Below are 72,089 nucleotides of genomic sequence, written 5' to 3'. Positions count from 1 at the left end.
ACAAATAGTACGTAAACGGATCAAGTATTTAATAGCATTAAATACTCCATCTATGAATATTCGGAACCGACGGATCTTGGTTTCAGTGGGAGCTAAGATCGTCACAGGCAAGGAATGAATACTCCGGAAACGATGATATTGCCGGAAACGGAAATATGGATCGTATCGGAAATATAAATATTATCCAAGTCGTAGATGTTGCCGGAAACGGAAACATGGTACGTGTCGGAAAATATTATCGGAAATGGAAATATTGCCAGAATCGGAAATATTGCCGGAAACGGAAATATTGTCAGAATCGGAAATATTACCGGAATCGGAAAATAATTCCGGAAACGGAAATATTAAATATTTGTTCGAAACGGAAATTAATTCCGGAATCGGAAATATTAAATATTGTTCGTATCGGAAATGAATTCCGGAATCGGAAAAATTAATCGAAAGCGCATCGTACGAATAAGCATCGGACGAGGCCTGCCGGACGAGGCCCAGCACGAAGCCAGGCCATCGCCCAGCAAGCCAAGCGCGCCGCACAAACAGCCACGCCAGGCCCAGCGCAAGGCCAGGCCCAGCAGGCTGCGCGCAGCGCGCAGCGCGCACAGCGCGCACAGCACGCGCAGCGCACAGCGCGCACAGCGCGCACAGCACGCGCAGCGCGCAGCGCGCGCGGGCGCTGAGTGGGCTGCTGCTCGCGCGCACGCATGGGGCCCATCGTGGCTGTCGTGCGTGTGTGTGCAAGTGTTTGTGTTCGTGCACGTTTCCTAAAACATGCAGAGTTCGGTTAATGATTAAATTCCTAATTCTATTTGATAAATTAATTAAATTAGAGTTCTTGTAGGATTCTAGGTTTAATTAATTTGTATCTGAATAGGATTTCGATTCCCTTTCCATACCGCTATAAATATGAGACTAGGGCTCACAATTTATAACACAAGTTTCAAAGTATTCAAAGTGAGTTTTTGAGAGAAAAATTCAGTCACACATTTGCCTATAAAGTGCCGAAAATAATAGTACCTTAAGGGCGATTCTAGTTGGTCAATCTTAAGGCGGATCCGGACGTGCTGTGGACTATCTACGGAGGGACGACACTTGGAGTCCTAAAGACTTGTTCTTGTTCGGTTCGGGCGCAGCTAGGGAAGGCACGCAACAAAGAGTATGCATCTAATCTATGCTAAATGATTATGTGTAAATAATATGTTTTCCTGGGTTTATGGTTTTTCCGCATGATTTATGAATTGTCATATGTATCATAACCTAACAGTGGTATCACGAGCCCCTTATTATTTTCATAATCTAAATTGCATGAACATGGTTAAATATTACAAATTTGCAAGAATTAAAAGGGGTGATTAATTTTCGTAATTGTTAATTAATTGCAAATTGCGTTTATTTAATTATACGTACGCAGTTTTTCGGCAGTTTCTTCGTTACTCATCCGAATTGAGTGATTTTTGTGTCAATTCCGCATGTAAAAGGCATTCTAAAATTTTGACAAAAATAGTATTTTTCTGCCGAACCCAGAATTCTCAAATTCGAAGCCTAACTATGACTTTTCGAAGGTTTTAGTTTTTCGAATGCAAAATTTCGTAAATTTAAGATGTTAAATTAAATATTTGCGATTCTTGTTGATAAATCTTGAATTTTGATTGACCTACTGCATATGTTTAACAAGTTTGAATGCCTAGTCTTGTTAATTATGCAATCTAATTATTAATTATGATTAATTTGTTGAAAATTAGAATAATTTAGAATTAATTTGATTTTCATAATTAATTGTAATTTAATTAGAAACCTATGATTAAAAACCACCATAAAAATTGTAAATTTACGATAAATTTTAAATTTTTATGACCTAGACTTGAATCCATAACAATCGGAAATCAATTGGATAATAAATTTTCGATTTTTTCGCCCTAAAATTATGAAATTAATATTATTTATTAATTTGTCATTAATTTTAAATATAAATTTTAAATTTTTATGCGATTCGTTCATATAACTTGCACGCACGAAGCAATGGACGCTTCGTGTTACCCTTAAGGGGTGTTGTATAATGCGGGCATGCGACGACGAGCAAGGGAGCTCGTCGCCCGTGCGGCACGAATGCAATGAGCAAGGGCGTAGTGCACGAGCACAAGGCAGCAGCCCTGCCTTGTGTCGTGTGCCACGACCAATGGACGAATGGGCATGGGCGTAGGGCGAGCCAAGGCAGTCGCGTGAGGGCAGCAAGCGAGCAGCGCCACAACGCGCGCTGCCTCGCACAAGAGCGCGCAGCCTCGCGCGCAGCGAGCGCAAGCTCGCTTGCCACGAGCGCTGCGCCTAGCATTGCTCGCGCGCACAGCGAGCGATGTCGCCCGCCCAGCGAGCGATGTCGCGCGCCCAGCGAGCGATGGCTCGCGCGCCCAGCGAGCGATGTCGCGCGCCCAGCGAGCGATGTCGCGCGCGCACTGCGAGCGATAGCCCGCGTGCGATGAGCGCTGGCGCGCGCAGCGAGCACCAATGCGTGCGGAGGCTTGCGATAGGGATGCAGCAGCTATGCGACGAGCGCATGGGCTGCGCGCGCATGGCCAGCGATGGCTGTGTGCGTGCGGCCCATGGGCGTGCTACGCGTAGGGTGTTTGCGTTACGATTAGATCGTTTTGAATGTTTAATTTGAAAATTTCAGTTCACGTAATTTTAATTAATTTTAAAATTAATAATTTAAATTATTTTCTTGGATTTTAATTTTGAATATTATAATTATAATAAATGTTATTTATTCTAATTATTTTACTAAAATTAAATCATGAATTAATTTAAATGCGACTGAAATTAAATTAAACTTTTTGGGATTCAATTATAAATTTATATGAGCTTTAAATTTTAATTAAATGTGTATGTTTCCGGTTAGACTAGAAATACATTTTTATGTTTAAAATTGGTAAAGCATATGAATTTATTGGTTTAAGTGGGAGCGCTTTTTAGTCATAAACTCTTGATTAGGTCTACAAATCCTTAAGGTTAAAACAACTTGATTAGAATTAATAAGGACTGAATAATTGGTAGATTATTGGTGCCCTTGATTAATTGCTGCAAATGTTTACGTGATGCATAATGTGTTTTACTAACCAGCTATGTGGGCCATTCATGATAATGAATGGGTGAATGGTATATATTGTATATGTACTGTTTTGCAGGTTATGAAGTGACTAGTATGGCCCAAATAGGATAGAAAATATGGTCTGCGTACCATTAATTTGAATGTAATTGGTCTAAAGTACCAAAGTTATTTTTCAATTCAAATATGGTCTGCGAACCATCAAATAGTTGTAATTAGTTATAGCTTATCCTATTTGAAGAAAATGGTGCCTCCCACGGAGATTTTCAAGACGGACTTTGAAGTCAAAGCTTCAAGATGAAGTCGGGCCATACTAGATCACAAATATCTTATGCATGTTTTAAGTTATTTATTGTTTTAAATATGTCTTAAAATGCATGAGATCAAAAGCTTGATTATGTTGCATGATTAAGGATTTTAGTTCACTTAAAATCTAACCAACATAGTAAGAGCCTTAAGTTCCAAACTTAAAAAATTGAGTTAAAAGGTGCCATGCCAAAATATACACTTGCTTGGATATCCTTTACATCAATCTAGTAATAGTTTTCGCTCAGCGAGGTGTTACTTATTGGTCCTAAAGGGGCAAGGTACACAAATAATTGTGAGTACATGTTAGTTTTGGTGAAACTCAACGATATAAGTAAGGAGTCCTTTTATGTCGTGGCAAATTCGATAGGTTTACCTAATAAGTTCTTAGACGTACCTATCAACCAAGAATAGTTTCTAGACTATTAGCAAAAGGCTTTTGCTTACCTAAGATGTTCTAGGATTAAGTCGACAAACTGTGCTTAGTTCTTCAATGATTTTAGGATCTTGGAATCATTTTATTCACACCTGCCGGAACACATAAATTGAATAAAATGCTTAATAAACATTGAATTATGCATGTATGCTAGAATTTAAGTTTATTAAGAGAAACTGTGAATGGTTATTTATTTGTTTATTCTTTTCAATTGTAGTTTTAATATGGCAAACAACAATTCATTCAACATTCGATCAATTCTCGAAAAGGAGAAGTTGAACGGGAAAAACTTCCTTGACTGGCAAAGGAACTTGCAAATAGTTCTTATGCAGGAAGAAAAGGAGTATGTCCTAGATGAGGCGATGCCCGAAGCTGCAGGCGACGGGGTCACTCAGGCAGCCCTCAATCGTTGGATTGATGCCAACAAGGATGTGAAATGTCTAATGCTCGCCACCATGAGTGCGGATCTGCAGAAAACGTTCATCAACTCAGATGCTTTCACAATCATCAGTGAGTTGAAGAACATGTTCCAAGATCTGGCTCGAGTCGAAAGATTCGAGACTCATAGGCAAATTCTTGAGACCAAGCTTAAGAAAGGCGAGCCCGTAAGTCCACATGTTCTCAAAATGATTGGACTCATTGAGAATATGAGTCGGCTGGATCAGCAATTTTCTCAGGAAATGGCTATAGACACCATCCTCCATTCTCTTCATAGCGGGTATGATCAGTTCAAACTGAACTACAGTATGAATAGTCTGGACAAAACGCTCACTGAGCTTCACGGTATGCTGAAGACCGCTGAAAAGACGCTCAAAAGTGATAAGCAGGATGTGCTTATGGTGCGTGGGGGCAAGTTCAAGAAATCTGGAAAGAAGAGGAATGCTAAGAAAGGTGGCAACAAAGCCAGCCCAACTAAGCAAACTGGCGCCAAATCTGCAAAGAGAAAGGTCAGTCAACCCACTTCTGAATCCGAATGCTTCTACTGCAAGAAGAAGGGGCATTGGAAGATAGATTGCTTGAAGCTAAAGGAAGATCAGAAGAACGGAACAGTCGTTCCATCTTCAGGTATTTTCGTTATAGACTGTATACTTGCTAATTCAACTTCTTGGGTATTAGATACAGGTTGTGGCTCACACTTATGTTCCAATCCACAGGGACTAAGAAGAAGTAGAAAGTTAAGCAAGGGTGAAGTCGACCTACGAGTGGGAAATGGAGCACGGATTGCTGCATTAGCTGTAGGAACTTACTATTTGTCGTTGCCCTCCGGGCTAGTTTTGGAACTGGAAGAATGTTTCCATGTTCCAAGTCTTACTAAAAACATCATTTCAGTTTCTTGCTTAGATGCTAAGGGATTTTCCTTTATAATAAAAGACAATAGTTGTTCGTTTTATTTTAAAGAGATGTTTTATGGATCTGCTAGATTAGTCAATGGACTTTATTTATTAGATCACGACAAACAAGTATATAACATAAATACCAAAAAGGCCAAAAAGGATGATTCAGATCTCACCTATCTGTGGCATTGTCGATTAGGCCATATAAACTTGAAACGCTTAGAAAGACTTCAAAGAGAAGGAATTCTAGAACCATTTGACTTAGAGGATTATGGTAAATGCGAATCATGTTTACTTGGCAAAATGACAAAGCAACCTTTCTCTAAAGTTGGAGAAAGAGCAAATGAACTATTGGGTTTAATCCATACAGATGTATGTGGACCAATGAGTACAAATGCTAGAGGTGGTTTCAGCTACTTTATCACTTTCACTGATGACTTCAGTAGGTATGGTTATGTCTACCTAATGAAGCATAAGTCTGAATCCTTTGACAAATTCAAGGAATTTCAGAGTGAAGTAGAGAATCAATTAGGCAAGAAGATTAAGGCACTGCGGTCTGATAGAGGCGGTGAATATCTGAGCTATGAATTTGATGACCATCTGAAAGAATGTGGAATTCTATCAGAATTGACTCCTCCTGGAACACCACAATGGAACGGTGTGTCAGAACGGAGGAACAGAACCTTGCTAGACATGGTCAGGTCAATGATGGGTCAGGCCGAACTTCCATTAGAATTTTGGGGACATGCACTAAATACAGCTGCACTCACTATAAATAGAGCTCCGTCTAAAGTTGTCGAAAAGACTCCATACGAATTATGGTTTGGAAAGCCTCCAAATGTGTCTTTTCTTAAGATTTGGGGATGTGAAGTATACGTCAAACGATTAATTTCAGACAAACTTCATCCAAAATCTGACAAATGTATCCTTGTGGGCTATCCAAAGGAAACAAAGGGGTATTACTTCTACAATACATCTGAGAACAAAGTGTTTGTTGCTCGAGATGGTGTCTTTTTGGAGAAGGATCACATTTCCAAAATGACAAGTGGGAGAAAAGTAGACCTCGAAGAAATTCGAGTCGAACAACAAACTCTAGAGAATGCTCAAGATGACATTCAGGATGAAACTCAGAGATCTTTAGAAGAATCTGGTGAGAATCATGGTCAATCTAGAAATGTTACCCCGCGTAGATCGCAAAGATATAGATCTCAACCGGAAAGGTACTTAGGTATTTTGACGAACGAGAGCTATGACGTTCTATTACTTGAAAGTGATGAACCTGCGACTTACAAGCAAGCTATGACGAGCCCTAGCTCCAAGCAATGGCAAGAAGCCATGCAATCTGAATTAGACTCCATGTCTGAAAACCAAGTATGGGATTTGGTCGATTTGCCAGATGGCTACCAAGCCATTGGAAGCAAATGGGTTTTCAAACTGAAAAAGGACAAGGATGGGAAACTTGAAGTTTTCAAAGCTAGATTGGTTGCAAAAGGTTACAGGCAAGTCCACGGTGTGGATTACGATGAAACCTTTTCACCAGTTGCAATGCTAAAGTCTATTCGAATAATGTTAGCAATCGCTGCATATTACGATTACGAAATATGGCAGATGGATGTCAAAACTGCTTTCTTAAACGGCGTTTTAACAGAAACTGTGTTTATGACACAGCCTGAAGGTTTTGAGGATCCAAAGAATGCTAAAAAGGTATGCAAGCTAAAGAAGTCAATCTACGGATTGAAGCAGGCATCCAGGAGCTGGAATATACGTTTTGATGAAGCAGTCAGTGACTTTGGTTTCATCAAGAACGCGGACGAATCTTGTGTATACAAGAAGGTCAGTGGGAGCAAAATTGCTTTCCTAGTATTATATGTCGACGACATATTGCTTATCGGAAATGACATTCCTATGTTGAACTCTGTCAAGATTTGGCTTGGGAAATGTTTTTCGATGAAGGATCTAGGAGAAGCACAGTACATATTGGGCATCAAGATTTACAGAGATAGATCTAAAAAGATGATTGGACTTAGTCAAAGCACTTATATCAATAAAGTGCTTGATAGGTTCAAGATGGCGGACTCCAAGCGAGGCTACCTACCCATGTCTCATGGAATGACTCTAAGCAAGACTCAGTGCCCAAAAACACTTGATGAGCGTAGACGAATGAATGGGATTCCATATGCATCATTGATTGGTTCAATAATGTATGCTATGATATGTACACGCCCGGATGTTGCGTACGCACTCAGTGCTACGAGCAGATACCAGTCAGACCCAGGAGAGGCGCATTGGACTGCTGCCAAGAATATTCTAAAGTACCTGAAAAGGCGCAAAGATGACTTCCTGGTCTATGGTGGAGATGATGAATTAATTGTTAAAGGCTATACGGACGCAAGTTTCCAAACCGACAAAGATGATTTCAGATCACAGTCTGGGTTTGTCTTCTGCCTCAACGGAGGAGCAGTAAGCTGGAAAAGTGCTAAGCAAAGCACCATTGCGGATTCTACAACTGAAGCGGAGTACATTGCTGCACATGAAGCAGCAAAGGAAGCTATATGGCTAAGGAAGTTCATAGGAGAACTTGGTGTAGTCCCCTCCATTAAAGGACCAATAGCCCTGTATTGTGATAATAACGGAGCTATTGCACAGGCAAAAGAGCCTAGACACCACCAGAGAGTCAAGCATGTACTTCGTAGATTTCACCTTCTACGAGAGTTCGTTGAAAGAAAAGAAGTCGAGATAAGCAAAATTGGAACTGATGACAACATATCAGATCCATTAACTAAACCTCTGCCGCAGGCGAAGCACAACTCGCACACTGCAGCTATGGGAATCAAGCATATTGGAGAATGGCTTTGATGTCTCTGTTTAATGTTTTAAAGTTTTAGAGTTTAAATCTTTGTAAAACATTATTGGTTAATCATTCACAATAAATGAAAAGAATTCATTTTTCCATTTAATTTGTGGTTTATTAAATGATGAGTCCCTTCAATTTGACAATATATTCAAGATAGACTGTCAGGACCAGTCCTGTGACTAAGAAATGTCTATCAAGTGAACTTGAATGTCAAAGGTTGAAAATGGTCCCTAATCGGAGTTTTCTATAAAATTGGACGCATAGAAAACGTTAGACGATTAGAATGCAAGATGACTAGTAGTTCTGTTTCTTGAACTATGTGGACATGGCAATGTCATAATCATTTGCATAGATACTTACTTTGGGAAGACTAGTATCGGACGAGACCTATGAAACTTTACTGTAAGAGATGAAAGTCTGTCATAAGTAAATTTCATTAAATTATTAGACACTAAATCCTCAATACCTGAGTAATTTGAGATTACTTGTTTGAGAACTGGTTGCTTTGACGTTGACCAACCGTCGCACCGTAAAAGGAGGCTATAAAGGCAACGCTCAGGTAATCACCTATCAAACGAAGTCTAATCTCAAGATCGCAAGATTGGGATTGTCCTCCCATAAATCGGGATGAGATGCTTAAAAGTTGTACAAGGCCACTCGGAGAGCTAGAAACTGTGAAATGCATGGCCGTGCTCGGATGAATCATAGGCTATGATTATCTGTTTATTTGATCAGTTGAACTCTGAAACCGAGGAACACCTCTGGACATAATAAGGATGACAACTCTTACCTTATGTTCAAGAGCAAGCATCGAGCGACAAAGGAATTAGGAAATGCACACTTGTCCCTAAGGACAAGTGGGAGACTGAAGGAAATAATGCCCTTGGTCCAAGTATGCATTCTATGTTAAGTCTAATAAATGCGGTTCAGTATTAATTAACAAGTTAATAAATTCAGTGAGATCAAGTGAGCTGAATGCCTAGCTAGAGGCCGCTTCAGTTCAAGTGGAATTAATGATATTAATCCACAGCTTACTCTTGACTGAACCCGTAGGGTCACACAAATAGTACGTAAACGGATCAAGTATTTAATAGCATTAAATACTCCATCTATGAATATTCGGAACCGACGGATCTTGGTTTCAGTGGGAGCTAAGATCGTCACAGGCAAGGAATGAATACTCCGGAAACGATGATATTGCCGGAAACGGAAATATGGATCGTATCGGAAATATAAATATTATCCAAGTCGTAGATGTTGCCGGAAACGGAAACATGGTACGTGTCGGAAAATATTATCGGAAATGGAAATATTGCCAGAATCGGAAATATTGCCGGAAACGGAAATATTGTCAGAATCGGAAATATTACCGGAATCGGAAAATAATTCCGGAAACGGAAATATTAAATATTTGTTCGAAACGGAAATTAATTCCGGAATCGGAAATATTAAATATTGTTCGTATCGGAAATGAATTCCGGAATCGGAAAAATTAATCGAAAGCGCATCGTACGAATAAGCATCGGACGAGGCCTGCCGGACGAGGCCCAGCACGAAGCCAGGCCATCGCCCAGCAAGCCAAGCGCGCCGCACAAACAGCCACGCCAGGCCCAGCGCAAGGCCAGGCCCAGCAGGCTGCGCGCAGCGCGCAGCGCGCACAGCGCGCACAGCACGCGCAGCGCACAGCGCACAGCGCGCACAGCGCGCACAGCACGCGCAGCGCGCAGCGCGCGCGGGCGCTGAGTGGGCTGCTGCTCGCGCGCACGCATGGGGCCCATCGTGGCTGCCGTGCGTGTGTGTGCAAGTGTTTGTGTTCGTGCACGTTTCCTAAAACATGCAGAGTTCGGTTAATGATTAAATTCCTAATTCTATTTGATAAATTAATTAAATTAGAGTTCTTGTAGGATTCTAGGTTTAATTAATTTGTATCTGAATAGGATTTCGATTCCCTTTCCATACCGCTATAAATATGAGACTAGGGCTCACAATTTATAACACAAGTTTCAAAGTATTCAAAGTGAGTTTTTGAGAGAAAAATTCAGTCACACATTTGCCTATAAAGTGCCGAAAATAATAGTACCTTAAGGGCGATTCTAGTTGGTCAATCTTAAGGCGGATCCGGACGTGCTGTGGACTATCTACGGAGGGACGACACTTGGAGTCCTAAAGACTTGTTCTTGTTCGGTTCGGGCGCAGCTAGGGAAGGCACGCAACAAAGAGTATGCATCTAATCTATGCTAAATGATTATGTGTAAATAATATGTTTTCCTGGGTTTATGGTTTTTCCGCATGATTTATGAATTGTCATATGTATCATAACCTAACAAGGGGTGCCCGTAAGCTGGTGATAGTCAAGTTGGAGACGAGATTGCCATTCATGGTAAGCAGAGTTTGCCTTGTAGAAAACCCGGAATGGGTTGAAGGACGCATTGTTGAAGGTACAATCGTTTCTTTCCTTCCAAAGGGACCAAATTAGGAAGGTGAACTTACATAAAGCAGAGGGGTACTTCCTGAGAAGGGTTAGATTTTCAAGAAGGTCGTGGGAGGTGATAAAAGAATCCAGCCAGTGTTTAGTTAATTGGAGATCCCACAAGAGTTTAGAGGAAGGGCATTGAATGAAAAGATGATTCATAGTTTCAATATAAGTGTCACAAAGTGGACAAACATCAAAAGGCAGGATATTACGTTTCTGGAGTGTACTTCGTACGGGAATGCTATTATGGCAAATTTGCCATAGAAAAATAGCAATTTTAGGTGGAATGTCTAAGCTCCAGATCCAGTTATAGTTCCAAGTATGGGGTGAAAAAAGTAACCCATGAGCTATCCAAGTCGCGGATTTGACGGAAAACTCTCCCGTCGAAGTAGCTCCCCAAATTGGAGAATCCTCAAGGTCTCTAGTTGGAATAGGTAATCCTTTAATTTTCATTGCTAAGGAGGGAGGAACTATAGATTTTAATTTATCACTATCCCATTCGTGGTTAGGGAGGATGAAATCAGCAACACGTAGATTCGAATTAACTGTATTAATATTCAATTTTAAGTGACTAAGGAGATTATCCTGGATAACCCAGTTGTCAAGCCAGAAATTAATAGATTTGCCGTTCCCGAGTTTCCAACGAATACCTTTGCGCAGAATCTCTCTTTGGCAAAGGATATGACGCCAGATAGAGGAGTCTTTTGTTTTAGGAATATATTCAAAAAAGGTTGAGTTGGAGAGATATTTTTTCCTAATTAATGAAACCCAGAGGTTTTCTTCGTTCATTAAGATTTTCCAGCCAAGCTTCGCAAGGAAGGCTTGGTTAAGAGGTCTTGTTTTCCTGAGACCTAGACCCCCTAGAATTTTAGGTTGACAAATTTTGTTCCATGAGATAAGCGGGGTATGGTTAGAGGAAGCGGATTGTTTCCAGAAGAAGTTACGATGGATAGAGTCTAAATTCGAGCATGTTTTTTGAGGTAATAAGAAGGAGGAGCAGACGTAAGCCGGTAGTGCTTCGAGATTACTTTGAATGAGGATAGACCTACCTGCTTTAGAAAGGAAATTAGCATGCCAATGGTTGATCCGAGAGATATTTTTCTGGATTATCGCATTATAGTCTGATTTGGAAGGTTTAAAGGAAGAGAAGTGGGCACCCAGATATCTTCCGAGTGAGGCAGATTTAGTCATAGAGAAATTCCCAGCAAGTAAATCTCTACGGGAGTGTTCTATTTTTTTTGAGAAGATGATCGCCGATTTATGAAAATTAACTAGTTGACCTGATAAGTTGCAGAAGGAATTTATCACAGATTTTAATTGATTTGTAGCTGTTGAAGTAGCTTTAACAAACAGAAGACTGTCGTCAGCAAACAGGAGGCAGGGAATTTTCGGAGTGAGAGGGGCAATACGGATTCCAATTCCTGAGTTCGGAAGTGTGCTACTTTGGGAAAGCATAAAAATGAAAACTTCCATACAGATAAGAAAGAGATACGGGGAGAGAGGGTCTCCTTGACGGATACCTCTCGAAGGTAAGAAGTGATGCGTTGTAGAGCCGTTGATTTTAAGAGAGTAAGAGACTGTTGTGACACAAGCTTTAATCCAGGTAATCCACTTGTCCGGGAACCCAAGGGAGGAAAGGGTGGCCCAAAGGAAGTCCCATTCGATTCTATCATAAGCTTTTTCCATATCGAGTTTAAGCGCACACCATCCAACCTTTGAAGTGGATTTTTGGAAGGTATTTAAAATTTCTTGTGCTATCAGTAAATTATCGTGGATAGAACGTTCGGCCGTAAAGGCATTCTGATAGGGGCTTATGTGATGTTGGAGAATAGGTCTTAGTCGGTTGACTAATAATTTCGATATTGCTTTATAGATGGTATTACATAGGCTGATGGGTCGGAAATGATTGGGATTTTCTGGGTTATCGTTTTTGGGAATAAGAGCAATTATGGTGTGATTCAGGGCTTTGGGGAGTTTGGCATGGTAGAAAAAACCTTTGATTGCAGTAGTAACTTCTGGAGCAATTATTGGCCAGTAAGCTTTAAAAAACTGCGGACCAAACCCATCCGATCCCGGAGATTTGAGCGGATCCATTGAGAAGAAGGCTTCTTTAATTTCATCATCAGAGTAGGGTTGAATGAGATCGTTTTGTTGTTCCTGAGAAATCCAATGTGGTAGAAAGGAGAGATCAAGTTGTCTATTAGGATCTGATGTGGATACGAACCGATGTTTGAAGGATTTAAGAAGAATATCTTGGACCGTGATGGGATCGGATTCCCATTGTCCTAAATCGTTTTGTAGACGATAGATCGTGTTCCTGGCCGACTGGGATTTGATTTTTTGGTGAAAGAAACGGGTGTTTCGATCACCTTGGGTAAGCCATTGTTTTTTACTAAAACTTTTCCAGGTGGATTGACCGAAAGCAAGTAATTTTTCTCGTTGTTTAATCATTCGAAGGAGGTGATCCTGAAGGATATTATTGAAAGGTTGTATTATTAATTTTGTTTGCAAATCCGTGATTTTGTCGCTATTTTTTTGTAACTTAGTAATATTATTCCCATATTTTGTTTTTGCCCATTCCCGAAGGCGAAGCTTAATATTATAAAGTTTAGATCGGATCCTGTAAAAACGAGAGCCTTCCTGTCGGAATCTCCATTCTTTTTTAACAATGTCATGAGAGTCTTGATCAAGCGTCCACATGTTGTTAAAGCGGAAAAGGCGATTAGAATTGATGTATTCAGAGTTTGAGTCAAATATGACAGGAGCATGATCAGATACCGAAAAAATACCATACTTAACGGTGCTCTTAGGAAAAAGGTTGGAAAAAAGTGAATCAACAATGGCGCGATCAATACGCTCAAGGAGGGAGGAGTCTTGATTAGATTTCCAGGAGTACGCCGTTTGTACACAAGGAACATCGATAGCTTGGTGGCTAGACAGAAAGGCCGGGAGGCGTTTACATTGATGTGAGTGAATGGGGTTCCCACCCAGTTTATCAATTGGGGAGAGGAGTTCATTAAAGTCCCCAATTAGGAGCCATGGGAGGGTGGTGTTTGCATAGAAGGAGGAAAGATCATCCCAGAAGAGCGATTTTTCCTCCTCTTTCGCTGGGCAATAGATACCTGATACAAGGAGAGTGGTGTGAGTTGGTTTATATAGAATTGTTAAATGTGCACATCTGTGTGTTAAAGTCGTATTCAAAACCTTGATGTTATCTTCATTCCAAAGTGCCCAAATACCCCCACAATGATTGACAGGATCAATAATGAGATGTTTCTGAAATCGAGTCGCTTTAGTTATAGTCTGGCTGTGGATATTATTTGTTAGTGTTTCAATAACAAAACATAAGTCCGGTTTTTCTTGTTGTTTTAGGTTCATTAGTTCTGCTATGGCGTGATCACGTTTACCACCTCGAATATTCCATGCACAAATTTTCATAATAATTTGGAAATGATAAAATTGTTCGTTGAGAAAAGCCCTAAAATACCAACCGTGGAGGGTGGCATACAGTTTTTGACATAATGTGTACTAATAGGTGTGAAGTGTTGTTCCTGATACACAAAGGAAAAAAGAAAGAAAAGATACAAGGCGGATTTAGAAATCCGGTTCCGATAAGGAGTAGAATCCTTAGGCAATTCAATAGCAGAGCTTTGGCTCTGGTTCACAATATTAAACAAAAACAAGGCGGATTTTAAAATCCGGTTCCGATAAGGAGTGAAGTCCTTAGGCAAGTCCGTAGCAGAGTTTAAAGTCTGAGTTGACAAAATAAAAACCCAAAAAAGTTCAAGGTAAAAAGAGTCCTTATACAAACGGAATAAAAATTCAAACTTTGAGCGCGAACAAACAAAGAAATTCGCAAAGGTCCAGTCTTGGAAGAGCTCCTGAAAACGAGCAATCCAGAAGCAACCACCATATAAAATCAGCAAGAACCAGAGAAAGGTTGAACCTTCTGCAACTAACAGAACACAGTAACACAAATTAGAGTAATACAAGGTATAGAGAACCCAAATGACCAGGCATAACAAGGTAGAGCTTGCAATTAAACTGGTTAGGGGGTGACAAATATAGTTCTTAGGCCAAGAATGAAGAGCATTCTTAGTTGCATCATCGAACTTGGACTCAAAAGAGGTTTGCCTCACAGAATTAGGCATCAACCTTCCAAGCAGCATCCCAAAGCATGGGTACCTCAACATGGAAGGGAGCTAAGTCTGGAGAACTGAACCTACAAGACGAGTCCACCGCATACAGGTAACCAAGGGGACGAAGGGAAAGGCAACCACAAACATAAAAAACCCAGTGGCAACCTGAATAAAGGTAGCAACACAAATCAAGTGAGCAGAAAAACAATCATCCAGGAGCAAAAATGCAGAAGATTGAAGAAACAGAGGGGCAATTCGAACAAAAACAACCCAAACTAAAATTCCATTAAGAAGCCTGCATTGGAGCCCAGAAAACCAGTACATGATTGAGGAACGTGCCATAAAGAAACCTAAATCTAAAACATAGAGACAATAAGGGAAATTAAGTCTAGAAATTAGAGAAAACACGATACATAGCCAATTAAACATAGTAACCCACAAACTACACCATTCGAAATTCAAAGGCTGCGTAGTAACAATAGGATTGAGGAGCGAGCAGCTGCAAAAGTCTGGGCAGAACCAGGAAGCGAAAGTAGACCAAAAAAAGCCAATGCAGGGCTATCATAACTTAATTGATAGGAGAAGAGGGTGGAGAGAGGCTAGATGAGTCTCTCTTTCTCCTCTTTTGAAGGTCAGGCAGCCTTGGGGGCGTTCCGGGATTGAGAAAATCATCATGATCCTCCCAATTATCCATCTCATCATCATCAATCATATTAAAAGGAACAGCATGCCTTTCGGGGGCAAGCACAATATCATCAGAAGTGAGATCAGGAAGGATGTCATCATTGCCCGGATTAGGCAAAGAAGCAGAAGCAACATTGTTAGTATCAATGTCATTGATGACACCACAGAATTCAGTAGACATAGTAGGTGGTTTGAGAGTCACAGTCTCCCCTGTGGAGACTTGAAAATCAGCCAACTTAGTGAAGGGATTGGCAACAGGAATGGGCTCACCAGCAACAACCAAATTCGTATCAGTAGAAGGAGCAGGTTTGACAGTAACTGGGGGGACATAAGGGTGAAACCTAGAGCGGTTTCCCTTAACAAAAATACGAGGTTTGGCTCTTCTCTTAGGAAGGACAGTACACCAATCAGATGAGGTTGCCTTATCAGTGTGGGTTGGAGCAGTGAGAGAAGCAGAATCCAGCTTAGCAACAACTAATTCAAGGCAAGGAGGGGGCTTGTTTGGGCATGAGTTCATAGTGTGTTTAGGATCTCCGCAAAGCGGACACACTTCCCACACTCCCTCGTAAGATAAGAAATACTCTTGACAATGAGAGCCAAAGTTAAGAGTGATTGATCGTGGAACAGGTTTGGTGATATTGAGGTTGACACAAACACGAGCAAATTGCCCTTTTTCAACATTTTGTTGGGTAAAGCGGTCAAGTCTGATGGGGTGACCAATACAAGACACAATTTGGTTAAGATACCTCCAAGCCCAATATTCAGTAGGTAAAAAGGGGATCTTAATCCATTGATCCACACTAGTAATGCGACAAAACTGAGCTCTAAACCCTGGATACCAAGGCATCAACACAAAGTTTAGACCTTGGACAAACCAAGGTCGACCATTCCAAACATCAAGCTTAGTGAGAGGGTTATCAAATTGAATTAAGAACCACCCATTGCCCAAATACCTGAATTTAATCTCACCCTTAGTGTTATTCCAGTCTTTGTTACGTCTAGCTAGAATAGCAGCTTGAGGAATGAATTCCCCCCAAGCTTTCCCAAATAAACAAGACTTTTCCATAAGAGAGACCTCATCATCAGCAAGACGAGGAGCATTGAGGGAGATTACAGCGAGAGATTCACTGTGAATCTCTGCAGGGACAGTGTGTGAAGTGTGCGAAGGTGGGGAATTGGGAGCATCAATATAATTGTGACTTCCCACAGACTCTGAGTCCGAGTGGGAGAAGGTGTTGGGGATGGTGTTAACTGAACTACCAAGAAGACAGGTAGATTGAGGTTGAGAGGAAACTGTAGGATTGTTTGTCTTGAAAAGTGAGGCATAGTTGGAGGTTGAAGGATTATCAGACATGAATGAAATTAACAGGTAGTTGTGATTATAGTGAGAGTGTAGGAGAAGGAGATGTGAGAGGGTGATGGTGTGATCACAACAGTGCAAATGAGGTTCATATTTATAGTGGTGGTGATTTAAAAAAGGGCGGGGAAAAACAACCAAAGTAATTACTGAGACCATATAGAAAGACATATTAAGAGACACATTATTAATCACAATAATCAGAATCCCATGGCAAAAAAACACATAGTTAATGAGAAAAGAGATAATATTAATACCAATTAACAATAATCCATAATTAATATTAGATCTGAGGGTAGAACAGGCAATTAAGGTCCGATTAGACGGGAGATTAAGAGAAACGTGGGCATCAAGGTGAGATAAATAACACACATTAAACCAAAAACCAAAATCAAAGGCATCATGAAGGATACGAACAGGGCAAGAAAACACCAGATCAGAAACGATAAAACGAATATGACAATTTCCAAGATAATAATTAGCTAAAAATAGGTACTTCCCTGAGAATTTCGAAGGATTAGAGCAACTCAAGCAAGCAAAGGCCGCCGAACTCGTCAACCAAGAAAAACCAAACGATGGATTGGGCAAGATGGAGTAGCAAGGATTCTCAATTAAGATTAAATCCATTAAAAGTGAATTTCCCTCATAATTACAGACGGAGAAACCAAGGCCGCCGCCCAAGAAGAAAATCTCAACCCTCAGATTAAGATCCAAAGGTGGAGAAAAAGAGACTGAAAATATCTCTTCATTAATCTCAATTAAAAAGGCATTAATGTAGGAAGTAGGGTAATAATTACCCTGTAAACTAGAGGAGCTTTTCTGGTTTTGGATTTGGAGAGCAAATCGAACAAAATCAAGGTTCAACAATGGATGCGAAAGAGAGGGGAAGGAGGCGGATGAACCGAGGTGTAGGGGGCTAGGGTTTGTTTTGTTCTTTGGAATCTCATATGGCTTTTTTTTCTTTTTTCTTTTTTCTCTTTCTCTCTCTAAGTTTCTTTTTTTCTCTCATAGGTGCTCACATGTATTTTAAAAATGATACCGAATGGAAGCTAGATCCCAAATGTTGTATTTTCTCCTTTTTTTTGTTTTTTTTTTTTTTAAGAGACCAACTTCATAATTTTCGTTGACCAAGAGGATAAGAATCGAGACACGCAGCCTTTGAGTTCAGTTAAATGTCTTGGTCTTCAAAAATGATGCATTTGACTTGTTACACTACTTAATTACACAGTGTTGATGAACTCTGTTGGATATCTGGGGTAATCTGTAATCAATCATGTACAATTTCAAAACGTTATTTCCAATTTTAGTTGTGATTTTGATCTTCAAAACATGCCCATCTGTTAATTCATCTCAAAATTACCAAGAACCAATTAAGGCCATAATCAACCGTTTAGATTCTCAACGATCATCTCCAACAGTTCAGCAAAATGCAGCTAAATCCCTTCTTCATAGATTGTTACCTTCTCACTCCTCCAGCTTCATTTTCAACATCATTTCAAAGGTATCATCTCTTTTTTACTATTTATTTTCCGGGTTTCGTAAAGATTTTGCCTTTTAATTATTAGTAGCTGTATTTTTTGTACTGATCTTTAGGGTTTACTAGTTTGTCTATCTTGGAATAAATTGCTATTTGAATTTATCAAGGTTTCATCTTTGTTTTAAATTTGTGTTTTTTGGGTCCAAATGAACCACAAGGGTATTACAAATTACAAATGGGGGAGGGGATTTCAACCTACTACCTATCTGTCCTATCATAATTTTGTGGGTTTTATAGGTCTGGGCTGTGGTGATTATTGTTAGAGATCGTTTGAGCTTTTAGTGTTGATCAATCTAAGTTTGACCAATCTATTGAGCTATGTACCCTGCTGTCTTATCTGCATAATGTGCTTTGCCCCCTTCCGCTTCTTTGATGCATTGTTTTTTTTTCTATCTTGAATAACTTGGTTTTGTTGCCAAGAAATTAAGGAAGGGTGATTAACTCTCTCATGTGCTCTTGCAAGATGATGCTCAGTTGTTCTTAACCAAAACTAGTTGTGGGTTAACTTTTCTCAAGCTTTTTCTAGCAGCGCTTTGTTGTGAGCACCAATGGCTGTTTTCTTGTCTAATTGCCAATGTTAGCTGTTAGTGTGATTAGTAATAATTACTCTTTTACTTTTTTAATTAAGTTGTGATGCCATTAGTGAATCTTATGGATTGCATAATCTTTTAGGTGTCCTTTGGTACATATATTTAGGAGTTTATTCTATAAATTTATGGATCGCATAATCTTTTTCTGGAACCTTTAGTCCGTGAATTTGTGTGAGCTTGGAATACAGAATACTTTCTTTAGCAGTCTGGTTGTCTAAGTATGTTTGTGTGTAAAGTTGTCTATGTGTACCCACTACAAAATTATGCATAAATTAGAGATGGATTTTGAGACGGATACAATAAACGTCTCAAAATTGAGACGGATTACTAAAATTTCATCTCTAAATTAAAATTGAGATGGAATTGTATATAGAGTTTCAAAAATTCCGTCTCAAATTTGTAATGGATACGCAAGAATTCCGTCTCGAATATTTTTGAGACGCCCTCTATAGAGACGCCCTACTTTCGTCTCAAATCCGTCTCTAAGCATCATTTTGAAACGGATTTGGACTATATAGAGACGAAATTTCTCGTCTCTATAAAACAATTATTTTGTAGTGACCTTACAATCAATATATTGCTTCTCAAATTGTGTGAGGATTGCAATATTGCTGATATACGTATTGTATTAACATAATCTTATTTTCATGTACTAGGATGTTTGTGGTGGGGAGAGTTGCTTTTGGATTGAAAACTACAACAAATCGAGCAGGCATGGGCCACAGATAGTGTAAGTAAAACACAAGTATTGCTGTGAATTTCTATATCACATTTTCGTTAACTTTTCTGATATCCTCCCCCATTTTTTCTTCTATTGGCGTGACATGTAAATGTGCCTAGTCATCTTTCAGGATAAAGGGTACCACCGCCGTGGAAATAGCTTCTGGCCTTCACTGGTATTTGAAGTATTTGTGTGGTGCACATATTTCATGGGAGAAGACTGGAGGTGTTCAGATGGCTTCTATTCCAGATCCGGGATCACTTCCTTTGGTTAAAGATGGGGGATTGGTCTTTAAACGCCCAGTTCCATGGAATTATTATCAAAATGTTGTTACTTCAAGTTGTGAGTGTTATTCTTCTATCCATGGTTATTTCTACTGTTGTCATCCTCAATATTTCTGTAGATTTGTTAACATGCCAATCCCTCAAATATGAAACAGGAACTTGCCTATTTTGAGAGTGGAAGTTAGATATTTTTTGTTTCTTTTTGCATTTTATTCTGTGGCTTTTAAACGATTAACAAATTTTATGTAGATGGCTGTTGGATGCAATTCACCTAGTTGCTTATTGTTAGCAGTTGAATTCTCACACCAAATTTGTAATTAGTAGGGAAGCAGTGGACATCAAACAATGATTTTAAGTGCTTGGTTGGTCGACATTGTTAATTGAATCATTACCGTAGTTACAACTTGCCATTAGGTTTCTCTACTTCTAAAAGATACTCTACTAATTCTATTTCATGTTTGTCTCTGTCGTTTCTTGTATGCACCGTCATTGTTTGAACTCAAATTTCAGTTTCTCACTTTCACCTTCTTCAGTTATTTTCATTTTTTATTTGTGTGTGTGTATGTCAACGAATTGGCTTTTCGGTTTTGTAGATTCCTTTGTCTGGTGGGATTGGAAAAGATGGGAGAAGGAGATTGACTGGATGGCTCTTCAAGGTATTAACTTGCCTTTAGCTTTTACTGGACAAGAAGCTATTTGGCAGAAAGTCTTTGTGGTGAGTATCTGCATTAGTTTCCTATTGCATTTGGTTAATGCCTGATGGTTGATACATGCATAATTGGGCCAACTTGTTGGGGAAGGTTGCATAGCTACCTCAAAGTAGCCAACAATCTAATATAAATGTAGCCTTTCTCGCATGGATAGTTGGATACTTGATAATCTGGCATACCATAGTAGCCAAACTCATAGGCAAGTTGAGGATTGATTGGGTTGTTGGTTTCTGTGCGCCCTTTGTGTTTCACAATTTTACTGCTAAATGTTTGACTACCAATGTACACAACCTCAGATCACTTAGCCAAACTCCAATAAGCTATGCACGCATAGTTTGACTATTTGAAAGCATTTGAAGCATCATTGCTTCGTTCAAAGAATTATAGTTAAGTAGAGTAACACATAATTGTAATATTTGTTGTCTCCTTTGTTTACTATCGTGGTTGCAGGACTTCAATGTCAGTAAAGAGGATCTGAATGATTTTTTTAGTGGACCTGCCTTCCTTGCTTGGGCACGCATGGGAAACCTACATGGGTCAGTACATGATTATTGCAACTCATTCCTTTACTCTTTGGCTCCGTTTGGTTTGGTGTAAAACATTTTCATTGTAAAATGTTTTTCCATGGAAAATTTTTTTCAAGGAAAACACAATTCCAAACTAGTTTTCCTTTGTTTGGTTCCTTAGAAGAAAATGGGAGAAGATGGTGAAGATTGAGGGGAGAAAGGAGAGGGAAGTAAGGAGGAGAGAAGGAAAAGTGGTTTTCCTCCCTTTTAAATGGAAAAGGGTTTTCCATCTTTGAGGGAGCTATGGAAAATTGTTTTCCATCCCTTGCCCACCAAACAACGTAAAATGATTGAAAAAGGAAAAATCGTTTTCCATGAAAATGTTTTACACCTTACCAAATGGAGCCTTTATGCATATCAAGTAGAAAGAAGTGCTCACGGCAGCCTTAACACATTGAATGCTATTATTTTGCCCAAGTTGGATATATTCTCTCTTGAGAATACATTACAGACACCTTTAAAATCGATTTATCCATCAGATATATCACCTTTTTCATCTGGCCTTTGTTAATTCCATGTGTGTGAGTTGTGGCATAATTGTCTGCAAGTAGATTTTGTGCTATCAATGACTGCTATTTCGGACGCAAATATACAATCTTCATGACCCTGGAAGATTGTTTGGGAAAAATCTCTTGCTTCCTTTGCCCACAAAGGTGCTAACAATCAAATTACATCAACAATACTAGGAAGAATAACTAAATACAGGTAGCAGAAACAAGGAAAAGAAATCTGAAATATTAGTTATGAAGTATATAACTTTGTTATAAAAGAGTAATGAGTTTGCTATGAGGCTTTGGTTGGATGGTCAACTGGTGTCGCATTTATACTTGGCACTTGGCAGGCTATAAGTTCATCTTGACCTTACTGTTCTTAATGATTCAAGTAGCTAATTTAAATATAATTTGTATCAGCAATTTTTCTGATGACAAGCCATGATGGGTCTGACACATATTGCTTTGATCTCTAACAGCCGAATTACTATGATGTAACAGCTGGGGTGGACCATTACCGCAAAATTGGTTAGATCATCAATTGGCCTTGCAGAAGCAGATATTATCCCGTATGTTGGAGCTAGGAATGACCCCTGGTATATTTCAATCAGACCCCATATTTTGTTACCACCAAAACTTTGAGAAAAATTAATTTCATAAACAAGTGATATATGTGTATTAAAGTACTGCTACTGTCAGGTAAATTTGATTTCAGAATTCAGATTGATCTGATGAAATATTTCCTTATTTCAGTCTTGCCTTCATTTTCTGGAAATGTACCTGCAGCGCTGAGAAAAATTTACCCGTTATCAAATATAACCAGGCTGGGGAACTGGTATTCACTTCTCTTACATCTTCCCTGTGTATTTAATGCAATGGTGCAAGCACTTCCTCTCTAGTTGCCTACTGATTGTTGAATATCTCAGTTAAATAGTTCGATAAATCCATTAGTTTAAAAAGGAAGTTATGTTCAATTGACGGATTGGATCATAACTCTGTCCTGCACTTTTATTCCAGGAATACTGTTAGTGGTGACCCCAGATGGTGCTGTACTTTTCTTTTAGATCCTTCTGATCCATTATTTGTCCAGCTTGGCGAGGCCTTTATTAAGAAGCAGATTAAAGGTGAGCTGTCTTTTTCTTACTTAACAAAGTATTGTGTGTTAGACATATTAAGAGTTATGGAGTGCATTGATGATAGAATGACATAATTTTCGGTAATGTTGTTTTGAAGTTTCTCTTATGGTAATATATTTTTGTAGAAGCCTTAAAAGTTAATAATATGAGGCCTCGGAAAGGTACTCTGGGAAAGACTGACACACGAGGGTCCAAGTATTGTTAACAATCTACATAGCCATACATGTTACCACCGCTTTGATAATCACCAGTACCTGAAAATGATAGAGCTCGTGTAGGATCATGATTTATTTTTGTGGATGAGGTGTGATTGATAAACCTTGAAAAAGATGTAAGAGGGGAAAAACAGGTTGGGGCACCTCTTCCTTTTGATGGTAGGCCATGTTCATTTTGAACTTTGGCAATGACACAATTTGATATTACATCCACATTACGTTTTACCCACAGTCCCACACTAGGAGTTCGTGGTCTCTATGTCCATGAATCAATGGGCCAGATTGAAGGTTCATAATTGAGCTATGGATCACATTGAAGGAGAGTTGGGTCAAATGATTGGCTGACTGTGTAGGTTTTATTTAAAATTTGGGGTTTTAGTTGTCCAATTTACGTGTGTTACCACAAAAGCTGATGACTACAGTGGAAATATTGTTCGGGAAGTTTCTATACACGGTTTCTGTGTTTAAATAGACAGATCATAGTGGTGTGCTTTGTTTTATCAGTTATTGTTTTCCGAACTTCAATTAAATGATGAGCTTATTGGTTTTCATCCTTTCTCCTTTTACAGAATATGGAGATGTGACTGACATATACAACTGGTAAATGATCATTTACATTTTTTACGTCTAGTATTTCGACTATTTCCATTAAGGCTGTGTTTGGTTTGGTGTAAAACGTTTTCATTGTAAAATGATTTTCCATGAAAAACACTTTCCAAGGGAAAACAAATTCCAAACTAGTTTTCCTTTGTTTGGTTCCTTAAGGAAAATGGGAGAAGATGGTGAAGATTGAGGGGAAGAAAAGAGAGGGAGGTAGGAGGAAAGGAGGGAAAGTGGTTTTCCTCCCTTTCAAATGGAAAAGCTTTTTCCACCTTTGAGGAGTTATGGAAAATTGTTTTCCATCCCCTGTCCAACCAAACGACGTAAAATGATTGAAAAGGGGAAAATCGTTTTCCATGAAAACGTTTTACACCCTACCAAACGGAGCCTAAGGATTAGTCTCATCTAGTCCTTTCAGCTGTTATAGTTGCAGATATTATTCATTTGAAGTTTAGGTAGTTGTAAATCCGGGTCCCGAAAATTGCTGAAATTGAAAAAAAGGGTGCATTAATATGTGAGACAATTGTGACTTTTTCGGACTCGAGAAGGTGAAGTCCGGATGATTTCCATGGACCCCATTAGGTTATAGGAGACATATCGGGTAGTTAGAATCATCTAATGTACTCCCTCCGTACTTTAAAAAGAGATACACTTTGACCGTCACGTAGTTTTAGGAGAGTGAGTTGAATATATTAAAATAAGATGAAAGTGGGGTAGTGGGTGAATTATTTATTATAGTAAAAAGATGATGTGAGTAAGTGTGGGGACCACTAGAAAGAGAGAAATGTTTAATATAATGGAAGTGGAGACCAAAAATGTCAAAAAAGAAAAGTGTATCTTTTTTTAAAATACATCCGTTTAAGGAAAATGTATCTCTTTTTAAAATACAGAGGGAGTAGCTCTTAAGTAGTAACAATTTAGTCGGTCTCCTTACAAACCTAATTTTTTAAAATCAAAGTCATTCTGAGACTTTGGGTGTTTATCCAAACAACCTTACACGACGTGGAATGCATTCCTCTGAATTTTAGAAATTTTCGAGACCAGGTCCAATAATCTCCAAAATTTTACAAAGTTGTGTATTATCGCTTTCATATAATCGTGATTTTTTAGGACCCCCAATTCCCCAAATGCTTTTCATGGACCCATTAGGTCCCAATAGACATGTTGGGTCGTTAGAGCAATCAAATTCAAGTCTTAAAGAAAATTTAGTGGTTTTCTTACAAAGAAAATTTTGTTGAATCAAGTCCATTCTGAAACGACCAACTAGTGGGTGTTTATGTTTCCAAAAATGACCAACGGATGCATCTGCCTAAAATTCGAGAATTTTCGAGATTAAGTCTTTGAAATCTCCAAAATTGGCCAAAACGGATGACTTCATATTTGGAACAGACGTGACTTTTTCAGGCTCGAGAAAATTAGAGGACCGGATCCTTTTCATGGACCCCGTTAGGTCCCGAGAGACATATTGGGTCGTTAGAACCATCTAATTCAACTCTTAAATGACATTTTAGTCAGTTTTTCTTACATGCTAATCTATACCTAGTATTTAAAAAAGAAAACCATAGATGATTAGATGACACATGTAACATTCATCTTTCATCCATAATTTTTTTTTCTTTCCAATTTTTCTTTTTGTTAGTTTGCTATACGAATTATTTTACAGCTTCAACATTTCTTTCACGTCGTCTTCCTCATTCAAGATCAATTTACCATTTAATTCATATATCCACTCCATCTCCCTCTTTAACACTCAATATTATTTAACCATCTAACTTATATATTTTAATTTTTAACTTTCAAATTTCACCTATATAACTGCTTGTTCGTTGAACGGGTTCAAAAGCTAGTTTTGTTAAATGAATATTACTCGATACTTTATGTGACCAACTAATAGGTGTTTACGATTCCAAACAACCCTATATAACCAATTGATGCCTTCATATTTGAAATAACGGTTTTTTCACCATATACCCTTGACTTTTTCATTAATTTAGCTTATACCTTCGTGTTTTTAATAATTCACCATATACTCCCGAGATTTTAAAAAATTCACGATTTTCCCTTAATGACTAACGTTGTCGAGTTTCCATTAGTTTACACCATCTTATCTCTCCACCTTCATCATCCGTTTTATCATTTTTTTTCCTATCTCATTTTTACTTCACCGATCACCACCAACATAATTTTGGGAGGCTTCCTCTTTCCACTATCCCCCGACTTTACTTCTTCCTCACCATCCCTCTCAATCTCCACTTCTCCTTTACGTTTCTGCTCATGGATGCCCAAATCCTAGCCAGCCAAACCGTCCCAAAACTGCTAACAACTACCCTCCTTGGTTTGGCTTTCTCTCTCCTCTAGGTGCGGCCTCAAAGTAGTGTTGTTGCTAGTCACAGGTCCCCACTGCCGCCTTGTCGGAGTTGCGGGTTGCTGCCCTCACTGCCGCCGCACCAAACCCCGCGGTCAGTGCTTCTCTTGCGGTGCCACACTCCTCTATTCTTCCTCCTCTCTCTCTTAGTTCAAACTGATTTTGTTATTGATTTTGATGTTAATTGTTGTTATTTGAGTGATTTGTAAGCTCACAACTTTTTGTAAGCTCACAACTTTTTGTAAGCTCACAACTATCAAATTTCACTTTGAGGAGGCCCGAGCAACAAAAAGTTATTTCCATTAAACTGAAATTAGATCAAACTTATCTGGTTGATGAACTGATTGATGAACAATTGTTGTGTCGTGGACACCCACTGTCCTAAAAGACAATTCCGCGCTACCTCCGGTGCAATAGAGAAGAATGCGGTCGCCCTCTAGGATTAGCGCAACGCCGACTTTTTGTGCACTCACAAAACCGGATGGAGCAAGAACATATGCCCAAAACCGAGAGTAATTTTGTGTGAGAGAGAAATGTGTGTTTTGATTTTCTAGAAAAGTGTTTGAATAGTTTCTGCAAAAACAATTAAGGTTGTAACAGCCAAAAACGGAAATCATGAAGGTTGTAACGGACGCAGTTAATGGTAATTAATCTAACGGTTAAGTAATCAATATAGATTCCCGTAACAGAGACTTAACCAAAACAGTCCGGTACCAAGTATCCATTAGGTGATTTAGGTCTCCGGAGACATATTGGGTCGTTAGAACCATGTAATTCATCTCTTAAATGACATTTTAGTCGATTTTCTTACAAGCTAGTTTTGTTGAATGATGGTCATTCCTATACTTCACGTGACCAACTAGTGGGTATTTATGGGTCCAAACAACCTTATATGACTAACGGATGCCTTTGGCCGAATTTTAAGAGCCTCCGAACCGAGTCATGGAAAGCTCCAGAATTGGCCAAAACTGGTATTAACCTTCATTTCTGGAACAATAGTGACCTTTTCAGACCCGATAACAATAGAGGTCTGGTAGCTTTCCATGGACCACATTAGGTTCTGGGAGACATATTGGGCCATTAAAACCAATCTAATTCAACTCTTAAAATGAGATTTTAGTCGGTTTTCTTACAAAGTAAATTCATTGAATCAAGACCATTCCGATACTTTACGTTACCAACTGTTGGGTATTTATAGTTCCAAACAACCTTATACCCCTGGATTTGGGTGTTTTGGGTCCGAGTTCCGAAAATCTCCAAAATTGGTCAGAATAGTATATTTTAAGCAATTGTGACTTTTTCGGACCCGAGAAGATAAGAGGTCAAAATGCTTTTCATGGACCATATTATTTCTCGGGAGACATATTAGGTCGTTAAAACCATGTAATTCAGCTCCTAAATGATATTTTATCCGCTTCCTTACAAAACTAATGTTGTTGCATCAAAGCCAATTTTGGAACAATTGTGTCTTTTGGAACCCATTAGGTTACGATTTCCCCTTAATGACTAATGTTGTCAAGTTTCCATTAGTTTACACCATCTTTTCTAGTGACCAACTTTATGTCAACTGGGTGGTGACCAACTTTATGTGATCAACTAGTGGGTGTTTATGGTTTCAAACAACTTTATATGACCAGCAGATGCATTCGCTCAAATTTTGGGAGTTTTGGAGTCGGAGACCGGAAATTTCCATGATTGGCCGAATGATAGCCTTCATATTTGGAACAATTATGACTTTTTTGGAACCGATGCGGTTAGAGGTCCAAATACTTTCCATATACCTCACTAGGTCCAGGAAACTTAATGGGTCGTTAGAACCATCTAATTCAGCTCTTAAATGACATTTTAAGCGATTTTCTTACAAAGTTAAGTTTGTTGAATCAATATCGTTTGGATACGTTATTTGACCAACTAATGGGTGTTTAGGGTTCCAAATAACCTTATATGACCCCTGATGAATTCCATAGAAATCTCAAAAATTGGACATACAGTGCATGCCTTCATACTTGGGACAATTGTGACTTTTTCGGACCCAAGCAAGTTAGAGGTACGAAACTACGTATGATTTCCATGGACTCCATTAGTTCTCAGGATTGTTTGAACCATCTAATTCAGCTCTATAATTTTGTTGAATCTAGGCTATTCCAAGACATTGCATGACCAACTAGTAGTTGTTTAAGGTTCCGGACAACCTTATATGACCCCCGTATGCATTTCCCTGAATTTCCAGAGTTTCCTTGAGTTGTAATTTCGCATTATTTTATCTTCTGAGTGTTCGCTTTTTAATAATTTTACATGGACAGTGACACTTTTAATGAAAACTCTCCACCCACTGATGATCCGACTTATATATCATCACTTGGGGCTGCTGTTTATGAAGCAATGGCCAAAGGTGATAAGCATGCTGTGTGGCTTATGCAGGTAATTCCCTTTTATTCTTCAATATCCAATATCCCCAGTTTTGGTCCCTACTTACCCCCTTCTTTTTTGTCTGGATGATATTGGACTGGTTGTTGAAACTAGATTTCAAATTTTCAATAATGAAAAATGATTAACTGCATATTTTGAAATCTTGAATACTTGAGCTATGCAATCCACATAATTTGACCGCAGGACTAAGTTCATTGCTAAATCCTCTTGCAAATGTAAAGTCATCCATGGAATGTATTAATAAAATCATATACCTCCTACCACCCCCCTCTGTACATGGTTTTTTGGGTCTTTCATCTAAATCCAGGGAATTTTGATGCTAATGACCAATTTTATATGAACTTGTCATTTACCTGTATCATCATGTAGTCTTAAATCAATAATTGCACTCAAATTTGAACATCACGAAAGGCTTATTTTTACCCATGGATTGCTGCCTTTGCTTCTACTCTGCTATTAAATATACAATCCCTTTTTCTTCTGTTTGCAGGGATGGCTCTTCTATTCAGATTCTAAGTTTTGGAAGCCTCCTCAAATGGAAGTATGTATTGTTCTTAAATTAAATTTCTCTTTTCTAAAGGTTTTCTTTCGGCTGTTCATTATTACTGGATGATCTGTTATGAACGTTTTTTACTTTAACTTGCACTGTTGTTCTTGTACCTTGTTGAATACGAGGACTTTGTTTGATGACGTTATCAAACATAAAAATCAATGCATTTGCTGATATCTCTTTTTATTGATTGTTGACACTTGCTTATTTTCAATGTAGGCTCTTCTTCATTCTGTTCCCAAAGGGAAGATGGTAGTTCTTGATCTATTTGCTGATGTCAAACCTGTATGGGAGACATCGTCTCAGTTCTATGACACTCCTTATATCTGGTAAGTGGTTACTAACCTAATTACACTGCGCGAGTCATCACCATCAGTGAGTTGTTGTAAGATTGTTAATTTGTTTACCAGGTGCATGCTTCACAACTTTGGTGGAAACATTGAAATGTATGGCGTACTGGACTCAATATCTTCAGGGCCGGTTGATGCTCGAATTAGTGAAAATTCAACAATGGTAGGAATTGTACAATGTGATATGTTCACATACATTCAGTTCTATGGATGAAGAACTGAAGTTATTATATGTTTGAAACTTTTCATCTAGGTTGGTGTTGGTATGTGCATGGAAGGAATCGAGCACAATCCAGTTGTTTATGAGCTCATGTCTGAGATGGCCTATCGAAATGAGAAAGTTGAACTTGTGGTAGGTAAATGGAAATGATCATATGATTGGTCTGTACTTACAGATAAAGTTGAGTGCACCTGATTTAAGTGGTGTTTAAAGGATTAAGTTGTGCATTTTTATGTAAATTTTTTATTTAACTTCTGCTGACAGCTAGGTTCCTTGTAACTCTCATAATAAAGGCAAGTGTACGCGTGTAAATGTGCTCTTGTGAAACGCTTAATTCACATAAGAAAGTCATTCAGAAAGTGCTTAATTCACAATATTTACTATGTGTTCTTCACACAGGAATGGATCAAAACTTATTCTCATAGGCGCTATGGTAAAGCTACTCATCAGCTGGAGACGGCCTGGGAAATTCTTTACCACACTATTTACAACTGTACAGATGGAGTTGCTGTAAGTTCCGTGACTTCTGTTTAGCTGAATATGCTGATACGAGTAGTATATTTCCCTTTATACCTATTAATGTGGGGCGCCTGGCAGTTTTCGCCTTTATTGTTCTCCTGATACTGTATTATCATCTACTTCCTCCATTTCAAAAAAAATTGCAACACTTTTAGTTTTGCCACTATTTATACACCAACTTTGACCATATATTTTTACAAAAGCAAATGCTATAAAGTCGAATGTCGTTGAATTGATTTATTATATGCTTTCATAAAATTAAATTTTAAGATCTTTTTAGAAAAAGATAATTAGAGATAATTATGGTAAAAGTTTTACCTTGGGAAAGTTGCAATTTTTTTGAAATAGAGGAAGTATTTTTGTTTAGGAAATCTATTACCTCGATTAAGGGGAGTGGCCTCCAACAGAATTTTGAGGGACTGTACGCGTAGGCCATATGTAGGCATGTGAATTGAAATTTTACAGTTGAAAAATAGCAAATTGAGTACAAGCACAAGAAAGTTTAAAAGAAATTGTGAAGATATTATGTAAAAGTAAAACTAAGCAAAAATTACTACTATTTTGCTTGTATTATCCTTTGCCCATGGAGCTGAAAGCCTGAAAGAGTAATTGTTAATACTATTTCAACTTCGGGTTCCGACGGGCCTAATTTAAAATGGAAATTTGAACTTTGAGTGCATCTTGTCTTATGGGAAGCTGAACACATTCCAATTTAAGGTTCTGATTGGAACAACCTCTTTGTTTTTGTAGGGGCTGCTTAGGGCGAGTCTCATTTGAGGCATTAGGGTAATGATTGTGGTTTTATACGTTACCACGTAAATCTGTTTGCCATAAAATAAAATAAAAATTCTCCAGTATTGGAAAACCTTAATCCACTGATGTAATGCTGAGCAGTATATGAGATATCACCCATTTTTTCACTAATCTTTACTCCGTATTTGTATTTAAATTTATTGTTTTCTTTCTTTTTGGGTAGGATCACAACAAGGATTATATTGTTGAGTTTCCTGACTGGGATCCTGTAAAAAACACAAAACTGGATGGAATCAGAGATTATCAGAAACACAGTCTTTCCATCTTACACAGAAGCATGAGGCATTCTTTGCTTGAGTCAGGGCCTTCCCTTCCATTGCCACATTTGTGGTATCCAACTGAGGAAGTTGTCAAGGCTTTACGTCTATTTATTGATGCTGGGAAGGATCTTGTTGGAAGTTCTACTTTTAGGTATGTTACAATCTTTCCGTTGAAATATCAGCTTGCTAATTGTGGAAATTAAAAACAGAAGTGGAAAGAAAAGTTATTTGGTAACATAAAAAAACTTTTCTCCGTCTAAGCAAGACATAAAATTACTTGCATATAATTCAAATATTTTGTACTTGTGCATTACAGTCAAATTCACAGGGATGCTTTCTTCAGTGGTGCTTTTAAATTAAATTTTGTGTGGAGTGGTTCAGTTTTTGAGAGTTGCTACTTTAAGTAGATGGTATAAACCACGGATTAAAAGTAGATGATACCAGCTGCATATATATAACTTGGGCTTTTGACGGTTTTAGGTATGATTTGGTTGATTTGAGTCGGCAAGCACTTTCAAAGCTAGCAAACGATGCATACCTGAAAGCTGTGACTGGTTTTCAGCACAAAGATTTGAAGGCATTAGTTATTTACAGCCAGAAGTTTATTGAGCTCATCAAAGACATAGATGAAGTTCTTGCTTCTGATGAAAATTTTCTTCTTGGGACTTGGTTAGATAGTGCAAAGAGGTTGGCTTCAAATCCTAAGGAGATGAGACAGGTCAGAAGTACTCTGTAGTGTATTTTTGTTCATTAATTTCTTGATAACCAAGATCTCTTACACTGTTATTGTTTCAATGCAATTTCTGTTTTGATGCAGTATGAGTGGAATGCAAGGACTCAAATCACAATGTGGTTTGATACAACAGAAACCAATCAAAGCAAGCTTCACGACTATGGTAAAAACTAGTATTTCTCTCTTCTTCTTTTGTTGATTCAGTAGTATTTGTGTCCCAACTCCAACCGCCCAAAGGTTCAACCCCAACCTCTAGGTTACTGTTAGAGGGTCTGACCTTAATGGTTGAGCTTCAAAATAATATATCTTATGTTTAATATTGAGTGGTTGGTGTGGGCTCTTACATATTATCCTCTTGTTCAACTTGTCTGTTTAGCAAATAAATTCTGGAGTGGGCTGCTGGAAGACTACTATCTTCCTCGTGCATCGACATATTTCGATCATCTCAGGAAATCCTTGCAAGATAATGAGATATTCAGGATTGATGTATGGAGAAAAGATTGGATATCCTATTCAAATAAATGGCAATCTGATACAAAGATATATCCTGTTAAGGGTCGAGGAGATGCTCTTTCTATAGCAACTAGGATGTATCAAAAATACTTCAGCTAGGACCTCGCTTTTTGTTGTAACAACCTACCATATGCTTATAACTTCAATTCTGTTTGTTTCTGTCAGTTATATATGCAAATGTAAATTGAGTGGGAAAATAATCAATCTTTTCCATTTAATAGGTGAATGTTAGAACAGAATGGTACATAACTGTATTTTATGCTTTCAGATTTATGAATAATAAAGAACTAAGACAATATTCACATTTGTATTAGCATTTGTATTAAAATGTCACCTTGTAGTTTTCAACGTAACTAATGTTCATACAATAACAAAGTTACCTTGGGGTAACCACATACATAATACAAAACTAGTCAACTCTACCCAAAATCACTTGAATCAATCATCTTTACTCCTATCTAAATATCACCAAATCTGAATAATATACTGTTTCACTTAATCAAATTAGACTTTATATAATTATACATCAAATATGCACACAGCTCCCGTTTCCCGAGTCACTATTTTTCAATTTTAACTTATGCCTTGTGCACCTGAGCCTGCCCTGCTGTTCATTTGAATCCAACTAATTCTTCAGTGATTGGTCCATTTAGTCATAAGATGGCTTCTGGCAATCCTAGGTTACTGCCGAGGAATATTTGCCTAGGCAACTCGTACTTATGAAGGTTTGACACTTTCTCAGTTTGAGATAATGTCAAAGATCCTGTTAATGCTAGCAAGGGCTCTAATAGAAAAGGTTGACTACTGTCACTTTTTCTTCCCTTTTCTATCGTCATTTCTTGCAACAAAGCATTTGCACTGTCAATACCTGTTTGTCATCACCAGAAACTATGTCCAAATTAGACTACCACATTACACTGCATCAAGTAGGATTACGATATCAAATTTCATAGCATTTACCTGCGAGATATCCTCCATGAACGTAGCCATTAAACCTCTCACTTGTATGCTCTCCTGAGAAAAAGATGCGTCCTACTGGATCCTGTGCCAACCAAAAAAAACAGTGAATGAGCTAATTTGTTTACAGCCATTTCACCAACTGAGATTCACTGGAAATAGCACCAGTTGTGTTCTTCAAATATAATGTCACCTTATTACGGAGTATGAACAAGAAGAATAAATGTAGATTACAACAGGAAATGCAGTCTAATCTGTACAAGAACATTCAAGTACCTTAAGGTCTCGTGCAAGTTTATTGTTGGAAATAATTGGGTAATTGCTATAGCTGCCCCTCTGAAATCTGTTATTCCACCAGCGAGGAACAAGTATGTCTGTCGCATATGGTATGTCAGACCCAAACATATCACTAAGAACTTCCATGGCTTCTCTGAGAGTCTCTTCGTCAGCTTGAGCCTCAACACGTTTGGACTCACCATTTGTTAATGTTACAACAAGGATATTAGATCCTGGATAGGCATTATCCATGTGCTGTTGACAATTAAGGCAATACATAAGCAAGTAGCTTAGGTCAGATTTGGAGATACTCGGAACATTTGAAACAGAAAAATGTATCGAGCCATTAATGGTAGCATCTTGGTGTTTTGTCAAACATCAATAAACTACAACACCACGGATGAAAATGATAGGCATAGGCAATTTCATTCAAATTGTCCACAGGAAGTCGCGTGCACTAGTTGAATATGTTTAGTGAAGTTCTACACCTTGGTTGCCAAGATTATGCATCATTGGCCTATAAAATGAAACTACGTAAAAACTACGGACTGACTTTCAAAGCACACAGTTAACTTCACCTATACCAAGAACAAATAGCCGAATATAGCCTTGGACAGGGTACACAGGCCAGAGCAACGCACTGTACCACAAGATAGGAGCAGCATCAAAAGCTAAAAAGAAAACATCAAAACACTAATTACTTCAACATGAAAAACTAATTTCTTTCAACATCACAATCTATATCGTTTAAAGGGTTTGTCTGATATCTAAAACACCAAAAGTCATGCCGTAATTTGTGGCAGACTCCTAGTTTATAAGTCATGTAGTACAACCTTATTTTTCTTGTTCATTGTGCGAGTCAGTTTGTGATTTGTTGAGAAGAATCCTTGCATCAGGAGTCAGTAAAATAATGATTTATAGGGGGTGGATCCTCTATTCAAATGATCAAAAGTAATCAAGGGCAATCAGACATTCCACGAAACCAAACTGCTAATCCTTTTTCATGGCATATGAAGCCATAAAAACTTAAAAGTTCATCAAAAGACCCCACCATGTTAATATCTTTGTGACTAAATAAAAGACGATCTATTGATCTTGAATGATTTAATTGTGAAAAGGACAAAATGCAGAGCGCACCAACACACCGCTTTATGTAAATTTTATATGCCGCAATAAAATATAGAAGAAAGAAGATTCACTAGCTAGATACAGAAAATCTCAAGCACACCTGCCAGAATGTGTAGTAGCCTCTCCTCTCATGTGCATATATGAAAAACTCTTTCTCTAGTCCAGAGGGCCAAAACTTATATGGGAACTTGAGGAAGATTTTTGTATATACCATCACGTCACATTTCTCAATGGCTTCTGTCTTCCACCTCTGCTTCAAATGTATAAAGAATCATTATATAAGAGAAATACACCACCACGCCAATGACGTAAAAACAATATCTGTTTTACAAAAGGAAATTAACACGTTAACTTCTTTACATTACTTCGTTTCACAATCACCAACCAAAGTTTTGGCCGTTAATCACTCAGTTAAAATAATTTAGAGTTTAAACCCCCTATTTCCCAAATAAGCAAATTACTTGTATGTGATAAGTTCATGCACTATAATGAGATAATTGTATCTATCTCACAGATTTCTGGGTCCACAGAGCTGGCCAGAATGCCTTCATGTTTACCAACAAGATAATGTTAGTCTTTTGAGTGGTCCAATTCTCAATACTAGTTTGGTGCTCCCACCAAATTCCTGTACCCTCGTATCATAAATCAATATGAACTTTAATGTTTTAAATACATTTTCAACTTAGTGATGAATGATTGCAATGATCACTGGTTATAATCAGCTGTAAAGTAGTCAAGGCTATTCTTACAGGCGCTACTAGAGTCCTAGGAAACCTTCAGATTGCTAAAATACCGTGAACAATAAAAAACTCTTGACTTTTTCAAGTTGTGTTACGGCTGTTACCACTTGCTACTCCTATCGTGAGTGCATATATCGTGATGTAGTAAGATCTAAAAGGACTAGAATCAAATGTCAGATACTAGGCAAGTCCACAGCAAAATGCAGCCTAGTATCCTTGCAGTGATCTAGGTCCGATATGAAAAAATGTAAACAACTAAACATCATGTAAAAATAAATGAGTAGTCCTATAATATACATTTGTATACGTAAAACACAAGAATATAGATGATACGTACTGGTAAAGGTGGCCGAAAAGAAATTAGATCGCTTTGGAGTACGCCAATGCTAACTGACAAAACTAAGTAATTAGCCTCGTAGATGGAACCATCTTCTGTTTTGACGGTAACGCCGCTCCTCGAGTTTTGTATTTCCCGAACAACCTGCCCAATTTCCAAATCCATGTTCAAAACCTAAAGAGCTAGCTTGAGATGATAAGACTAGTACATTATAAAATTCTTATGGACCAATTCCCCACCAGCAAAAATAAAATTGCATTACCCATAGAATTCAAGCGACCACGACTGCAGTAATCATCACATACTCAATAGTGCAATTTATTAACAAGAATTGTTTATGTTTTTGGCTATGACCCCTCCTTGAATCAGTGGGAGCTTTTCCATAATTAAAGTACACCACAAAGTTGAATCTTGAGTTACCTCAAAATTGTACTAAAGAAGAAGATCAAGTGCATCTATATTCCATTGTTTCTTATTTAGCCTCGTACTTTATTAGTAGTATTACGTAAAAATTTTGTCTAGACTGAGTGAAGATGAGGGGGGAAAAAAGGTCATAAATACGGAGTACAATAGTTTTTTTATGCGCCAGCGGCTAATGACAGTGTGGGGGTGGGTTGCCAGCCCTTAACCCTGAGGGTCAATTTATCATTGTCCTAATCCTACAGACCTCATTCATTTAAGAAAAGGAGGAAGTCTTCTTCAGCTTGCATGTTTTTTTAGTTTGATTTTGACGTTTGATTATACTCCGTACTATTAGTAGCTAACTAGTTGTATTGTAACCTTTTATAACATACAAATATGGGCAAATCTTAGTGCAGGGAAGCTGGGCCTACCAAGAAAACAACAACTGAAGCGAGTCAAGATGAAAATCATCACAATTCATTACTGTATGATTAGGAATCACAATATGGATAGGTCAAACAAGGCTCTATTTTATTGGGTCATGAAAATAGGAAAAGGAAGATTGATTTAATCGAATAATTTGATGTGGGCATGTGCAAATCTGCAAAATTAAATGATGGTCAACAATCAAAGACACCACCAACCCAGCTAGTTACAGGCCTTACAGCCTACTACAACAAATTTCATTTTCAGACAACAAACCAGATCTTTTAATCCATGCATAAACCTAGCTAATATGACAAATATCTTAGCTGCATCAATTCAGTGTTATCTAATTTGCAGTGCACTTGATAAGTGGAATGTAACACCTAATTATGTAGCCCAGACGTGTTCCAACATACCAACACACGACTCGGGGTGGGGGGGGGGGGGGGGGGGGGGGGGGTGGGGTGGGGAGGGGGCATCGTGATTCGTATATGGTAACACTATGTCATACCTAACATTAACCTGGTCTTTATGTACAACACTGTACAAAATGAGCTTCGATTACCAAATAGGACATGGTCAAGTTGTCACTTTTAACACTTCTTACTAAATATGACATAATTAAGAAAGATCCGTGACAAAATCAATTTATTATGGAGTATCATATTATCTTCATAGTCATAGTCGTCATCATCACTATGTGGCATTAATTTTTTAATTTTTTTGGCAAGCTTTGTGGCATTATTATTGGTTCTATGTTTTGCTAATCTAAAGTCAAAACCAAACAGAAATGATACTAGTATTTGAAAGCTAAGGGAGCTGCATGACATGGGTGATAGTAAAAAGAACAGGCAATATAAAATTGTATCAGATGATACATACAGGAAATACAGCCTAAAACAGCAAATCAAGTACTGTTTATTGAATTGATCACTTTCCCCAATTACGAAAAAAACAAACACAGATCCATAAACAACAAAAACACAACTTTAACAAAGATACTACGTATCATTATCTTACAACGCCACCCAGCTAAGAACCGAAACATGCAAAAGAAAACTAAACTAGTTTCAGAGTTTTATCTGTGTTCTAGTTGACAAAACTTAAACGACTTATTTCATTCTTATTTAACAAAACGTGTTAAAAATATTAAAGGAAAGATAATACTTCATTATATACAATGTTCAATTTTAAAATCAATCATGTCATATATATGACTCATATGGCTGTCAATTAATAAAATTGTTCTATATTTCGAAAAACTAACAATTAAAAAATACCGTGTTCAGTTTAAGCCGATTATCCAATAACTCGCCATCAGAAGTCAATAGGAACGTTTCAGCCATCTTGTACAACAAATACTCGTACCCTCTTTCATCAGCAACCAGATATTCCCTTTCTCCAAAATCAACATATGTTGATATTGGTTCCACCTCTGCAATCAACAACACCCCATTTCATTTTCACCTCACTTTTTTCCAATCAATTATGTTAAAAATCATTATAAAAATTCCCTTTAACTCGTGCAATCATAGATAAGTTTAATTGTCATATCAAATTAAAAAGTAGGTGCACAAAAAGAAAATGAAATATGTTTGTATAATTATTAGCGGAGTATCATCCCCTAATCCCTATTCCAGTCACTATCCGACTTGTTTATTATATACCCGAGTGCCCCATCGACTCCATGTTCATGGTACAACATATCCGTAGTCCTTTTTTGCTCATTTGGGCTCTTCCAAACGAGCAAATGTGCAAAGAAAAACTAATAGTCTTGAGTGTATGTAAAACCCGGATGTATAATTCTAATCACCTATCAGTCTATCACATCCAGTACATAAAAAAATCCCAAAAATAAGAAGAAAAAAACTCACCGGCCATTTCAAAATCATGGAGGATGAAATCAATTGCCAATTCTATTGGTGTTTTCGGCGAACTGCTCAATAAAATTTAAACGAATTAGAAAATTGAAAACTATATCCTTCAGTATACATTATTCAATAATCGTAAAATCAATCAATAAAATTAAAAAAGATTTACTCCGAAATTACTTGGGAGGCTCATTCGTGTTATCAGCTTCATTGTTGAGTCGTTGAATCGCCGAGTCAACCGCTTTATTGTACGAATCAGCAGCAATTCCACTCGGAAATATCTTCCCACTGCGAAATAAATATCAAAAGTCAATTCATGAAACCAGGAAAAATAATTAAATTAAATTCCATGAATTCCAGCTTCAAATCTTCTTAATTTTGTCTAATGCAAGGGTTTAAGTAGGAGAGAGAAAATTCGGACCCTCGGTCATAGATATTATAGCGAGCATTACTATAATCGGAGAAGCAAGTGCGTAAACCGGCCCGGTTGGCGAGTTCCCAGACTGGGTTCGTCTCATTACCCCCGACGCCGGCAATCCAACCGGCGCCGAGTTCGACCGGAACTCCAGAGAAATGTTCTTTCCGAATTCGACCACCGATTCTGTCGGAAGCTTCGAGAATGACGATATCTTCAACGCCATTATCGGCGAGTTGCTTCGCCGCGGATATACCTAGGAGAAAAACAGAGGAGAATGACAAAATTATAGGAGAAATTTGAAGATGGATTATACAAAAACAGGACAAAGATATTTTTACCTGAGATTCCAGCGCCGATAATGATCGCCGAACTACGTTTTGTGGAATCCATGAAGAGAGAAAGAAGAGAAAGAGAAAGGTTCAGTTTGAGGTGAGACTGAGAGAGGACGCGGGGGTGCTAAAACAGCGGGAGTCGGTTTATATAGTTTGTTTTCGTTTTTTTCGTTTTCTTTTTTAATTTTGAGAGGTGAAGGGGCCTACTATGAAAATTACAAATATTAAGAGGCGCAAAGGGATAGACTTGATAATATACGAGGCAATTCAGAAGTTATTTCATTTAGGGGTTGTTTGATTCACACGGGCTAAACAGAACAGAATCAAGAATGGGATTGAAGGGGAAGGGAAATGAAACCCTTTGATTTAAAAAGTTGTTGAGATGTTTTTATTCATTTTTCATCCATCTTCTCTCTCACGGCCTTCTCTTGCTCCCTCTGCCGCCCGCCGCCCTCCCTCTGCCGCCCACCCGACCGCCTTCTCTTGCTTCCTCCGCTGCCATGCCTCCGCCTTCTCTTGCTCCCTCTGTCGCCCTCCCTCTACCTCTTATTTTCTCACAATTGTATGGATGAATTTGATGTTTAAAGGTTCTAATTCGACTATGGAATCCTCAAATCTGAAGATTCCATAGCCGAATTTGACCATTTCAAGACATGATTTATACAAAAAAGGTAATTTCATTCTAATTCTTGTTTTTTCTTCAAATTTTTAGGGTTGTGGTGGATTTCGGGGTGGTGGTGGTGGTTGTGGGTGGTGGTGGTGGTGGTGGGTCTGGGGGTGGTGGTGATGGGTCTGGGGGTGGTGGCGGGTTTGAGGGTGGTTGCGGGTAGTGGTGGTTGAGTATGGTAAGATCTGTGTGGGGTGGTGCAGGTGGCTAGGTGGTGGTTCAGGTGACATTTTGGTGTTATAAGGTTGGTCAAGGTTAGTTGAATGGTGGTCAACGTTTTTGAGAAGTGTTGGGGGAATGGGAATGGAAAAGCCTAGGGGTGATCAGAGTAGAACCTTGAGAAAATGTGTCATTCACCCAAGGTGCATTAAGTCTAATACTAAGGTTCAGATTAATTACGAACAATTAATTCAGTGAGATCAAGTGATCGGAACAGCTAGCTGGAGCAATGCTTCCGATCAGTGAGTTCTAATCTATATTAGGCTCACAGCTTACTCTTGACTAAACCTATAAGGTCACACCAATGGCATGTAACAGATCACTAGGTTAAATGAATCGGAAATTCATTTAATAGCTTTTCGGGAATTAGTTCGGAAAAACATAATATACGATACGACCTTGCATCGGAATCGTATATTGTATCGCGAATATTCGTAAGCTGGGAGAAACGAATAATCGTATCGTACGACGGTGATTCGTCGTGTACGATAAGATAAATAATCGCCGTAAGACATTAGTTGCGAATACGAGTCGCAAGGGAGTTGTCGGCCCGTCGAGCCAAGCGCACATGCGCGCAAGGCCCAACGAGCCAGCGAGCTCGCGTGCATCAAGCAAGCCAGTCCGCGGCACAACATGTGCGCGCACAAAGGGCAGCAGGCAGCGAGCATAGCAAGCAAAGGCCCGCGGCCCATTGCTGCTGCTCGGCTGTTGTGGGCTTCGGCCACGGCTGGGCTAGCGTGTGAGTGTGTGCATGTGTGTGGCCGGTCAAGGCCTTGTGTCTTGGCCGGATACACAAATATAACCTAAGAATTATATTCTACCTCTCTCAGTTGTTTTTCCCAATCAGAAAACCTAATTCTAATATTACGTAGTTTCAGTTTTTCTCTCTACACAAAACTGTTCTTCCCAAAAATCAAACACTCTTGAATATTGTCTAAGCTACGATTATCTAGACAGATCTGAACGTGTCTGTGAACCAAATAGAGGAACGACAATTGGAGTTCTTTGTTCGTGTTCTTTGATACTAAACTCGGGAAAACACGCTTTGAATGTAAGTTTGCTTAATCTGTGCTTTATACATGTTTCCTGGCTTTGGGGATTGTTCCGCACATGTTATATGTATTTAACTGTATTCCCCTACAGAACCGTAGAAGGTTTTTGGGGTAACCCAAAATGAAATTGGATAAAAAGAATGGTGAAACATGCTAAACAAACAATAACAAAGGGAATGGTATCAGTTCATTCCCATTCCCTTTCCCTTTCCTGAAGACCCCTATCCAAACGCCCTAAAAATTTATTTAAATTTTATAGGCGAAGAAAACGTCTTGTTAATTGACCTTGATTTCTCAACTCGAGTTGAGCATCACTCTATAAGTAAATTAATTAAGCTTGATACTATTTGTAAGAGTTTGTTCCCAAAAATAGTGTATACATATGGTTATATGGACAACCCAACTTATAATTTAGTGTTTGTGGAAGACATGGTCGCATGTTGGTTCGTGAACTAGATACATAACTAAAATAAAAATAAAATACGAAGTACTCCGTAATATGTTTTTTCAAAATCTTTTTAATATTGATAGGTTGTCGTACACCCGTCAAAAATAAAATCCTAACGAAACCTCCTAACAATGTAGTAGGGTAAGCAGGGTTGAATCCACAGAGAGATGGCTATTTAAATCTAGCTTTCAAGGTATGGCGAAACTAACAATGTCACGAAATTTAGGATTCAATGTTTAAACTAAAATAAATAGAAAAATAAACTAAAAGATCTAGGGCAATGGTTCACCATGTTTATAGTTCAAAATCAATCAAATCATCATCAACAATTCAAGTATTCAGAGTATCTAGAGCACAAGTTAATCCTACGGTCGGGTCTTAACGCTCTCAATTCAACATATGCAGTACGGTCGCTAACATACTCAGAATTGCTAGTTGTAGGTAAGCCTCTAAAATTCGATCTTTCGATTCTAAATCTCATTAGCATAATTTAATCAAACAATTGATCAGATTGCAAAGATTAACAATATAAAACCTAATCAACCAAAAATATCAATGAATAATCAAACCATCAACAATAATAAAGATTCATCATATAAACATGGATTCCCAAACCTTAGAAAGGAAACTACTCAATCATGAAATAAATAATGAAAATTAAATCTAACAATGAAAACATAATTAAAAGTAATAAACAAAATAAAGAGATAAAGAAATAATACCTCAAAGATTTACATCAATGGAGTATGAAGAAAAATTAGGGTTCATAAAAGGAGAGAAAAAGAACGTAAAAAGAATTCTAGGAAAATTAAAACCTTAGGAAAATAAAAGCATAAGGGAATACATTAATTCCCTTGAGGTATTTTAGTGTTTCCTAAATTCTAAACAAAAAAGGAAAATAATAATAACGGATATTTCATGAAATGCCCTCGAGTTTTTCCATAATTCACCAAACGCCCATCAAGTTTCAATAATTCATGAAATACCCCTCACAATTCGTACAAATACCCAACATACCCTTACTAATAACGGACCGTTAGTCTGCCGTTAGCCAAGTTTTCAATTCACCCAAATGCCCCTATTCTGAAACTTATTTCACCAAATGCCCCTATTGTGAAACTTTTTTCACCAAATGCCCCAAACTTAAATATAGCTATTTTGATGTTTCAGCGACTAGTTTTTGTGTTTGAAAGGTAGTTGTTGGTCACGGTCGACTATAAAAGCCCCTTTGCTGAATGGTTCTTGTAAGGTAGATGTTATTTTGATTTGCTTTGCTAATTTCATAAGATTTTTGTCATGAGTTTTCTTTCAAAATCATCATCCACACCCAATGAGTCCACATATATATTAGAGTACCTACCAAATTTTGTTATTGTGGTAGGAAATTTGTCATTCGAAGCTCTAATACAACACTCAATCCACAAAGGTTGTACTACAAGTGTGATCCTTGAAACAATCTGAGATGGTGAAAGGGAGTAGTTGAGCAAAAAAACAAGGGACAACAACACGAAGGACAATGCGGGGGAAGCTTAGACGAATGAGAAAGTATTGAAAACAGGCGAAACAGTAAGATGCAAGAAGAATTGAAGCAAATGAAGAAGAAGCTAAAACAACAACAAAAAGTAGTCAAAGTTGTAATACAAATGGGGATATTGATGTTTGTAATTTTACTGTTTGTAATCATGAAGTAAACACAAGTAATGAGAAACAAATTCACATTTCATAAATAATTGATGTTGCATAATCTGCACAAAATACCAAAGTGGAAAGCATTTCTGTTTTTAGCTTCACTTACAAAACATCTTTGCACCAACTACATTTAATGTTATTTTCTACTCAACGAATATGTGCAAGATCAAAACAGATGTGCAAAAAAATACCCCAAAAAGCATTAGCAGCTATCCAGAAGAGCTTGTGGAACACCACTTCAACCTCCATTCCTACCACAATAGCAAAATTTGTTAGGTACCCTAATATATGTGGAATGATTGGGTGTGGAAGATGATTTTGAAAGAAAACTCATGACACAAATCTTATGAAATTAGCAAAGTAAAGTAAAATAACATCTAAAATACAAGAACCATTCAGCAAAGGGGTTTTTATAACCAACCATGACCAAGAACCACTTTTGAAACACAAAAACTAGCCGTCTGAACATCAGAATAGCTATATTTAAATTTGGAGAATTTGGTGAAATAAGTTTCCTAATAGGGGCATTTGGTGAAATAAGTTTCAGAATAGGGGCATTTGGGTGAATTGGAAACTTGGCTAACGGCGGACTAACGGCCCGTTATTAGTAAGGGTATGTTGGGTATTTGTACGAATTGTGAGGGGTATTTTATGAATTATTGAAACTTGATGGGCGTTTGGTGAATTATGGCAAAACTCGAGGGCATTTCATGAAATTTCCGTAATAATAATTACATAAGTTATCATTTAATTGAACGATCACGAGAAACGACGCAACGAACCCGCGTGGAAGTAGCTGGGCGGAGAAACCAGCGGGCCCGCTGGTGGGTCGCTGGTTTTCGCGCCCAAGGGGAAGATTGGGCCATCATTTTGGGCTTCGGGCAAATCGGATAGTCGAGCCATCTTGTTTATGTCATAACTCTTGTTCTACAATGCCTATAAGGACGTGTGACCTGTCGTTGGAAAGCTCTTGAAGTCTACTTTCTAGGCCAATAAAAATCGCCTCATTCCGACATGTAGAACTTGAGATATCATCAAAAGAGTGAACGCTTGTCCGTTTTGATGCTTAGAAAAATAGCATTTAGCAATCGTTATTGATTCAAAATTATCCCTAGAGATATGCAATGATCCTCGAGTCAACATTCCATCCGTTCATCATCCAAATCAACTCATAACACTCCGAAAGCATCCAAATGACCGTAAAATCACCTGAAACATTAAGAAAACACAAACGGAGCGTACTAGAGTACGACAACGATAACTTATGCAAATGTGATCCTAAATGCAACTAAAATGATATAAATGCCTAATAATGCAACCTAAATAAGCCTAAAATACCCTATACAAATATGACTCATCAAATTCCCCCAAGCTAGACTGTTGCTTGTCCCCAAGCAACACTAAACCAAAGATAGAGAAACAAGACGCACATGACTTTCATAAAACCATGGTAAGACCAACCTAACTCTCGAGCAAACAATCAAACAGAGTTATTGAGACAGAAATCTAGCTCGGATACAAATAGAACCACAAAGAATCATGATCCGCAAATGAAACAACCAAGCTTAGCCACAAACTATTCTCAATCAAGCTAGTCGTCGCCGCATACCTTGTAGAATATAAATATATGATGCAACATGGGGTAAGATGACAATAGCAAGAAACGATTTTCATTCAATCACAAAACAAACATGCCGATCAAGAGGTCTTTATAATAAGCTTGTAATGGGGCTAGGTGAAAAGGAAGGGTAGGGTATAATTTGGGAAAACGTGAGAGTAAGGTCCAACTTGGGGAGCAAATGTGTCGGCGTGATAATGCCGCAAATCCAACTCCATCGAACCATGAAACCTAAACAATCAACCAAGTTATAACCAAGGGAAAAACATAATATAATGTCAATGATCTTTCTTCATTCCCCTTTCCTTGCTTTCAAACTACATACAAAAACGAAAAACATATTTTTTTTTATTTTTTTGATTTTTCTGCTTTTTTTTTTCTTTTTCTTTTCTTTTTTTTTTCTACTTTTTTTCTATTTTTTTTTTATGAAAATGAAACAAAATAAGAAATCGAAAGTACATAAATAAATCTAATGCTAACTGTTACAAGCTTGGGTGCCAACGATAATGTACACCATTTCCGAACCACAAATCCCAAACATAGCCTCGAACCACGATCTATTGGCTTGGTGTGCCAATCAATCAACATTAATGAAGCCATTATGAACACCGAAGCTGCCCCAAGCTAGACTCGGGACAAGTAACCAACGGGGCTAATAGGGCTCAATTTTGTGGAGTTAAAACAATAAACGGACAAGGCTACAACATGGGTATGAAAGGCAGGAACTAATGTTTCTAAATTCGTCTGAAGGCTTCCTAAGAGAATGGCCTCTGTCATACACGGCATGCGTGAGTTGCAACTAAACTATTAATGAATCTCAAGCCAAAATCATACGATAACAAGTCACATCAATCACACAAACACATAGTAAGGTGACCTACAAGATAATTGGCTTGCTATTCTTGACACGAGACCAACATCTTACCGCATACCATTCAATTGGTTCACACAATGCCAAGCAGTTATCAATGTATAACATGACCGACTGAATTTCAGAATCATAACAAAGTTCAAAAGAAGCTCAAGAGAGTCAAGTAAAGCCCGAACATAGTTTGAAAGTCAATTGCACAATGCAGGGTATAAAGACATATGAATGCAAAAAATGCAACTAAATTGAACAATAACACTATGAAAGCAGTACATTTTTTTTCGTTGCACGTAAACTCCCACCCCTAATGGATGGTACAAAGCGTACAACACCTAAAAAAACAATAAAACTATACTAGAAAGCAATAAAGATAGATATCCCTCCCCCAAGCTAAAAAAAACACAGTGTCCTCACTGTGAAAATAGCAACAATATAACTCAAACAAGGGAGAGAGATGGAAAATGCTCACTCATGATGAGCCTCGGCTGCCGAGTATGACTTGGTAGGACTGTCGACAATAGAAGCGGTGTGGCCAGAAGCTTCAAATTGGCGACGCAAAGCCAATCTCCATGATGTGGTGGATTTGGGTGAGAGCTAGTTTGTTTAGTTGTTTTCATGATGCAACAACCACAATTTAAAATACTCCAATCAACCAAGACGGTGCATACTTCAAAATCCCATGATCATTCCCAACAAGCAATCCAAGCATTAACAATATTCGCTCAATGCTAATAATCCAAACTCAACAACCAACGAGAGTTAATCATTCTTAACAAATAATCCATATATTATTCACAACCAACAATAACAATTCGAATTCAACAACCAACATTAATATCAAAATTCCCATTTTCTTTTCAAAAATTGATTCAAGTGAATAAAGTGTAGGAATTTTTGAAATTTTAATACTTCTTTGTGTATCACCAAGATCAGAAATTGGTTGCAAACTCACGTGAATTTCGCAAACGGGCCCCAAGACTACTCAATTTGTCAATGTCCACAAATAAAAAAAAACCCAAATTGATTTCAAAAATTAGGGTTTGATATTCATGAACAAAATTATGGTGAAGGTGGCAGATTTGAGGTGTAGAGGAGGAGGGAAGGCGAAGGAAGGTGGGCATGTGAGGCGGTGCGCTGACCACCGCATTGCAGGTGGCCGGCGGCGAGCAGTTGTCTGTTTGTGGCAGACGGCAAATGTGATGGAGAGGGAGGTGCGAAGGGGGCTGGTGGGTCGTTGGTGAGGGAGAAAACGAGGAGGGAGGGGATGGCGCGCTGACCGCCGGTGTTTCTCTGGCAGCCGGTGGTGCTCTGGCGGTGCGGTGGGAGATGGCGGAGGCCGGCGGACGGAAGGTGGTCGCTGGGGTGAAGAGAGGAGGGAGGCGTGTTTGAGTGAGGGGTAACTGAAGGGGGGTGGTGGTGATTCTCCGGCGTAACGTCGGTTTGAAGGTGGTACTGCCGAACTCCGGTGACTGAGGATTGGTGGCGCTGCCGCCAGTGGTTGTGGGAGAGGGACGAGGAAGAATGGGCAGGGAGGTTTGAGGGTGCGCAGGGGTGGTGGCTTGGCTGGAGAATTCTTTTGTATTATTATTTGTTTTTTTTTTTGAATATGGGTGGGCGGGAAATCCAGCGAGGGCGCTGGTTCGCCAGCGGGCAAGGCAGAAGATGCAGTTGCGAGGGGAGAACGGCCAGCGAGCTAGCTGGCTGGTCGCTGGTTTGTGCTTGTGTTGGAGCGAGCTGCAAGCTTGTTGATGCATCAAAATTCTTGGAATTAACTTGATCGTGCACCTACACATCCTTAAAAAAAAAAATCAAGCACCACTAAACTCAAAATTTAGAATCGTTAGTAAAATTAAACACACAAAATAATAAAATAAATAAATACGATTAACGAAAAACTAATCTAAAAATGAAATAAAAATATGAATTCAAGCGAACTCAAAGGGGAAAAAAATCGTTAGTAAAATTAAACGCAAAATAAATAAATAAATAAATAAATAAATAAATAAATATGATTAACGAAAACTAATCAAAAAATAAAATAAAATTATGAATTCAAGTGAACTCAAAGGAAAATATTTTTGTGCTTTTGTTGTTTTTTTTTTCTTTTTTTTTCAATAAATTAAGCAAATAGAAATAAAATACTAAATTAAAATAGAAATAAATGAAGAAAATTGAAATGAGAGAAAGTTAGGAATCGGGTTGCCTCCCGATAAGCGCTCGTTTTAAGTCATTAGCTTGACTCCACTCAAATTGTTAATCAGAAGAATCCAACGCCTTGAGTAATTTATCAAATGCCCCTGCAAACATGTCATTGAGCACTACGTATGGCTTGAGTAAAACCAAATTCATCCTCGCAAATAGGGTATTAGATAAATAAGCAGAAAAAATAAAACCAAAAGAAAAGGAATCCGAAGTAGAAGAAAAATCAAAAGAAAAAGAAAAAGGAGAATATTTACAGCTTCCCTCTAATTGCTCCTCGGGCAATGTAAACGTTTTAGAATGAGCATCAAGGTCGGCAAGGTCAAATGTATCATGGAATGGAGACCTGTTGATAAAGTGCGAAAGACTTAACATGGGGGATGTAGGAAAAAGATCAAGCCTCCGCGAGAACGGAGCATAGGCGGGAGGAGATATAGGCTCAACATTAATGCTATTACCTATAATTCCACCCTCGTGAACAAACTCATCACTAAAATCGTCAACCAAAAGTTTCGCAACCAACAGTTTCTCAACCAACGATTCTACAACCATTAGTGATCCTTCATCCTCCAAAGTCTCCGTTATATCCAACTTTTCCTCATCAGTACCAAAAGTCAAATGATAACCTTCCTCTAATGAACTAACATTCCCAACAAATCCACCATCATCATCATCATCATCATCATCATCATCATCATCATCATTATAAAGGATTTTCATGTCACAATAAGATGGTTCGAGTTGGAAATTTTGCATATCAAATCGAAGGAAAGGGTTGACAGTACTAACATATGACTCGTTATAGGGACAAAGACAAGTATCATGGTCATGACAATGAAAATAAGAACAATAATATGGGGGAGGGGTGTGAGTTTGAGGAATAGAAAAAGAGAAATTTTGCAGAGTAGGTTTAACAAACATTGTCATCTCCCACTCATATGTATCCCTAGCTAATTGCTCAATCAAATCCCAACACTCTTCTGGAGTCTTCTCCACAAATATATAAATACTCATGGAATCCAACACCAATCTTGTATCTTCATTCAATCCCTCATAAATCACCATACAAAGTTCCCATTGTTCAAAAACATGATTTGGACCAAGAAAATCTCCGAGCCTATAATAATACCTCCAAAACACTTCATTCTCGAATTGAGGAAAACAAATAGAAGCCATGTATATTTCAAAAAAAGGGAAATTTTATACACAAACGAAAAAATATATATACAATGTAGCCTCACCAAAAAATAAAAGCTAAAAAGAAAAATAAAACCGTCTCACCGGCAACAGCGCCAAAATTTGATAGGTTGTCGTACACCCGTCAAAAATAAAATCATAACGAAACCTCCTAACAATGTAGTAGGGTAAGCAGGGTCGAATCCACAGAGAGATGGCTATTTAAATCTAGCTTTCAAGGTATGGCGAAACTAACAATGTCACGAAATTTAGGATTCAATGTTTAAACTAAAATAAATAGAAAAATAAACTAAAAGATCTAGGGCAATGGTTCACCATGTTTATAGTTCAAAATCAATCAAAACATCATCAACAATTCAAGTATTCAGAGTATCTAGAGCACGAGTTAATCCTACGGTCGGGTCTTAACGCTCTCAATTCAACATATGCAGTACGGTCGCTAACATACTCAGAATTGCTAGTTGTAGGTAAGCCTCTAAAATTCGATCTTTCGATTCTAAATCTCATTAGCATAATTTAATCAAACAATTGATCAGTGCAAAGATTAACAATATAAAACCTAATCAACCAAAAATATCAATGAATAATCAAACCATCAACAATAATAAAGATTCATCATATAAACATGGATTCCCAAACCCTAGAAAGGAAACTACTCAATCATGAAATAAATAATGAAAATTAAATCTAACAATGAAAACATAATTAAAAGTAATAAACAAAATAAAGAGATAAAGAAATAATACCTCTTTTTTTGGTAGGATAAGATCAATCTTACCTTTGTTGTTTAGAAGTTGCTTGATGCCAACAATACTCTTCATATTTGGTTGAGACTTGGACCCTTTAGGACGTGTGGATCCTTAGTTATTACGGGTAATTAATTTTTATATGTATCTCTTCGCCAAATTTTAAATTTCAATTTTATAAACATAAGATTTCAGCATTATTGATAAAGAATATATTGTTTTTCTTCTTTATTTCGAACAAATAAAAAATACTCCGGATAAATCTGTAGCTAAATACAACCATTAAATATATGGAACATTTTTTAAATTTATAACTCATATATAATCTCATTACCACTCTTTACGGTGTGTGTATGAGAATGAGAAAGAAATTATATAGGATAATAAAGCGATAATGTATAAACTAAGTGTGATTATACAAAGGTAATTAATTTAGTTGGTAAAATATTAAAAAGGTAGTGATTGTTGAGTCGTTACTTAACGCTTACGTAATAGGAGTTAATTTCTTTTACGCTTGGAGAATTCAATCACATTACCACTGCCATTTGATATAGTAGTGATAATGCCGTATCGGTAACCGGTAAGTATGAATTGTGATTTTATGAAACATACCTTATGGTACAAAATCAAAGTGGTAAGTAGGCGACAACGCCAACAAGCAGCAAAGCATATTGAAGTTAGAAGGGTGAAGCAATTCTTCTCACCGAACATGATAATTATAAATAGGAATTTTTTTCCAAAGGATATTTTATGGCACCACCTTGATGAGAAAGGACCTTTAAATAAAAAAGAATATTTTTTTGATAAATTAGGACCTTAAGTTCTGGTACGGAATATGGCTATCAAATTTGATCATTGGTCGGTCACAGATCGAGTACAATTAGATATTGTTTTGTGCTAGATCATTATGCTATGCAGATTAATTGTGTGAAATTTTCTCATATTACTTCATTTATCGGAAGTCAATCATATCAGATCAGTTTTAACCGTCTTAAATTATTTACCAGATATTGATTTGGTATTTTTGACGTTGCCATCCACGTGAAATTCGAGTGTGGTTCAATCTATATATTGAATTGGAGTTTGTATGAAACCGACAGGGCCCATCAAGTTCATCACGAATCATGCATGATCTTTGGTTGTATTAGATGAGAAAAATGTAGACGTTAATTAATACTATTGCATAAATATATCATGATGAACATATGCTTATATTCAAACAACCAAAATTATGAATCATAATTCATAGCTTTTTGCCTTTTTGGAAACATTAGCGTTGAGGGTAAAACCGTAAAAGAGTTGGAGCAATGTAGTATAGACAAATTGCAAAGTTGTTGTGATTGCAAATCCAGCACACGGTCACCACTCACAATCCAAGGATTGTGAATCCATCAATATCGTATCATGTTTAAATCTTATTGGTTGGCTGCTCATTAACCAATACTTCATTGTTTTTTTATAATTATAGCAATTATATTATATTATATTAATATTTTATCATTCATGCTAATGTATAACTTTGATCATTTATACTTCGCATATGTTATGACATATTCTTTGTTATGATTGCGATAAATAACCGTATACTCCTAAGCGTGGTTATAAATTACTCCGTACTACAATATTATGTGGCATTATACGCATAATCCAAAATCAACGTTTAATTTAGCAGTTGAATTTCGTCGTAATGCGAATCCATGTGTAGTGTTATATGTAAACTTTACATTGTAAAGTTAGAGATTCTACCAAAGAGAGGAAATGTTGAGTAGCAAAATCAACCCTTCAAATCTTTAATTAAAAAGGTCAATATTTATGATTAATAATAAGGGAATTGTACAATTGTCATAAAAATTTGTGTGGTTTATTTAGCACTATTTGCACGTGCAAGTATAAAATGAAATGGAGTTGACCCCATTTTCAAGTTGGTCAAAATTGAGACATTGCTTACCTTAGCTTGTGGCGGAGCAAACGCGGGGTCGTGACTTGTGAATCTGACTAAAAACTTGTCCATTGATCGATATATGATGTTGCTCCTTGGTTGTTGCCTTGTTGGTCGTAGACTCTTGTTCTACTTTTAGCACATGATTGTTTCTTCTTTTTTCTTTTTTTTTTAAAAGAGAAATTTAGTACATTATTGCTTCTAATGAAATTAAAGTAACGTATTTCAACTACATTAATTGGCTAAAGTTGCATGATTTTAAAAAAGACTACGGAGTAATTGGCTAAAGTTATAGGATTTTATCTTTCATGCTTTTTGGATTAACAAATCAGTCGAAGTTTACCACAACTATGCATTCAATTCATAGGTAATTATGACTCGCGAACGATTCAATAACATAATTTGTATGATCTTTAATTTATTTATGTGTTACTAGATTAACACCCGTGTAATACACGTTATGTTGAAACATTTTGCTTAGTTTATGCATGTATTTGTAGTATATTCTGTTCTTTAACAGAGAAAGGATTAATGTAACAAGAATTACGAATAACAAAACTACACAATGAAAACTGAAAAGTCATCTTTATCAGATAATAGATTAACGTAACTAATACATTTTGATAAAAGAGCAAAAAAATGGAAAGTAGAAGATCAAAGGATAGTATTGCTAATTCTAATTTTCAATAATAAAGAAGAAATAGAGATGGAGAGTGGTGGTGCAAGATTTATTTTGGAATTTGGAAAGCGTGTAAATTAAATTCTAACCCATCTTAATAATTAATTTAATGCATGCAAAAACATAAATTAATGACATCAATTTTAGATTTTGAAGGGAAAAATTTTCTTGTGAGGCTGCTGTGTGGACGGTAATGACATCAACGGTTATTACTTTAGTAATAGTTATAGATGAGTTGTGCGGTAGGGGTTTTTTTATAAACTACAAAGTAAAGTTTATGTAATGTTGTAAGATAGTTTATAACAAGAGTAACTCCTTCCGTCCCTAAAAAGTTGTCCTAACTATAAAAAATGGACGTTCCTATTTGTTTGTTTCATACCATATTTAGTAACTTTTATCACTTACAACGACTTGTGTCCCCACTACTTAGGGAAGAAAATAAGGCAACTAAACCTTAATAAATTAGGGTGGTGGGGCACATGATGAGAGAGTAAAGAGTAGAGAGTAGAGAGAGCAAACATAAATTAGTCGATTAACTCATGTGCTCAAACTTAATTATCTCCCCACTTAAATATTTGAATTACACTGAAAAAAGACAAAATAAGAACCCATGTGCATTAATTTTGTCTTACCTCTTAAAAAATTACAATTGGGTATTTGAACAATCTTTTAGGAACGGAGAGAGTAATCCGTACATGTTTGGAATTGACAATGTTGAGATAAAATGCAATATACTTGACCAAGTAAGTTTTTTTCACAATTCACGCCAAATCACAGTCTATTTATTTTTTATGTAGGGAGGCCATACAGGGCAAGCTGACAAAAGTGGACACGGGATTTGATCCCAGGTGTTAAAATCTGACTCTTAAAACTTTACCAACTACGCTAATTGACATCCACGCCAAGTTATACTTTATCAAATGAGTTTGTTAAGAATACTAAATATGCCAGTTTGTCTTACGTTGCAGGCAGTGGCGGTGCCAAGATTCCTTGACTAAGGGATCGAAATTTTCAGATAAATATAATAAAATCAATCAACATAATCCAAAAAAAAAAAAATTACATCTAATAACGCTGGTGCATATATGCTATTATAATAACATTAAAAGAAATTACCTTTGAACACACGAAAAGGATATCTTAGCTAGTTTAAAGTCTTCATCTTATACGTAGTATTATCCTATTCAAAATCATAAGTTTCAATAAAGAAACAAATAAATTATAACTCTAAACTAAAATCTAACATTCTATTGTTCAAATTACTAACAAAATAATTCGATTGAACAAATTTGCAAAAAGTAATTACAAATTAAAAATCAAGAAAAGTAGTGGAGAGATTTTATATGTTTTGGTTTTTAAATGTAAAGATTTAAAAAAAAATAACAAAAGAGAAAAAATTGATAATTGGAAATCAAAAAAATAAACATTTTCCATCGACTACCACCAAAGCACCGGATAATTAGTGTTACATTCCGCGTTTACTTTTATTTATCTCTTCATTTTCTGCTATTAACTTGTCAATTTTTCACGAAACTAGTAAGGGTTCAGTTGAACCCACTGAACCCTTACTAGTGCCGCCACTGGTTGCAGGAGGATGAATAATGCACTTCGTAGAAGTTTGGTGGACTACAGATTACTCTTCTTATTAACTGATGAAGTTACTAATAGGTTTGTGCTTACTGTTAGTTAAGAACTTAAGATGAACATAATTTTTTTACAATTATTGTCAAATTACAGTCTATCAAATGAGTTTGTTAAGAATAATTCAACATCTATGTTTGTCTTATGTTGGAAGAGGATGAATTGAATAACGTACTTCATAGAAGTTTAATGGACTACATACTACGTGCGATGATACTACTCTTCTTCTTAAAAATTCTTTTTAAGATGGAACCTTACTAGGTTGGTAATTGGTCAAAATTTCATCCGTTTTTAGATCTGGCATAAGCTTGTGTGGATATTAACATATTAACGAGCACAAATATATTGTATTAATTTAATGGTTAAAATTAAGGATATATATATACATACAGTAAGTCACACATTTGAATGTCCACCCTCTCATATATAATTTATATTGTCTGGTCGTATGACTCATTTACACCCAACCAAAAAAAAACATACGAAGTATTAACGAACACTTAGCACTAGCTATAGCCTATAGGCATATAGTAACTTGAAAGGCCCCCACAATTAGGAGGTTTAGGCCAATTATAATGGAAGCAAATGATTAACAATACCGCTTAATTTGACCCAGTAAAAAAAGTGGAGCAACCTAATTTACTTTACCCAAAAGTCGTTATAATTGTTTCTACTATTAAACCATTAACGTGTGCATTAGGGTGTGGTTAAAACTTACTTATAACTTATTAGTTATTGACCTTGTTCTATTAATCCATTGCTAAGTCTTCCCTTGTCCTTGAAGCTTCAACTGTATGTATGCAATTTTTGTCATTTTAACAACATAATCATCACTTTCTGACTTAGTTTTTTAGATAAGAAAATTATGTCATACCCACTATATATATATATATATTATTAATTAGACGGGTCAATTAGGCCAATTAAGCACTTTTAAATTTTAATGATTAACTTCATTAGAAGTTTCTTTGTTTAAGGATTCATATACTTGGAAAATGTCAAATGCCAAATGTTTATGAAGAATGAATTGAAAGACGGTTTGACAAAAATGTAATTTTTTTTTTTCGTTATGAACTCGTGTGAACGATATAATATACCTTTGAAGCGTAATACTCCATAGTCCGTACTTCATAGCATGTTCTATTAGACTGTTCTAAGTTCTACAAATGTGGATATGAATGTGACCAAACATCAACAAGTATTTCTAGTTTGGACGGAAGAAATTGATTTATGAAAACACTGTTTTTTTTGGGCGAAGGTGGTGGGGTTTTAGGAGCACAAAGGGTGGAGAGATTCATGATGAGAATGCTTTGGCTACATAGAATATAAAAAAAAATGCTTTGGCTACAAATTTAGGGAGTACACATTGTCACTAGGCTTTAAAGTCTAAATTGCTATATTCTTATGTTCTTCTAATTACGTAGTATGTCATAGACTATGGAGTATAATATTACTGGATATGTATAGAATCAAGTTTCAAAATCAAGTTTCAATGAGAACAAAGTCTAAAATGAGAATCAAGAAATAACTTTCAAGGAAGAAATGAATTGATGTTGTTTTAGTAAATTGATAGCAACTCCAATTGTTGCATTGCTTACAATTGGTAAAAGTCTCAAGCTACTAGCTAACAATTGGAGTGACTTAGATAAAAGCTAATTTTCTTGAGAAAAAAACTGCTAAATTGGGATGTGAGTTATAACTAAAATAAAATTAAAATTAAAGGGTTGATCGTAAAAGTGAAATCCATTTAAATATCAATCTAGTTTGGTAAACTAGCTTGTCATTTCGGTTCTTAAATGGCATATTAGCAGATTTAATTACAAAATTAATTTTGCTAAATCAATGTCATTTTGAGTCTTTATGTGACCAACCAGTGGGTATTTATGGTTCCAAACAACCTTATATGACCACCAAATGCATTCTTCCAAGCCGTGTCTCGGAAATCTCCAAAATAGGTCCAAACAGTGTATTTGAGGCAGTTTTGACTTATGACTATTTCGGACTCAATAAGGTTAGTGGCCTAGAATTTTTTCATGGAATTCATGAGGCACCGAGAGACATGGATGATTTTAATCAAATAATTTAACTCTTAGATGATATTTTAGCCGATTTTCTAATAGCGGGTGCTAATCGTTCAAAAAAACCTTGAATTACACCTAGGTACATTTCCCATAATTTTAGGAGTTTCCGAGATCAATTTCCAATAAAATTAAAAATTGGTCCAAAACAGCGTATTAGCCTTCATATTTGGGACAATTAGACTTTTTTGTACCCGTAAAGGTTAGAGGCCCGAATGCTATCCAAGGATCCATGAACTCTATAATAAGATTTCGTGAAGCACAAGGTTGTCCAAAACAATGTAATATAGCTTTCATAAGAAATTTGACAATTAGCTTGTCATTGATATTAAGTCCCTCCGACCCTTAATACTCGCACCACTTTCTTTTTCGGGCCGCCCCTTAATACTTACACTGCTTATATAAATGGAACGTTTTTTACCAATATTATATTATTTCTCACACTTACCTACTAACCCACCCCCTACAAAAAAATCATTAAAAAATTCACACCCCCATTACCCCTTTACACATTTCCCACTAACTATATTAAAAAAATACTCTACTATCAATTATCACACATTAAATTAACAAGTCAATTCAAGTGTCTTAAACTTCGCACCGGTCAAACCGGTGTGAGTATTAAGGGACAGAGGGAGTACAACAAAAACAAAATTTATATAGGGAAAAATCTTTCTCCAATTTCACAAGGTCACACAAACCAATCGGGATTGACGTGAGTGGTTAAAGGTCTCTTGCTCCTTAAGTCTCAGATTCGAGCCTTAGGTATGGAAAAAAAACCTTAGTTATGAGGGATGCTGCCCATCGAGGCACTCATGCATACTCCCGTAGAAGATTAATCCACTCGCCAAAAACGTTGAGAACTCCCTGTAGTAGACCCAATGAGTTAAACTTCTTTGTAAACGATCAATCATCCCTTCAAATTCGTTTATACCCAAAAGAGTCCACTTTAAGCCTCGAGCATTTGTAGGTATTTGAGGCCAAGGCCCATTTTTGGCCTTTTTTGAATCAAGAGCTAACCACCTTTAACACGGGCAATTTCACAATTTTGATAAGACGAAGAAACGATGATAACGAGTAATGAGTAACTGAGCTCTCATGCTTAACTATGACAAGTTCGAAAACATCAGATAATTATGCAGGGGAAACACATTCCTTAATACATACTCAATGAGTGGTAAGGAATAAGAATCGCTTCGAGAACACCAACAGACTATTACAAGCAGCAGATATGATCACTAGCAGACACCTACGCAATCTTGAGTTACATTTCCCAGATTCTTCAGAATTTCAAACCAGCAGCGGTCACAGCTCGGTTTCAGCATCAAGATGAAGTTGTACAAAAGGTACAACCTAGGGAAAAAAAGAAAGGGCTACAACAAAAACTGTCCCATGATGGAACTTCGTAGGTGATCGATCATCCTAAGTTCCTAACCAACAATTACAAGTATCCCAGTTCACGGAGACAAGAGACAAGTCAGGAAATCTGTGAAGCAGCAGCTAAATGAAAAAAAAAAAAACCCAACAATAGACCAATATGGAGTGGAACAACAGAACCAAAAAGACACGAGCAACCATTCCTAGCTAAGTAGCCCGTGATATCAAATTCCATGCAGCTAAGTAGCTCACATAGTTAGGGTCCTTAGGTCTAAAATATGAACATGTGTCAGTTCTGTTGAAAAGTAAAACCATATTGAGCCAATAATGAGCAACAGCAGTAGATTCTCTTCTGGCTAGATAATTATCAACAGTCCACTCCCTTTGAATGAAAGCACAAAATCCCTATAACCACCCCACTAGATGATTAGCTATACATCACTCGATTTGGAATACTTTGTAGTTTTTGAAGGTCTTTCAAGAAAAAGGCGTCTGATTACGCAATGGAAAGACCCTTCCTTGACAGAAAGCAACTCAGCTGCTTCTGCAGAGGGAGCTCTAAAAATTTTGATAGAAAAGCCCATTAACCGTCTGAAATAACCATCCCCAGCTGCAAAGAGATCATCCTTCTGAGCTTGTGCCCCATCAGTATTATGTTTCATGAAGCCACTAGTGAGAGGCTCCCAAACCAGAATCGGATGAGGGATGTGCCTGCAAGGGTCACAATTCTCACAAAACTGAAAAGGCTTCGCACAAAATTCATCATAAAAGAAACTGGGATGACTCATAGGTTTTTGAAAAACCCCAGAGTCCCCGGCTGTGGCAAACATGATCCACCATTTCAGGAAAAGATATTTTGAAATTGAGCATGCAGCATGCTCGTTCTTCATAAATACTAACATTAATCTATTTAGGACAGAACTATGGACTTTCCTGTTTTAAGTGACATCAAGCTACCAATTAATCTCGTCTTTCAATTTCAACGTAACTTTACCACACTCTGAAAAATAGATCTATAAGCACCATTTACTAGATCTTACCTATTATGGAGTTATGTGTTTAAAACCTATTCATTTCTATTACAGATAAAGGACAGCTGAAAAATTGAACAAGGTTTTTTTTCTTTTGTCATATGGTATGCACATATACTCCATATTAAACAAAATAAAGACAGCTCAACGTACTACAAGGACAAAAATGAAAACAGGCAAATGAGAATTATAAGATTCACACAAATACGGAGTAAATCAAAAGACATTAAGCCGTCGAGGGCAGAATCAGCACCATAATAAATCCTTAAAATATTATGGATATTGTAAGTTGGCTATTCTTAAATGTGTCCACACTCCCCCCCCCCCCCCCCCACACACACACACACAACAGTGACAGCACACACGTACAACTGTACAAGCACGCGCACAAAAACACACACACACAAGCCAATAAAGAGATGGGGAAGCGAAGTATTACCATAACCACACCAGCAAGTAGCTACAGCTAGCTGTCACAAAGCCCTCCAATCATTCATTTCTTGCTATGACTGCGGTTAACACAGAGCAGTATCCCAAGGTAGGATTCTAGGAAAAATAAACTAGCAACTTATGTTTGTATGGACAGCATCTTTGCCTCAATTGTTTCTGCAACTTCAGTCATCCCCTTGGCCTTGTATGCTTGCATCATCGTAGCAAAGGTTATATAATCTGGCTGGCAGTTCTTTTCCTTCATTTCCGAGAAAAACTCACTCATTTTATCAACATTTCCTGCCCGTCCATAGGCACTAATGACACAATTAAAGAATGGAGTGTCCAAAACCACATCGGAATTCTCAACTTGCCTAAGAATTGAATCCACTTTGAACAACTTCCCAGTTTTACTATAAGCATTAACAAGTGAGCAATATGTATTGGTATTAGGTTTTATCCCCTGATGCTTCATTTTCAGGAAAAATTCATCCATCTTCTCAATATTACCAGCTCGTCCAAATATATCAATCACAGTATTGAAAGTCACAACAACTGGGGAGAAGAACCTTTTCTCCATGAAGTTCAGAACTGACTCCATTTTCTGATACATGCCTGCCCTCCCATACGACCTGATTAAGATGTTAAAGGTCCTCACATCTGGGCTTATCTCCATTAACTGAAACTCTTCATATGACCTCTCCATCTTCTCTATTTTCCCACAACTCCCATAAGACGAAATGAAAGAGTTCATTGTGAAAACATCGGGATGACAAGTACTACTACCAATCATGTCAGATAATACGTTCTCCATCATTTCAAACAATTCAGCCTTGCCATATCCATCTATTACAGTGTTATATGTAACTGCACTGCATTCTATTCCTAGATATGTCATCTCGGCAAGAATCTGACTTACAAGATCAAGACGGTGGTTCTTAATGGAGCACCTAAGTAGTATTGAGTATGTGTAAACATCAGGTTTACAGTCGTACGCAGATTTCATGTCATCAATGGTTGAAAATGCTAGATCAAAGAGACCACACATTCCATAAGCATTTACCAATGCAGTAAAGACATCAACAGTAGGCTGAAGCCCATCAGACAACAGCACCTCAAAAAGCAAGCCAGCTTGCTCCGCCTTCCTACATTTCCCAAGCAACATCAAAAGCTTTGTGTATGTTTGGCATCTTGGTTCATACCACTGTTGTTTGCGAAGCAGGCCAAATATCTAGGAGAATGTCTTTGTTAGACATGATCCAATAGAAATGATATTTAAGCATTCCATAGAGTATATTAAGATTATTAACCTATCAATAAAACGATGTGGATTCATGAATCTATCACAAAATTTAAATAGCTGTTAATGCACCTAAAAAATCCAACAAAAGAAAAGGAAATCGATCTAGCAATATCCACTAAGCAACCACAATCAAGGAATACTCGTACAATATATAGTTCAATCTTCAGGCTTCAGATACTCTCATTAGATAAATGATGAGTTGATGACTCAATGATAGCAGCAATGGAGCATAAGTTTTACTCGTGCAATGATGTGTTCTCTTTTATCATCCAAAAGGCTAATCTAGTGTTTATTTCTTTATAATAGCAAGATTAGAAATTCACAAATGCAACAAAAAGAGAGGAAAAAAAAACCCCAGCTAACCTTGAGAGCAGACTCCCATTTGGAGTGCTGAATAGCCTCGTCTAAAGCCTCCAAAACAGCTTTTGGCGACAAATTCTTAAACTTTTTAGACTCGGCTTTTCCCTCAATGGCTTTAATTGCTGCCTCGGTCCACAGTATCTTTGATAATTCCTTTTTCTGCCGTTTCTGTAACCCCTTCAACACGGGTACCTCGGTCTTGTTTGCTGCTACACTAAACCTTCTTTTTACTGGCTTTCTTTCATTGGGGCATTTCTTCGAACAGGTGGAAGGCATACACAACGACAACCAGCTGAAATTGAGCAGTGAATCTACAAGTGCAATATCAATCAGAGCTTATAGATGGGTTCAAGAAAACAAGTTTATTTTGGAGAGAAACAGAATTTGACATAGCATTATCAAACATTTTTTGTTTAATATTTGAATACATTTGCAAACTATCTCTAGGACCCCAAACTGCAAATAAAACTCATTATCATACAAATGAAACATAATCAAATCCGGTTGAATCTATAATTAAATTGGGTTTAAGGGATACCTGGCATAATTGGTACTCCCAAAAACTACAAATGTTGGATTGTTTGAAATGAACAAAACTGAATATTCTCATTGGCTTACACTTGTCTAGGTAAAATTCATGTTGAAAGCCACAACAAAAACCTTAAATTGATGAAATGGTTGATGGTAGCAATTTGAGTATTTGCTGGGAGAGGGGAAGCTTGGTGGTGAGTTGGTGACTGGTATGGCGGTAACTGGTACTAGTACGAGGAACGGGCAAAAATATGTTTTTAGCTTTTTATGGTAAAAAGACCAACAAAAACGTGCCACGTGGTCATTTTCCCTACTGGTCGGGTTTAATCAGTTTGGGACTGTAACGAGAAAAACAACCCCGACCGGCGACTGGGTTTTTATCTTAAAAGGCTTGAATTTTATTACCGGTGGTAAAGATGGTTGTGGGGATGGGTCGGGTCATTATTCGGGTTTGAGTCATGGGCCGTGAGCCTGAATCGTGTGGCCCATGCTGAGCCCGTTTGTAACAGGTTGGGTCGGGACAAAAAGTGCAAAAAAGCCGTCTAAGCCCACGTGCTATCGTGTCAGGCCGGGTCGTAGCGCCTAAGCACAATTTTCCTAAATGTAGTGTGATTTGTCGTATCGTGCTTTGACGAGTTGTCGTGCTTTTTCCAAAAAAAAAATGTGGTCCATGTCTGGCCCATGACTTACTCGTGGACCGCGGTAGGCCGTACTTTTTTCATGCTCGTGCCTGACCGAGCATTTTTCGTGTCGGGCCGACACAACCAGACATCTTTATTAGTCAATAGAATATGTAAGGTCCGAAACAATCAAATTTGACAACAAGACGATGTCGAACCAAACTTAATCACTAAAAGAGGTTACTTTCTATTTAACTAGACGATCAGCTAAACATGACTCTCTCTATAGCAAAAAGAAATGCATCAAAGAAAGATGTTTTCATAGGGACATACTCATAAACATCTATCTATACTATATATTAAAAAACGTTTGAAAGAAAGTTTGCGAGACATGTGTCGCTCCGTTTATGAGTTTTTCACTTTATGTAATTGTAGACACTTACTTTTGTCCCCATTCTCGAAAGGGAAGGTTCGATGATGAGAACATTAATCTCCACTTGACAACGCATCTCCTATAAAATAACGAATCTCAAACACCCTTTTCATTTCACCCGAAACCTGCTATTCATGGAAACCTGCTAAAAATAGTAACTGCCGTAATGGGCAGTTGTTAAAAGTGGCAAGTCATAAAAGATAGAAACCTGTCAGAATTAGGTGTTGCACTCCAACATAAATCCTAAATGAGATAGAAGTTGCAAGAGAATCCTATTCCTAATACGATTCGAAAATCAGAGTTACGTATTAAATTAAAATTCTAACGAGCCTAGAGTTCGTAACGGGCCCAGACGCATCCCGTCATAAAATTAATATGCACTAAAAGACTCGATTAAGTCTCATACACTCCGGATTCTAAGAGTCCGAATCTGACAAAGAAACGGCCCAGACCCTATTTTCAACGCCTGGCTCTGGGCGCCGAAATCTTCAGCGCCCAACCCTGGGCGCTGAAATTACCTGGGACGTGTTCTTTCCTAATTCCTCGTGGATTAGAGTTCTACAATTCTATCTTTCCACGAACTCTTTTCTATAAATATAGCCCCAAGTTCGACGTGAAAAAGACGACACACAATTCATATTCTGAGTATTGACTCCAACCCCTAAGCCTAAGCCTCACGCTGCGAAATTGATCACGCGTTCTGTCGCAATCGATCCAAAAATCGAACAGAACGTATCCTGTCCCGTAACTTGAGATTCGTCAAATAAATGGAGAAATAGCAAAGTTAAAGTGGTTAGTTTTCTGAGAACCGTGACGCACCTCTCAAGGGTGCGTCGTAATGTGCCCCTTCGCATGATTTAATTTCTTTCCTCGCCCTTTTATGAACTGTTAAACTAATTAAATCTGATTGTTCTATCACGCCTAATAAAGATAATATGTTGGGAAATTGGATTATCATGCTAGGTCCCTTAAAACAATCTAAATCAGATAATTGCGATCGATCTAGTATTATATGTTGCATATTGTTAAAATCAACTCAGATTAGTTTAATAGTTAACGCATGTCCCTTCAATTATTTATGCTGAGCTAGTAAGGATATCCTGCATCTGGAGTTATCGACGAGCGAGTACTCCTCTCTGTAGTTACAGTCCCCCGAACCCTCAATCTCTACCTTGCGGGTGTATGTTGAGAGATCCCCACACCAGGGATCACAAGGGAACCTACGGCCGTCGTGGTCAAACATAATTTCACTCCCTTTATGTCACGATAACCGGGTTTTGTCAGTTTTTCTCATTGTCGTTAAAAATTGAATGGCGACTCCTATATTACTAGTCAAATTGGGTGTAAACTCACAGGAAATCCAATTACACTTGATTTGACAAAAAAGAAGCGTCACACCCACGAGGGACGAGGTCACGCATTAGCCTCGTGCTTTTTCGACCCCCTCACAGTGGCGACTCCACTGGGGATAGTGAAGGAAATACTCGTGCTTGTAGGTAATCAAAATAGCCGAAGGGTGAAACAATCCTACCCCGCGTTTATTTCCCCATCAAGTTGGGACGACCTGAAAATCAGCATATTAATGTGAACGGACAGAACCGCATAACGAATCTTGGCTCCCTTGGATGTTTCATCTCGGGAGTTGGGACTAAGGATACCCATCGCCAACCGGGGGGTGCATACGCTTCGAATGTTGTCCACTCGGCACTTTCGCTAGTAGTACACCCGTCCCAAACCCAATCGCTCGCCCAGTAGGTCCCTCTCATTGGTGCATACCCCCTTGGCTTACATCGTGATTGGCCTCTTGGGCGAAATTTGCTGTTGAAGGCACTACCTCGACCGGGGCATGTGTTGGATCTGCGATAGAAGCGGTACCAAGCCGGCGCAAATACTACCCATAGAAGCCTATCATAAACTACATGACATGTTATTATTGCCTCATGATGTAATGTTAGTTATGTGTAGCGAAATGTATGATTGTGTGTGACAAATAATGTTAGAAAACCAACGACCTTAAAAATTGCCCAAACATTCATAAACCAATTGGCCAAAGAGTTATACCAAAATACGTGTTCCGCAAACCCGAACGATCGCCACAAAAATAAGCGACGCTCGGGATGGCCCGTAGCGAATCCCACAAAAGCTGCACAACGCGTAAAGGACGTTATTAGGCAAGCACGCAAAATTAAGTCGCATATACAAAAAAAATATACGCGAACAGAATTCGAGCACCAGTCAGGGACGCATTTTCAGCGCCCCTGGCTGGGCGCCAATATTTCTCACGCCCAGCGCTGGCGCCGAAGTTGCTGCCTGGCCTTTTGGTCAGGCACAGCAGCCTCGGTGCCCGTGCATAAAGTATACGTAGCAGTAAAAGAAAATTCGTGAAAATTGCTGCGAGGGCGTATGAAAAGGCACTCGATCCTAAAAGCGACTTGTAAAAAATAAAATAACTCTTTGTGTCGTTGTTAGGCCTCCTATGACGACAATGTTCGGCTCCAAAACCGAGCACGCTAATTGAAATAACCTTGAATGTCACATGGGCAAAGTATTCAAAAAATGATGTTCGAATAAAGTCTTCAAGAAAAAAAAAATGTTCGAATAAAAAATAAATAAATCCGAGTCTAGACTAGGCTATGCCAAATTATAACCTAAATCCTAAGTCTTAGTTGTCTTATACATAGAATCGGTCCTAATGCTTGGTGTCGTTCTGCAAGTTAAAAGGTTAAACCATATTGAGTCTCCCTTCCTAACATTTAAATCAATAAGAACCCATATGTAATTGTCATCCCTTGCTAAGAATCTACGGCCTCAATACTCCCTCTCGCCAATAAAAAGAATATATTATAGTATTTGCAAAATGGAAACAGTCACATTCTGAAAATCATTCTCCCATAGTCGCACAACCCCCAAAGTGAACCTAAGGTGTCAATACCATTGGCAAGAAAAATTAATGGCCTCAAGGCTTATGATCACATTGGGTCACGACCATCATAGTCCTCTCGAGCCACTCGCTCCTCGAAATACTCCTTAGCACGGACTAAAAGATTTTCCATGAATGCAACATGACCAACCATGAAAATACCCAAATCGGCATACCATAAGGCTACCATTGGGGGTAAAGCAATACACGCTAAGAGGGAAGCCGCACTAATGATTCTAGTCTCGTAAAAATAAAAATTCGATCTCCCCAAATAACTACCTTGCCAACATTAAGCAAAATGGCGCATGACAAATGAACACCCAAGGGTTAAAATCTAAAGTGTCAACCAACGAAAGGTATGGTCCAATTAGCCTAAGTCTGAGAGTCGCTTGGTCAAGTGTTATAGGCTTACGCCACGTCATTATTTTGAGTCTAGGCCACCTCCTTATATTCATACACGGGTTATAATCAGAAAGATTAATGAAAGTTCGAGTCTAAATCACAACTTCCAATTAAATCCCAGAAACTGGAGTCTGAAAAGAAACAAAAAATTATTTTCGATGTATTTCTTTCGTTAAATTTCAATAAAGTAAAAACAACAGTTTGAATCTACGCTATTTGCACATTTTAATAAACGACTAAATACGCATGCAAAGTAAGACAATTTAAAGGTCCACCCTAGGCCTACTAAAGCTAACGGTCCACCCTAGGCCTACTAAAGTTAAAGGTCCACTATAGGCCTACCAAACGAGGCTCACTCAGTCTCGCCTCGTGACTCAAAGACCACAACCATCTACCTTTTAGCCCAAATAAAAAAAATTGAAAGATTTATGTTGGGGAGAAACCCCAAGCAAAATGAAAAAATAGAAAGAGAAAAGGGAGAGCGAAAAGAGCAAGCCATGAAATACTTAAAAAGAAAGGGAAAAGGGAGAGCGAAAAGAGCGAGCCACGAAATACTTAGCACGTACCTCCCAAAGTGCGAAATTTACCCAAGTAAACGAAGGAAAAGAATTGAGTCAACCAATCCAAATCATAAAATTCTACGATGTCTACCCTTTCCAATCCTTATGTTCTTAGACGCCTTCGCCCTGGGGCCCCTGTTCAGCTCATTTAACCCATCCATGTTCTCATTGCCATAACCCAAGAAACCATTACCTCGACTCTTGTTTTTGAACTTGTTATCAAATGCAAACCACGTACGGTCATTGACACGTGCGTCATGCCCATCATTTCCAAAGCCCAAACCTGCTCTTACACCACCATTAGCCTAATGACCGTATAACTTGTTTGGATACATCCTGTTGATATACCCTTGAGTCGTCCCCATGCTATTCATTGGCCTTGGTTGATGTAATCCTCATGCTCGACTAATACCTATACAACTTATCCTATCCCATTCAACCCATCTTTCAAGCCGTCTTGAGTCACAAATAAAAAAAGAGACAAATGAAAAGTACATTCTACGCTCAACGTAAAAATAAAAAATAAAAAAAAATGTGAATAATAAAAAAGAAACTTTGCAAAGCGCCTCTAAAGTTAGTCTAAAAAGAAAAAGAAGCATTTAGCGCACCAAAAAAGATCCGCCCAGAAATCATTTTCAACGCCCATAGCTGGGCGCCGAAATCTTTAGCGCCCCAGCCTGGGCGCTGACTCTCTCTGCTTGCTAAAAATTTGTCCAGAAGTGCTCGTCATTTTATCCGCACATACACGGAACAATAACGAACACTTGGAGGGGTATAGCACGTATTCAAATATACGTCCAAAAAAAAACACATGAAAAGATTTTTGTGCAAATACATGTACTAAAAAAATAAAACAAATTTTTGGCTTACGACAAAGCAGCAGATTAAAATAATAATGAACCCTTCACTTATCTCATCCTATTTCAAACATTGAGATTCCACCTCAGAACGTACTTGTTTAAAATCGGCATTCTAAAAAATCATTTTCTAGGCTAAGAACTACGCAAGACCTGATTCCAAATTAAATTTATTTAAGGCGGATACGTAGGCAATCCATGATTCGGTCCAACCAATTTGCAAAAATGTTAAAGCCTATAGAATAACAAGAATAAGAAATAGAGTCCCTTATTGAAATTTAATTACGTGCAACCCGGCCAAGTCGAAAGAAAAATTTAAGTCAAAGGAAGAATCCAAGTCATCAAGATGCCAAAACGAGCACACATCGAAAAATAATAAGGGCACGTACCCTTGCCAGAAGGAGCACTCACACTCCTAGGCACTTAGCCAAGACTCAAAAGATCGCTTTGCCTCAATTGAATGGGGGCTAGCGCAAGCGTCCATGACCTCTAAAGTACTCGACGTGACCCTCCCTAAAGCGAACTAACTCACTTAAAGACTTTCTTTCACCACTAGACATAGTCGTTCGCTTAAAGACCTTCTTTCACCATTAGACACAGTCATAATCGCCAACAAGTAGTAAAGGCAGTAAGCTTGCAATAAAGAGGATTGTTCTACGGCATCGCCCCATCGTTCCTTCGAACTCAGGGTATCCGTTCGTGGTAATTCAAATGCTTGCGAATCTCCTTTGAAAAAAATCAGACATTGTCAATAGGACTTGGCACTTAACCAAGGCTCACCCTACTCAGACATATGACACGGGCATCTAAAATCGAAATCTGAAAGCATCATTAATGGGAAGACATAACAGCAACTAGGGGCTAAAAATTGAAATGAAAGAGCTAGGGAAAGAACTAAGTATACCTTGATCTTTTGTGCAGACATACACCAAGTAAATCTAAGTCAAACGGTTTATATTCCCGCAATTCTGGAAAAGATGGCCCTAAAAGCCTAAAGCATATGCCAAACGGGCACAAGTATATCTTGACGCCTGCACCCTGGCTCCCAGCAAATCCTTAGACAACATTCTGTAGACACCTACTTTTTTCCCAATTCCCGAAAGGGAAGGTTCGATGATGAAAACGTAAATCTCCACTTGACAACGCATCTCCTATAAAATAACGAATCTCAATTCCCCTTCTCATTTCACCCGAAACCTGCTATTTATAGAAACCTGCTATTTATGGAAACCTGCTAAAAATAGTAACTGCCGTAAAGGGTAGCTTCTAAAAGTGACAAGTCATAAAAGATAGAAACCTGTCAGAATTAGGTGTTGCACTCCAACATAAATCCTAAATGAGATAGAAACTGCGAGAATCCTATTCCTAATATGATTCGGAAATAAGAGTTACGTATTAATTAAAATCCTAACGAGCCTAGAGTTCGTAACGGGCCCAGACGCATTCCGTCATGAAATTGATACGCACCAAAAGACTCCATTAAGTCTCAAACACTACGGATTTCAGGAATCCGAATCTGACTAAGAAAACAACCCAGACCCTATTTTCAACGCCTGGCTCTGGGCGCCGAAATCTTCGGCGCCCAGGCCTGGGCGCTGAAAATACCTGGGTACGTGTTTTTTCCTAATTCTTCGTGGATTAGAGCTCTGCAATTCTATCTTTCCACAAACTCTTTTCTATAAATATAGCCCCAAATTCGACGTGAAAACACACACAATCATATTATGAGTATTGACTCCAACCCACAAGCCTAAGCCTCACGCTGCGAAATTGTTCACGCGTTCTATCGCAATCGATCCATAAATCGAACAGAACGTATCCTGTCCCATAATTTGAGATTCGTTAAATAAAAGGGAGAAATAGCAAAGTCAAAGTGGTTAGTTTTCTGAGAACCGTGACGCACCTCTCAAGGGTGCGTCGTAATGTGGCCCTTTTCGATGATTTAATTGCTTTCCTCGCCCTTTTTATGAACTGTTAAACTAACTAAATCTGATTGTTCTACCACGCCTAACAAATATAATATTTTTGGGAAATTGGATTATCATGCTAGGTCCCTTAATGCTATTTAAATCAGATAATCGCGATCGATCTAGTATTATATGTTGCATATTGCTAAAATCAACTCAGATTAGTTTAATAGTTAACGCATGTCCCTTCAATTATTTATGCTGAGCTAGTAAGGATATCCTGCCTCTGGAGTTATCGAAGAGCGAGTACTCCTCTCGGTAGTTACAGTCCCCCGAACCCTCAATCTCTACCTTGCGGGTGTATGTTGAGAGATCCCCACACCAGGGATCACAAGGGAACCTACGGCCGTCGTGGTCAAACATAATTGCACTCCCTTTATGTCACGATAACCGGGTTTTGTCAGTTTTTCTCATTGTCGTTAAAAACTGAATGGCGACTCCTATATTACTAGTCAATTGGGTGTAAACTCACAGGAAATCCAATTACACTTGATTGAGTGAAAAGAATCGTCACACCCACGAGGGACGAGGTCACGCATTAGCCTCGTGCTTTTTCGACCCCCTCACAGTGGCGACTCCACTGGGGATAGTGAAGGAAATACTCGTGCTTGTAGGTAATCAAAATAGCCGAAGGGTGAAACGATCCTACCCCGCGTTTATTTCCCCATCAAGTTGGGACGACCTGAAAATCAGCATATTAATGTGAACGGGCAGAACAACATAACGAATCTCGGCTCCCTCGGGAGTTGGGACTAAGGATACCTTTTTTTTCGCCAATAGGGGGGTGCATACGCCGCGCATGTTGCCCACTCGGTACTTGTGCAGGTAGTAAACCTATCCCGAACCCAATCGCTCGCTCATTAGGTCCCTCTCGCCTGCATGCCCCCTTGGCTTGCACTTGCGGGTTGGCCTCTTGAGCGAAATTCGTCTGTTGAAGACACTACCTCGACCGGGGCATGTGTTGGATCTACGATAGAAGCGGTACCAAGCCAGGCGCAAATAACTACCCATAGAAGCCTATCATAAACTACATGACATATTATTATTGCCTCATGATGGAATGTTAGTTATGTGTAGCGAAATATATGATTGTGTGTGACAAACTATCCTAGAAAACCAACGACCTTAAAAATTGCCCAAACATTCATAGACTAATTTGCCAAAGAGTTATACCGAAATACGTGTTCCGCAAACCCGAATGATCGCCACAAAAATAAGCGACGCTCGGGATGGCCTGTAACGAAACCCACAAACGCTGCACAACGCGTAAAGGACGTTATTAGGCAAGCACGCAAATCGAAGTCGCATACGCAAACAGAAAACGAGAACCAGCCAGGGACGCATTTTCAACGCCCCTGGCTGGGCGCCAGAATTTCTCACGCCCCTCGCTGGGCGCTGAAGTTGCTGCTTGGCCTTCTGGTCAGGCGCAGCAGCCTCGGTGCCCGCGCAAAAGGAAAATACGTAGCACAAAAAAATGTTTGTAAAAAGAATTGCTACGAGGGCGTAAGAAAAGCACTCGATTTCAAAAGCGACTCGTAAAAAAATTAATAACTCTTTGTGTCGTTGTTAGGCCTCCTACGACGACAATGCTCGGCACTAAAAACCGAACATGCTAACAATTATGAATGTCACACGGGCAAGTGTTTCGAAAATCCAAAGAATGACAAAAAAAAACCAAAAAGTGTACTAATAAAAGAAAGAGCAAAAAAAACCAATAGAGAGAGTCGAAGTCTAGACTAAGTAATGCTTGAAACTTTGGGAACCTAAAATTTAGCTTATCTTATGCCTAGGACTGGTCCTGCCACTTGGTGCCGATCAGGGAATCAACGGTTAGTGCGTCTCGAAGATACACCGCCAACATCAGGTTTAGTGACTCCAGGCTCCGTCCGTCGTCCCTCATTTCAAGGATCTCCGCTTCCCCAACGTCGATTCGCACCTTCAAACATGTCCATCGAAGATTTGCGAGACCAGATGGTCCAAATGACCCAACTTATGGGCCAATTGAAAATGGAAAATGAAGCTTTAGCGGCTGCACAAGCCAAAAATGACCTCGATAACGAGAAGAGGATTGAAAAAATGGTCCTACAGCAAACCATGGGGAGTAAATACTTCTCCCTCGATCCTGAACCTTTTCCTGGCAAACTACCAGAAAAGTTCAGTTCATCTGACTTACCAAAGTTCAAGGCCACGGACAATCCCCGTGATCATCTACTGAGCTTTGTGAATGCCATGAACTTGAAAGGCGTGGACAAGTCCATGTATTTACCTGCCTTTCCTTTGTCCTTGCAACCTGTGCCGCTCAAATGGTACTATCACCAAGACCCTAAGCTCTTCCCCACTTGGGAAGACTTTGTCAATGTCTTCATCAAGCAATACTCGTCGAACATGGATTTCCAAGTCACCATGCGCGAGCTGGAAGTTCTCTTCCAAAAGAAAAATGAGGGTTTCACAACCTACTTTGCTAGATGAAGGGACCAGGCGGCCCAGCTAATCAATAGGCCTCCTGAAACAGAATTGGTCAAAAAATTCATTGACAACCTGGACCCGGCTTACAGGCAACACCTTAGGTACCTGGGACTCGAAACTTTCAAAAGAGTTTATGATGTGGGAATAAAGATCGAGGACGACCTCGCCAAAACCATACAAAGAAAACCCACATATAAAAACAACACCTATAATCGGGGTAACACATCCCAAGCCCAAGAAGTCCATGCTGTAGAAGAGACTCCCGCCCGAAGAAGCCTTGGAAGATGGGTCCGAGACCGAAAGTTTGCCCCACTCGGGTCAACTTTGGTACAAGCCTTTGAAAGATTAACCAATCAAGGAAAGTTGAGACCTATAGGCCCCACCCGTGACCCTCATGTCAAAAGAAAATATTGGGTCGAAGGTACTTACTGCAAATTCCATCAAGGAAATGGGGATGACACTGAAAACTGCTGGAACCTAAAGAATACCATCCAGGACATGATAGAGGATGAAGTGATACCTCTCCCTAACGTTGGCAAACCCAACAACAACAAGAGCCCACTCGGCTCTTGTCACATCTCTCTCGACCAACCCGAAAATGAGAACTTCGACCCTACGGTGTA

The 72,089-nt window shown here is 38.2% G+C and overlaps 3 protein-coding genes across 7 annotated transcripts; 1 reads left to right on the top strand and 2 right to left on the bottom strand.

Moving 5' to 3' along the window:
• The first annotated feature begins 17,757 nt into the window (after window positions 1-17,757).
• LOC110776355 (alpha-N-acetylglucosaminidase) lies at window positions 17,758-32,593 on the top strand. Of its 2 annotated transcripts, XM_021980911.2 has the most exons (19): window positions 17,758-18,181; window positions 19,464-19,537; window positions 19,659-19,870; window positions 20,406-20,527; window positions 20,973-21,058; window positions 22,081-22,175; window positions 22,333-22,414; window positions 22,597-22,703; window positions 23,500-23,530; window positions 28,199-28,316; window positions 28,816-28,866; window positions 29,095-29,204; window positions 29,286-29,388; window positions 29,479-29,577; window positions 29,845-29,955; window positions 30,941-31,188; window positions 31,518-31,755; window positions 31,855-31,933; window positions 32,147-32,593. In XM_021980911.2, exons 1-19 carry the CDS (start codon window positions 17,954-17,956, stop codon window positions 32,380-32,382), a joined length of 2,430 nt encoding a protein of 809 aa, XP_021836603.1. In that variant the 5' UTR covers window positions 17,758-17,953; the 3' UTR covers window positions 32,383-32,593. The 2 variants fall into 2 exon arrangements, with proteins under 2 accessions (XP_021836603.1, XP_056692093.1); XM_056836115.1 differs by lacking the exon at window positions 17,758-18,181 and having other exon boundaries at window positions 19,648-19,870.
• On the bottom strand, window positions 32,582-39,332 carry LOC110776356 (polyamine oxidase 1). Of its 2 annotated transcripts, none has more exons than XM_021980912.2 (10): window positions 39,177-39,332; window positions 38,842-39,091; window positions 38,601-38,708; window positions 38,424-38,485; window positions 37,830-37,984; window positions 35,722-35,865; window positions 34,745-34,894; window positions 33,517-33,771; window positions 33,244-33,325; window positions 32,582-33,151 (listed from the first exon to the last, which is right to left on the bottom strand). In XM_021980912.2, the coding sequence occupies exons 1-10, from the start codon at window positions 39,226-39,228 to the stop codon at window positions 32,937-32,939; spliced, it is 1,473 nt and encodes a 490-aa protein (XP_021836604.1). In that variant the 5' UTR covers window positions 39,229-39,332; the 3' UTR covers window positions 32,582-32,936. The 2 variants fall into 2 exon arrangements, with proteins under 2 accessions (XP_021836604.1, XP_056692102.1); XM_056836124.1 differs by having other exon boundaries at window positions 32,972-33,171.
• A 17,949-nt stretch (window positions 39,333-57,281) lies between these two features.
• Window positions 57,282-61,587, bottom strand: LOC110776357 (pentatricopeptide repeat-containing protein At3g53170). Of its 3 annotated transcripts, none has more exons than XR_008927369.1 (4): window positions 61,249-61,587; window positions 60,714-61,021; window positions 59,058-60,278; window positions 57,282-58,298 (listed from the first exon to the last, which is right to left on the bottom strand). XR_008927369.1 is itself a non-coding variant. In XM_056836108.1 (3 exons), the coding sequence occupies exons 1-3, from the start codon at window positions 61,253-61,255 to the stop codon at window positions 59,187-59,189; spliced, it is 1,407 nt and encodes a 468-aa protein (XP_056692086.1). In that variant the 5' UTR covers window positions 61,256-61,582; the 3' UTR covers window positions 58,786-59,186. The 3 variants fall into 3 exon arrangements, 1 of the variants encoding a protein (XP_056692086.1); XR_008927370.1 differs by having other exon boundaries at window positions 57,282-58,324; window positions 61,249-61,582; XM_056836108.1 differs by lacking the exon at window positions 57,282-58,298 and having other exon boundaries at window positions 58,786-60,278; window positions 61,249-61,582.
• Between the last annotated feature and the right edge of the window lie 10,502 nt (window positions 61,588-72,089).

Source organism: Spinacia oleracea, chromosome 1 (assembly GCF_020520425.1).
Source record: "Spinacia oleracea cultivar Varoflay chromosome 1, BTI_SOV_V1, whole genome shotgun sequence".
In the NCBI taxonomy this organism is placed as follows: domain Eukaryota; kingdom Viridiplantae; phylum Streptophyta; class Magnoliopsida; order Caryophyllales; family Amaranthaceae; genus Spinacia; species Spinacia oleracea.
This window is presented reverse-complemented; position numbering and strand designations above follow the sequence as displayed.

What these genes read in the sequence shown, in the direction of transcription:
- LOC110776356 (XM_021980912.2), bottom strand. Translation starts at nt 39,228, where the DNA reads ATGGATTCCACAAAACGTAGTTCGGCGATCATTATCGGCGCTGGAATC. An exon ending in TATCGGCGCTGGAATCTCAG is followed by an intron (nt 39,092 to 39,176) that starts GTAAAAATATCT and finishes TTTTTCTCCTAG; the next exon opens with GTATATCCGCGGCGAAGCAA. An exon ending in TATAATATCTATGACCGAGG is followed by an intron (nt 38,709 to 38,841) that starts GTCCGAATTTTC and finishes TTTATTTCGCAG; the next exon opens with TGGGAAGATATTTCCGAGTG.
- LOC110776355 (XM_021980911.2), top strand. Translation starts at nt 17,954, where the DNA reads ATGTACAATTTCAAAACGTTATTTCCAATTTTAGTTGTGATTTTGATC. An exon ending in GTGACTGACATATACAACTG is followed by an intron (nt 23,531 to 28,198) that starts GTAAATGATCAT and finishes TTACATGGACAG; the next exon opens with TGACACTTTTAATGAAAACT. An exon ending in TATGACACTCCTTATATCTG is followed by an intron (nt 29,205 to 29,285) that starts GTAAGTGGTTAC and finishes TTTGTTTACCAG; the next exon opens with GTGCATGCTTCACAACTTTG.
- LOC110776357 (XM_056836108.1), bottom strand. An exon ending in AATGGGAGTCTGCTCTCAAG is followed by an intron (nt 60,279 to 60,713) that starts GTTAGCTGGGGT and finishes ACATTCTCCTAG; the next exon opens with ATATTTGGCCTGCTTCGCAA.